The sequence below is a fragment of the Passer montanus genome, unplaced genomic scaffold, assembly GCF_014805655.1.
Source record: "Passer montanus isolate IOZ18808 unplaced genomic scaffold, ASM1480565v1 scaffold54, whole genome shotgun sequence".
Classification (NCBI taxonomy): domain Eukaryota; kingdom Metazoa; phylum Chordata; class Aves; order Passeriformes; family Passeridae; genus Passer; species Passer montanus.
Window position 1 is genome coordinate 6027625 of NW_024370374.1, and position 72089 is coordinate 6099713.

Consider the following 72089-nt stretch of genomic DNA (forward strand, 5'->3'; position numbering starts at 1 on the left):
GGGAAAAAAAGGAGAAGAAAAAGAAACTAACTGCCCACTGTTCCACTCCCATATTAAATATTGATGAAAAGACCGAGAAAATAGAGCTGGAAATGTAGAGAAATCACATCTGAGTGAAGGATAAAAAAACCCAAACCACGGGGAGAGCAGGAGGAAGGGCGGGGGAGTGAGCACTGCAGAGCACTTTTGCAAGCAGAAGCTGAAATTAGCAGGGGGGGTATCTGTTTGCAAGCAGAACAAATACAATTAGATGGTCCCCCTGCTAATTTTGGCTTCTGGTTGCACAAGTGCACTGCAGGGCACACACCTTCCTTAGCATTTGCTCCTGTTCTGTGCCTTCCAGGTGATACCTGAGCAGCAGCAAAGGAGCAGAGTCTCCATTTTGAGTGCTGACTGTAAGCACCTGGATGAGTCCTGGCACTTCATCACAAAAAATAACCACCTAGAGTGTGATTATTTTGGGGTGGTTATTGCTAACAAAGCCTTCCTGGCAGCACTGCTTCTGGGTGGTGGATGAATCAACACAGCCAAGCATCCAAAAAGCCTCATGGCTGCCTTCTCCATCTGCTGACTCAGTTTCTCTTGGGTCCCAGGCAGGACCACACAAAGTCATGTGGAGATGGAGACACCCAGCTCAGAGGGGGGGGGACAGGACAGAAATGTGTCCCAACCCCAGCTGAATCTCCACCTAGGACCCTCTGCAGAGCATCTCCTCACTGCTGCCCGTGAACTGTTCACAGCTCGTCTCCTTGATGCTTTTGCTGCCATTGCTGTGGTGCAAATTGAAGGAGAGAAATGAAATGGAATAAGAGAATGAAAGGAGGCTATCCCTGCCTCGATCTCATTACCTCTGCTGAAAAAAATGAGCAATCGTGGCAGTGGGAAACAAAATCTCTGCGGAGTGCTACTCCAGGCAGAGAAAGCAGTGTTGGAGGGAAGGAGAGCATTAATATGTGCTTTTCAACCAACTGCATTTCAATTTACTGCTGGACTCTACCTCTCTGTTATTAATTTAGGAGTGTTTCTAGTTTATTCTGTAGTCTGTGCTCTACATTTTACCAGATTAGATGTCTATTTTCTTTTTCCTTAGTTTTGTTTGGCAGTGTTCCATAGGATCCCATTTCCTTCTATTTGCAAGTTTGCTTCATCTGTATTTCACAGTTGCAATCTGGGCTGTCCACTATCTTATTCCTGTGTAATATCTGCTAAAACTGCACATGACCTCCTTTTTCTCTGCTCCCTTCAAAGCCCTTCAAAGGTGGCTCATCTGAAATAACAAATTGTTGTCTTGTGACTGGCAATTATTAGTTCTGGCTTATGAGTTTTGATCTCTAAGGTAATTTAATGTGTAACCTTATTATAGTTACTCATAGCCCAGGACTCTATCTAAAGTCCAATTTGGCATTGCCTTCCTAGCTATTAATTGCAACCCAGCTGAGCTGTGCATGTATGAGAATGAAGCAATACTTTGATGAATAAACCTCTGCATCATTTCCTAACACACACATTTTAAGGGCATCCAGCTAATGAGGACAGCTGAGGTAAGTCACACACACTACATTATTTGTGAGAATATCTTTTGTATTTACTAGGATTCTGGTAAAAAAAAATAAAAATATAACAGAATGCATATTTTTGTATTCTAAGCCAATCTTGCACTATGACAGACTAACAGTTATTAATATCTTTGTACCTGCAGCTTACTTGAGTTCATTTTATTTTGTGCACAGTTTATGTGCCCGATCCTCCTGTATCATCCATGCAAGTGGAACTTTATATCCATGCTGAATCCTTTGAAAGGCAGGATCATGTCCATTTGCAGCCAGTCAAACATGCAAAGAGCTGAGTTATTCTAGCAACAAATACTCAGATTTTTTGCATTGCTTCCCAAATTAGATACATTAATTACTAACCTTGTTTCCAAATGACCCAATATGCACTGGATATACTTACTTGTGCTAAAATTTCTGATGGCTTGAAAAGCTGATGGAGCTGAAATTTATTAAGAATCTGAAGGAATCTAAAATAACAAAATGCAAAGAAAAGCTTCATTCTGAAGAAAAGCTGGAGTAAAGAAAGCTCTTTGCATCTCCTGTAAGAGACAAACATGAACAAACAGTCACAAAAGTAAATGATAATAAATATCATCATGATACTGGATGAGAAATTAGGAGATTTTGCCTTACAATTGAGAAGTCAGCTCAGCAGCAGAGAAGCTAAGTAATCCATGAATCTGACTACCTCAAATAGATGATGTTTTACTCTTCATTCATTTATTTAAGTTTCCCTGTTTTTGAAGACTTGGTGTATTTTGGGGGAGGTGGATGTGGGAGTGTGTTAACACGTTCCTCTGCTCAAGAATAGGATCATGCAAATCTGCTCATTATTGACAAATAACTGTGAAGGTATGGGGCTAAAGGTATGCTGAAGGTATGTGCAGAAGGGTTTTTCTGTGGTGATCACTGCAGAAAAAATGCCATTTCAAATTTTTCTCACACTCCTGGATCCTCTGCAGCAACCCTGGTTCCTGTGAAACAAGACCACCATGGATAAGAGCACTTGAAGACCATCACGCTGGACTAATTTCCAAATGTTTCAACACCCAACCCTTCAGACTTTCAGCAGTTCTCACAATCTCTGCAATACTAAACCCACTAATTGTTCTGTAGCTAAACCATGTGTCTGGGAACAAAAATCCTGTTATGCTCAGTAAAAGCCACCCTACTGCCAGGCAGCCCTTGCCAGGACCATAGGCATTAAAAGAAAGTGCTACGTAGATTAAATGTGGGCTCACCTGCCAGGCAGCATATGTTTCACTCCTGTCAAGCCCAAAGGATTGAGACAGATGCTGATCTCACCTCCTGCACCTTTTGGAGAGATCATGTCAAGGCACCCCCATCACCAGAATGCTTTCTTGTGAAACACAGCACCCTTTTTAACACAGCCTGAGACTTGCTGCTGGAGGTTTTTTCCACGTCAGCTGGTCTTGGCTATCTCAAGTTTTCCTAAAGTGACATGCTGGAATTCCCTCCACACCTATCAACCTGGAGATCCGTGAGGTGCACTGAATTGTAAACTTTCACAACTGATTTACATGTTCCAGGTTTTAATACCCTCTCAATTCTTAAACGGATTAAGGAGGACAGTCTTTAGCTACATTTGACAGAGATTATTCCAGACATGGCCTATTTTTCATGGTAGTCATTTATTGCACTTGGTAATTAGCTATATGGCCTTCTGCATTGATTTTTTTTTTTTCTTTCTGAATCTACTTTAGGTCTGCTTCCTAAATGCTGGATATGGTGTTTAGTGACACCACTTCTGTTTATTCTGCAATCTGGCATATTTGGTAATTCATTCATTTCTTCACATGCCATTAACTGGCAAGAAATAATCTAAGGTTGGAAATAAAATGGGTTTGGCTGTCATAAGATGAATAAAAGCTCTCAAATGGCTGCCCAGTAATAGGAATACTGGAGGCCAAGAATTCAACTGTTTTTGTGGGGGTTTTTTTGGGGTTGTTTACTTTTTCTTTTTTTTTTTCTTTTTTTTGTTTGTTTGGGTTTTTGGGTTTTGTTTTGGATTTTTTTGGTTTTGTTTTTGTTTTTTTAGATGAAGTGTACCCAGTTTCTGAGAAGGCTTGTAAGATCTGACATATTCTCTCTGCTAATGAGGAAGTGGGTCCCAAAATACAAAATGCCTATTTCAGGCGTTTGAGAGATGAATGTGCACACACAGGATGATTCATGACCAGACAAAACATCCCAGCATTTTCTTGAGTGTGTACAAAACAAACAGAAAATTAATCACAGCTTGTTACTTATAAGCTTTCCTTTGAGCCTTGGAAAGGCTAACTTTGAACAGCACTGTTTCCATGGGGGAAGCCTGGCTTTTAAAACATTTAGGGGCACATGCAGCTGACTCCTGATGCACCATGTACTTGCAGTTTGGAAGGCTGCCCACACCAGCAATCAACCAGATCCTGCTTTGTGATATTTTCCACAAAGACCATCCATCGTGTCAGCTATGGGTTTATTTGCCTACATAACTTGCAGCCTTGCTGCTTTGCTGACCAAGCTAACTTTTCCCCAGGTTTTTGTATTTATCTGGAGACAGATTTCAGGAGGTTGCTCCACCACACCATTCTGCTCTTCCACACTTCCTTCTTGCTGCTTCTGTCTCCCAAGTCTTGTGCTGCTCCTCTCCCCTAAATACATTTCACTGCTGAAGCTCCTTCCATCTCTGGTCCTGTGATCCTTTTTTGGGATCATAGCAGGTGACAGAACTCAGTGTCTGCTTCCTTTTGGTGCATTTTTCACCTTCAGCACGTCTCTGAATTTAGTGGAGAGGGTTGGGAGCCACAGCAGCCCAGAGGAATAACCTCTAAAATACAGAGGAGGAAAATGACATCCTCAACATCTAGACTACACCTGCAGCCTTTGTGCTGAACTCTTGTGCAGCACACGGCAAACGTTATCAGCTCCAGTGGGTGCCAAAATCCCTGGAGGAGCTTCAGCAAGGGGCAAGCCCAGCCCCAATGCCCTGGTGTGCCCTGCCTCATGCAGGGAGCGCTGTCAGTGCCAAGGCCACCAGAAAGAGAGCAGAGAAGCATTTCCTATTCTGTGTATCTGTGAGCAGAGCAGACACCAAGGCTGTGACAGTCTGCAAAGAGCCCCATGGGACTCATTGCACAGCACTGGGAAGGTGAAAGGCAAACCCAAGCACAAAGGCAAGCGGAAGCACACGAGCCCAGAGCACAAGCATTGAAACAAATCAATATGCTGCTCTCCAGCAGAGCAGGCTGGGGGCTCTGTTTGACACATTCCATGCTCCAGTCACAGCCAGCAGTGATGTTTCTGTTGCTGCTGCAGTGGCAGGGGAGCACAACCTTTCAGAAGGGGCAGGAATGAATTTACGTGACACAGCAGAGCAGGTAAAGAGCCAGGAGGGACAGCCAGGTGAGTACCCATGTCTAATTAGTAAGACAAACAGATTCTGCATCAGATGGGGTCAGTAAAGCTGCCGTGGCCTCATGTAATGGCAGATTTGGAAGTTGTTTGCATAACTCATTACATTCCCAAAGTTAGTTCTATGTGCTAACACAGTGCACCCGTGCTCTTTTACAGGAGCCCAAGGAGTGTGGAGATGCTTACCATTCTCAAAGCCTTCTTCAAAGCCAAGTCAAAGGCACTGCAGCCTCAGTTTTGTTACTCACAACTATTTTAGGTATTTATTGTTGGAAGTCTGAGGAAACTGCATAAGCTGAATTGAAAATTGCAGTGAAGATGTGACAATTACAGTAACACAGTGTCTTTGTAGGATGGACTACTCACAAAATGCCTTATATAATCAGCTGCACAACAAAAATGATTGAATGCATCTTGCCATGTGTCAGATAAAACCTGGAGTATCTATTTGGCATCAAACCCAGCTGCTTTTCCTTCAGCATCCATCCCTCTTGCAATAACTTCAGAGAGAACAAGACAGAAGCATAAGAGGGCAGAGAAAGAAGACAATAATAAAGACATGAAAAATTCCCGTTTAATCATGCTCTAGATTTTATCTCTGTTTCATATCATCTCTCTTTCTTTCCCTTCCAAGAGAAATAACTGGCATAGATTGACACAAAAAAAGAGAGAATTGGCCATGAATCCTGGCATCCATCTCCCTCCACAACCGCCTGTGATAGAGGCAGAGCTATTACTCTCACGTTCAGGTCTCAGCACTACCAAAAAGGATGTTATTCCCCAGCAGCAGGATGCACTGTCTAGCAGGGATGTTGCAGAGCACCTCAAGAATTTTCCCTGACTCTTGATTTCAACCTGTCCATTCAAAAACTCAAAGCCAAAAGGAAGATAGGGAAATAATAACTTCTGTTCCAGTTTCCTTCTTAGCTGTTTATACACATCCTTCTTCTGTTCATGACAGAACCTAAAATGTCATCTTCCCCACTATAAGCACACTGCCTCATGAAAACCCCTCCCTGCTTAATTTGAACTCATCTCTTTTACTCTCTTGGTACCAAAGCCATTGTCCCCCATTGTGGCTTCACTTTCACCTTCTCTGCTCCTGTGCCTTCTGCTTGCGCGCATCAAAATCTTCCTAAAGATCAGTTGGCATATTTTTTTTTTTCTTTTCTGAACTTGAGACAGCCCTTAAGAGGCCACCCTAAGTATAATATTCCCAGCTACTACTCACATAAGGAATTGAAATAACCTGCAGCATCACTCTGCAGCCCAGCTGCTGAGCTCAGCACAGGACACCAGGTACTCTGGAACGTGGATTCCCATGGTTTGTAACAGGTCTGCTTCCTGCCTCAGCTTCACCTGGGCAGAGCCCTGCAGCCCAGCCCCTTCTCCAACAGGAGGAGGAATGATCCTGCACAGGAGGGATGCACTCAGAGCCACAACTGCCTGACAGCTGATGAAATGGTGCATTATTTAAACCTTCCTTTAAAGCTTCAGATTTTCATATCCCTTCAACGCTCTTCAAAGTAACCATGGAGCTTTTTACTTGGGTGGGGAGATGGAGGAGATGCAGCACTTGCTCTCTGAGTTTTCCCAGCTCTCACTAAAGTTTCTGGAGAGCTGGGATGCAGAGAGCAGCCACCTTAGGGGGTGGGATGGAGAGCACACACCCAGCAGCCTTCCCCCAGTGATCAGATACTGCAGCCAGGCCCAGAGAGTGCAGTGCTGATCCTAACAAATGCTCCTGTCTGCTCTGCTGCTGAAGAGCACCTCCTCTTAACTGAAGATTTTATTTTGTTCTCTTCAATAGAGCACCTGAGTGCTCTCCTCAGCCAAATTTCCCAGCTCACCACCTGCTTTCCCTGCAAACACCTGTGGAGATCTGAAGGCAGACTTGTGCCTGTTGTAGTTATGACAATAATGCAGGTCTCAAATAGTGCTATTGCTATGCTGGACCCCTTTAATCAAGCAGCTTTCCTGAACCATTTTCCTGAACTCTCTTCAGGAACAATACTTTTAGCACGGCAGATATTCAGTGTGATGGGCTGTGGGACTAGGTGGCAAAGGGAAACAGCTTCAGAAAAGAGACAAGAGTCCCTTCTGGCAAGTATTGGATGGGATAATTTCTGTACCTCAGGAGCTGACAGGACTACTTTTTCTTTCCTTTTTTTTTTTTTCCCTGTTTGTTTACATAAAGCTTATTTTCCCCCAGTCATCTGAAAAAAAAATAAAAATTGAGGTACAGCTTAGGTACATTTTTGTTTCTGGACAAATCTCCTTGAGCTATCACTTATCCCTTCCTTCAACATCACACTTCACTTAAGTGACTTCTCAGAACTAAGCCTGTATGGAACTGACTGTAGTATTTTACTCTCACTGTGAAATATTCTTCACTTTTGTGACACCAACTAGTCTTGAAATGCTGTAAAAATGCTGACAGAAGAAATACCAGAGAAGGGTTTTAAAAAGCTTGTGAAGGATCGGTAGGTCCAGAGGTGTTTTTGCAGCATCAGAACAGCTAGGGGACATTTAAAACCAAACGGAAAAAATTCTAGAGGACACAGAGGATTTAGTGTGTTTGAGGGAGTCACCAACATGAAAGGTACCATATTTTGGTGGAGGCTGGAGGGGACAGGAGCTGATGGACAGTATGTCAGCCCTATAGTAGTAGCAGGGGGCAGGCAGTGCTGCTGGAACATGGGGAAAGCAATGAAATGAGAAAGGTAAATGAAGCGAAGTGTAGCATCAGGCAGAGGCCCCAACACCACAAACACAGTTGCAGCGTGCAGTCTCATAGATCCCCTGAGTTTTACATTGAAGAGAAGTGACAAAATCATCAGGAGAGAAATGAGAATGACCAGCAGAAGCCTGAGGAGAAGCAGTGTGAGAAGGGAGTCAAAAACACTAAAGAGCTGCCTGAGGTTAGTGCTGCTGGACTACGATTATGAAGGGATATATTCAAAACTGCCTCAAAGGTTAAATGTGAGGCTTGGACAAGAGAAGGAGAGAAAAGAAAACCTTCGAGAGTCCAAGATGTAAGCAAGATATGTGGCATGTACAGCTCAGCCAGCACAAGTGCACTGGAAACTGAATTCCTCTTTGTTTGGCTGTCTTGAAGTGGCACTCCCAGTATGTCTCTGCCACCTGAACCCTGATGGCTTCCACTGCTACAGCCCCTGTGCCACAACAAAGGAAGAGCCCTTAAAATAAGGCTGTGGAGTGCTCTTCAAAACCACACGAGTCTCCCAGGTTTTCAGATGTAAGCACGAGTCCACATATATGTCTACACACAGACATAGAGATGAGGTTGCATTTTCTCCTGCCCATCAGAACTCTCAAAAATCCTTTTCAGCTGGGTTTTAAAGTTTTTCTGAGAAATCCAGATACCAATAAAGGTAATTTATGCCAACACATTCCACAGTCTCACTTTGGAGACCAAAGCTTTACCTCCCAAACAAAAGTCCCAGTAGAGCTATATGCATAAATCCCCCTCTCATTTAGGCTTTTCCCAAATCTTACTGCATCCTGGAAGAAGCCATTCCCTTTCCAAAGCAAGTGCTCCTAGGGTTCTTTCCTGGTACCACACCCTTTGCCTGTGTCCAGCTGCATCAAACAGAGCCTTGCCCACTGCATGTGGCCCCTGAAGGCTGGAGTTTATAGCCAGATCACTTAATTTTTCACCCTCTACAATTATGGGGCTTTTTCTGCTTTCAATTTAAATCATACAGCCCCTTTTCACTTAGCTTCTTTACATCTTTAATTACGACCTCAGGCTGAGGTGGTATAATTTTACTTTAAGAGATATGCCAGAACTCAGGTACTGACATCTCCAGGTTTCATAGAAATTGCAGGGATCATAGGAATTTAACCTGATAATTACCTCAATGTTTCAAGTCACACAATCACCATATAAAATAATTATGGGTTGTTGTTTTTCCAAATTCCCTTTGTGGGTTACTGTAGGTGACTGCAGGTTAGAATATATGATGTTAGATAGATATAGAAACAGAGATAAAGAAGTACAATAAACCTAAATAGGAGGTTATTCATGTATGAGGAATGTCAAAAGACAAAGAGAGGCCCCTCTTTTAAATGCATAAAATAGAAAATACCACATTCCCAACTGAGGAATGGGAATGTTCAGATCAAGGATTCTTTTCCACGACCTCTTCAGCCACAGTGTTTTTCCCTATGGGGCTTGCAAGGATTGGCACAAACAGGAGCAAAAACCCTTTGCACACTTCTTGCATGAAACCTTCAAACACTGACCCATATAAATTGTATTTTACTAACAGAAGCCTTCCTAGCCAGCACTTCATCATGTCCCTTGGCACAATTGTGGTGATTTAAGATATTATCTACTACTTCCTAAGATTTTCTTCCTTTAATTAAAAAAAAAAAAAAGAGAGAAAGATCGAAAGGGGAATGTTTGAACATACTGCAAACTGACTACATTTTGTGGGGCTTTTCCCCCTTCTTCAAAATTCCAATGCTTTTGTTATTTCTTGTACATAAAGATACAAGGGAAAAAAAATTACTTGGCGTGATTTCCGTCATGTTGATCCTTCTGGGTTCTCAGATATTATGATCCATGGAAAGTCTGGATTCATGGTTACTTCTACTCTTCATTAAGTCAGTTGTAGTTGAATTGCTGGTGGGGCAGGCTGCTGATACAGTAGGTGGGCATGCTGAATAAAACACATACCACAGCTGTACCTGCACTTGTCAGAGAGCCAGCCTGCTTTACGCCAGTCTGTTCTCCACTGCTTCCTGGTCATAGCCCATCTGTTTCTGAATTTATAAAATGCTGAAGAACACAAATATCTGAACCTATTATAGGTAACACACTTCAATTAAATTCTGATTGTGGAGATGTGCTTAGGCTATCGTTGGTAATGTATCTCCTTCAAATTTGCCAGTAAAACAGACACCCATCCCTAGATATTTCTGTGGAACTCAGAGGCTTTTCTGGGTAGTGGCTTCTACATATGGTGCACCTGGCCAATATTCTTGCACTTGCAAACAAAACCGAAACAAAAATAAAAACCAACCTGCCAAGACAGAGTATGGAAGGTTACTAAGACAGATTAGATAAAAACCTCCATAGAGGGAGAGGTTCCACAGTAGGAGCCCTCACAGGTGAAGTAAGCCAGACAGCTATTAACCTGAAGTTTTCCAGTAGCTTAAAGCAGTACTTCACATTTCAGGTGGACTCAGAGACAACGTAGAATGATAATGCACACAAAATATGATGAAACTAATACAAGTTTATCCTATATATGTAATTTTTGCACTGGGGGTGAATCACTCAAGTTTACAAGGTCAGTTTGAGAAAAAACTGTGATTTAAAGGAACTCAGCAGGCTGTCAATAACTGATTTAATAGGAACAGACTTCAAACAGAAAAAAATAGGTGAGGGATGTATCCCCAGGAAATTTGCTGGGGATACCTACAGTACCTATGATTAAACTATCTGTCCTCTGGATGTCATCATTGCTCTTTTTATATGCTGTTGGTTAAAGATGCATTTATGTGGAAGACACCAACAGTCCTAAGGAAGCTGGTTGGGGTGCATTATTTTTGGTGGTTCAGTGCATTTCTAGTTACAACTAAACTCACAAGAGTGTGGTCCATATCATTACTATTTATAATCCATAATGAACCTTTTTCTATAATGCAGTGCAAAAAAAAAAAAAAAGACCCCCTGCATACATTGCATTTGATGTGAACTCACATCTCTGCTTCAAGAAGCACTTTATGCCTCTTCACTAAAAATTTCCATCTTTCCATATGTGTAGCTGAGACATAGCTGCCAGTCAGCAATAGTGTTTGCAGGATTTGCAAAAATCTTTGCAAAAGATTTAACCTGGAACCAGAATTTAAGATTTGAAAATAAGGTGCTTGGTTCCTCTGGCAAGGGAATACTCCATTAGCAGTGATGCACCAGAGCAGAAAGGAAAAATATGGACTACACCTCACTGTGACAAGGCTGACCCTGAGAGATTTGATAAACAGACAAATGTGTGGCCCTGCAGATATTTACCATATTCCTACAAGATCTTTTAGAAGCTATTACAGCAAAATAGTCTAAGTAGAAGCAGATCTAGGCTGAATCATTCTCCCAGCATGAGGTATGAGGTTGAATTCAAATCTTCTCAGTACCTTTCAAATCCAGATGAATCCAAAGACAAGGAGGGGCTGCCTGGAGCACTGGAGCTGCTGGCAGGTGGTGCACCTGAACTGCCTCCAGCCAGGTGGGAAGGAGATTGCCACCTTTGTCACCTCTTCTGCTCTTGAGCTGTGCCAAATGTTCATCAGCTGCTGTCAGCATCCCTCCTGAAATCTCAGAGGAAAAGGCTCAATTTTAGCAGCATGAGATCACTCCACAGGGCTTAGAAATACAAGTATGATGTCCTCCCTTCTGCATGGCCACTGCACACAAAGTGAGTAGCCAGAGAGCTACATAGCTTAGAAATACAAGTATGATGTCCTTCTCCCTTCTGCATGGCCACTGCACACAAAGTGAGTAGCCAGAGAGCTACATGGCACCAAACACCTCTCCAGCATTCACAGAAGAATTATTATGGAGATTTCAGAGAGAGGTGATGCCCAAGTAGTACAAGCTGAGGTTTAACATACTCCTTCCCAGCAATAAACACTCCTCACTCACCAAATTGCCCAAGGATGAATTTTCCAGAGGCGTGGGGATAGGTGCTCCATTTCCAGCTTTATCCAAAATACCAGTTCACACAGCTTTCAGCAAATCACTTGCACTTAGCTCTACAAAAAGAACCTAGACTGAGCTTGCAAGAAACAGAGCTCAAGTCAGCAAAGCAAGAGGCACCTATATTCTGTTAGTTTGCTATGTGTGTCTGATTTTGAAAACACTCAGAAGCCTCATGCTGTTAGCAGGGCTGGGCAACTCAGCATTTTCCTAAAGCCTCAGCCCTAGGAGAATTGTAAAGCTCAATAGTCTAGCAGGTAGTTCACAGGGAGAGCAGAATGTGTTAGGTGAGCTAGCTGGGCAAATCTTTCAAAATGGGCGCTAACCTTTTTTTTTTTTTTTAAGGAATAAGTGGAAGGTTCCCTCATCCTTATTCTCAATGGCTATTTATGCCTCAGGTTTGGCTTTTCTATTTCTCACATTCTGTGCTGCTTTAGTGTGTGGGTCTGGGCTTCACATGAGGCATGGTGAGCTCTGTGCACAGAGCAGGGAGACAAAACAATTCCTGCTCCAGCTGGGCACCAAGGACAAATGATCCCAATCTCAGCCCAGGAGCACAAACCCCGTGGGCTGCAGAGAGAAAAACAAGCAGGATGGGACTGCAGGGGCTGCAGCTGGAACTGGACACTGAACTGCAATGTGCACATGGAGCAGAGCTGAGCCCAGGGAGAGACCCCGGCAGCGCTCGTGCATTTTGGGGCCATTTGGGTTCATCTTGGGTGCAGCCCTGGCTGGGCTCTGGTGCTGCCCAAGGTGCATCCATGGAGGAGATCCTTGGAATGAATCCCTGCTTTATTCTGTAGCTCTGCCCAGCCCCTGCTCTAGGGCTGTACAAGGCATCACTGTGAGGTAAAAAGTCAGCAACGGGTGACAGAAGAGGAATAAATTCCACTCTTCTGGGGGGCTGTGTGTTTTTTAGCAGAGGCCAGCCAAAGCCCCTCCACCTGCTTGCCACAGCCCCAGGGCAGGGGCCAGCACAGATGTGAACGTGGCAGAGCTGCACCAGCCCGGCAGGGACAGGCTCAAGCTTTGAGGAAGGCTGATGGATTTGGACACAGCAATGTGGCACTTGTGGATCAGAGCTGGCCTGCCTTTCCTCTGGGGCACATATAAGGCTTCTCCAGAGGCAGAGTCTCTATGTCCAAAGGGCTGTGCAAATATTGATGGGCTTATCTCAGAGCCCTTGGAGGATGTGTTCTTCATCTTCACCGTGGCATCTTCTCCTGACTACCCAGTATTTTCAGGGAAGCTGTGACAATTCATTTATCACAGCCAGTTCACCATTCTGTAGTGAATTATGAAGCAGAATTATTAAAAGGTGTACTTTAGGATGTTCATTGCATTGTTTTTAAGAATCCTCTAGAGATGTGAAAACATGGCCAGAAAAATAACCTTAATGTGAGGCCCAATTTCAACACTGGAGTTTTGCCTTGCATGTTAATGTGTATGTTTTCATGCTTCAGCTACACTAACTGTACTCCTTTCCTGTTTCTATTTATTTTGGAAGCAATATATGTTTACTAAATCAGTTGAAAAGTGTTAATGATCAGTTCATAGAATACTAATGTGGATTCAAATTACTTTCACATGAATCAGGACAAATTAAAAACCACTATTTGATCATAAACTGCTTCAAATCCATGTCACAAGAACTCTAGTACCTTGAAATAAAGATTCCTTTCTTTCGTTTTCTTAAGACCTCATTAGATAGTTAAATTGATCAAAAAGGTGTGGGGATGAAAACACATGGATTATCCATGGTTCATGTAACAAAGAGAACGGATAAGGAAAGAGGAGGGTATCAAAACCAGGTGCTTTTCAAGCAATGTTTCTTCTACGTGCCTGAGAAAGAAGTAGGAGATATGTAGTTGCAAGCAAAAGAGTGGTGACATGGCTACAGCCAGCCCTGACCCACAGCAGAGCACTGAGCCCTCAGATACAGGTGTGAAACCTGGTAACCTATGTGGACACGGGGCCAAAGCATTCCCAAGAGAAATTCTGATTGCATCCCAGAAAATTCAAGCACACTGCAAAGACAATCTCATTTTTAGTGACATTTCAGTGTGATCCTGTCTTGATCTGAACAAGGCTGTGTTTCAGAGCTGCCTTTCAAGTAAGTCTTATGGTCTTAAGGTAGGAATGATATGTTTTTTGTAGGAGTTTTTCTCCTCTGCTATGCCATGCCCACTCACAGGTGACAAGGAGCACGCCAGCTCTGGCAAACCAGCCTTCGTGGTGCTGCTGCTCACAGAAAAGCCTTTCCCTTCCATCTGTTAAAATCTGCCTTTCCCAGGCTCCCAGAAGCTGGAAGTGAACCTCTTAGTGCTTTATCACACAGGATGTGATGTGCTGCCCTGGCAAAACCCTTCTTACTTGGGTGTATCATGACAGCACACACCGTGGGTGCTGGGCAAGCCAAACTAGCATTGCTGAACAAATAGGTATTGGAGGGTAAAGCCACTTTTGGGAGGCAAATTGTAGCTGTACCAGGGCACTTGCTGGATCCCAGCACGTTGAAGATGCACAGGAAGAATTTACCTCTGCTCACCTTCTCCTTATTCATGATGGAGAAATTGTGGACACAGTATTTCCTTAACCGTGGTTGTCCCGAGTTGTGGTTTAGGAACCTAAGGCAGTATGTCAGGCTGGGTTTGCCTCTTCCACTATTGTTTTGCAGAGACCAGGTAGAACATTCAGCTTCCTTTATTCTTTTATTTATTTATTTAAATTAAAAAATGTACTTTATGATGGAAATTTTAAGCATGACAATTAAGACTCATTTAGGAGACTATCAGAAGGAATAAGCTCTCCAGCCTGCTCTATTTCATTCAAGACAATTTTGTCTAACTCATTTTTAACAAATTTAAAACATTGCCCAGATCTACTCCAGCTATGAGGCAGTGGCAATCAAGTCAAGCACCATTGACTGTGAGAATAGTGAACTGTATAAAATGACTTCTCAGCATTATGTAGTGTCACAGCACAATTTAAATAACATGTTCATTATTTAAGGTCTCATAATTCCTACATATAGAAATAGATTCAGGGAGTTGAGAGAGGATTTCAAGTTAAATAAATAAGCAACCTGTGTCATTACAACTGCTCTGTACATTCTTTAAATACCTGATAGGTTGTTGGAAAGTCCTTTTAAAATGAAATCCAGTAATACAAGGTGCTAATTTCAGCTGAGAGATGCATATACAGACAGCTGTTACATGTTGACTCTGCTTTTACAGGAATGAACAGAGGATTTGAGAGAAACTCTGCTTTCTGGGAAGGAATCCCAGCCATTATTATTGTGTTTATGTACGAAAGGGCTCTTAAAATTGTGATTACAGAAATCTAATATTAAAGTCATGCTCTTTTCTATAATTTAAGTGCATGTAGGTATTTGTTTCTGCAGAAGATGGCATATATTTGCAGGTGTTATTGTCTTGATTTGCATACGCATTTAGAAGGTTTTAAAGTGAAACTGTTGCAATCACATTCTGACACTTCTGGTAGAACCATTGTTGAAGAAGGGTATTCCACACTTTCTTACAGCACTTAAATCCAGTTTCAGAATTTCTGGTAGCTCAATAACTTCCAATACACTTAGAATATATACTTTCAACACATACTTAGCTCAATATACTTAATGAGATTTACAAAATACAAATATGTGACCATTAATACAGGAATAAAATGTACAGATATATTAACCTGAGCTGCTTATAAGTAGTTCTTAAGGAAATGTACCAATTTAATATTTGCTTTTGTATTTTGTAAGGCAAATAAATTTAAAAAAACCCATGTTTCTTCACTATGAGGGCAGTGAGACAATTAAGTGTGTGTTCCTAGAGAGGCTGTGGCTGCCCCATCCCTGGAAGTGTTTAAGTCCAGGCTGGATGGGGCTCTGAGAAACCTGAGACAGTGGGAGTTGTCCCTGACAAAGATGATCCCTAAGGTGCCTTCAAACCCAAACCAGTCTATGAGTCTATGATTCTATTTAACAAAGACAATCACAAAAGAAAAAGGACAAATAGCTTTCACCCAGAATTTCAGAAGTCTTTCCTACACCTCATACTTGCCCACTTGGGACCTGTTATGTGTGTCTGCTGAATTTGTGAGTGAGAGATGAATTTATCCCATGCTGTGAAGTATTAAGTATCTCAGGAGAAAACATTTCTCCTCATTTTCTGAGCAGAAAGTCGGTGTCTCTAGACAGAGCCAGGGCAGAGAGCTGTGTTCCCTCCTTACTGAGGAAGGAATGAGAAACCCTGTCCTCTTCTGACTGACACTGGAGCAAATCTTTCAGAAACCTGGCACTTCTGGGGCATTTCTGAGTTTACTGTTCACTGCTGACCTCACAAAGCAGCCTTCCCAAAGGAAGACACAATTCCCCCCACCTCAGAATACACAGAAAGGCCCATGGGTTCCTCTTCCAGAGTGATGCTGCCCAGACACCCACGTACCACCAGGGCAGGGACTGAAAGTATTCTTGAAACTTTACAAAGCTTTGCTCTGCCATTTGCCATCCCTGTTGATACTCCAAGCTTTTCCCTTTGTCTTTTAGCCCCAGACATGAATATATAGGCTGCCTTCATCATTCCCTGTGTTCCAGCAACTTCTCACTCCTATTTCCTGGGCCAGTCTGTAAACAGACAGTTGTGCCTGCTGTGAACACAATCCCTCCTGAACCCCTCCAATGCCCTTTCCTAACTTCCTTCCTTTATTTCACCACATCACATAGAATTTGCTCTGTATTTTTGCCTTGGCACTGTTATCATGCCACATCTAATGTTGAAGGTATCCTTTCTTTCTTAATACTTCTCAGTGCTACAAAGCAGCTTTAAACCAGATTTTAGGCATTTCTCCCACTGGATTTCTTCCTTTCCATGCTGGTCACTTCTCCATACACAATTCTTCCTGAATCCTTGTTCATGACTCAGGGGGAGATATTTCATATTTACCAGTGGATAACAGCACACACAAACTCTCACTTACTCCAGGAGGCCTTGCAGTATCTTGATATTGTATTGTTGTTTAACTTCAGCGCCTCAAAACAGGATCTGTCCTGCCAAACTTGTATTTATGCTTCACAGTACATCCTCATCCTCCTCTGAGTGCCCCTGGCACAGCTGGATGCTGTTCCTCTGTACAGCCTGATTTCCTTCAGTGGAATAACTGGCTCTGAGGGCAGAGGGGATGCTCCCACAGATTCTGTAAAGTCCTACAGCTTGGATGTCTTGTACATCAAAGGCGACTCCAACATGGGGAGAGAGGATGATGAGGAGGACTGTGTTTTATCAGAAGGCTAATTAATTACTTTATTATACTGTACTATATACATTGCATCTAAACTGAATTTGCCACACACTTACTTTTGTTTCTAACTGTACAGAATTGTACTTATCATCTGACTCTCTCATCTCTGTCTCGTGACAGTCTGACACACACACATCTCCTGGCCCTGAGAGGCCAAGGAAACAAAACATCCTCGCTTTGGATAAACAACCCCCACATTGCATTCTACTTTGGCACAACACAGGCACAGCAAGTGATAAGAATTGTGTTTTCCCTCTCTCTGATGTTCAGAGAATGTGAATCTCAGAAATATTCCTGGGAAGAATTGTGCCTTGCTTTTCTCTATGAAGAGAATGTGGCAACATGGATGGCCAGGAGACCATGGATACAGGCACTTCCCAACACACCACCTTGCTGGTGTGTACTGCTGCTGCTGAGGTACTGCAGGAAGTTGTAGTGGATTTGGCATTTATTTATCTGGCTATTAAAAAGCCCCCACCAGGCCATGTCATTCCTTCAGTGAGCACATCCTGAGTTCCTGGGTCTCCTCTGCTGCCTGTGATCTCTTTTGGATTGCTAGCTGTGTACATGAACACAACCCCACGGGGCAGGCTCAAATCCATCCTTGCCCTGCGTCCTGACTTTGGGCTCTTGAGAGGAGATTCTTAGAGGACAAGAAAAAGAAACAGGGCAAATCAGAAATCCCTGTGTACACCCTCTCAGCTTCCAGCAATCAGCTGCTTAGGAGACTTGGAACTGGAGCTTGCCACTGCACCATCATGTTAATAGTCCCCCATGGACCCATCGTCAATAATATATCTTATTTTTCTGAACTTGTAACATCCTGTGCAATGAGTTCCACAAAATAATTATGCCCTGCATGGCAAAAGTTTGCTTTAAATTCCCTGTGTGATTATAACACTGGAACCCCCTTAGGTCCTGTATTGTCAGAAACAATGCATTAGTCACTCCCTAATCACTTTCTCCATGACACTCATTATTGTGCACATCTCTGTCTTTTCCCCTTTAGTGGATCCTCTGAAGGGTCTGGATTATTTACTCTCTCTCTCTCTATTGTATTTTCTTATACCTCCCTATTTCAACCCCTTTGAAACACAGAAATCAACCAAGTACAGGATGCAAGATGAGGGCATATTTGAATTTTGTGCCTAGCATAGATTTTGACAGTTTGGTTTGGCCAGCCTTGACTGTGACTATATTAAATAATTGTGACGAAATTGTGACTAAATCCAAATAAAAAATAAAATATAATTGGCTAACAAATGGGAGTAGTAATAAACAGACTGGCTTCTCAAGGAATAATGTGTAACAAAGCAATAAAATAAACAGGTGGAATAAAACATAATAATAGAGAAGATAATTTCCAAATCTAAACAGGCAGTTCTTATCCCCAATATCTAGTGAAAGCTCCTTTGCTCTGGGGGGAAATTCTCAAAGTTTACCACTTCAGGGGAATGAAAATAAAGGGAAATGCAGAGTTGACTCTCGAGGTCTTTGTGATACAGCAGACAATTGCATCTGCTCTGCTATTGACCCCTTGAACAGGGTTTCAGAAAATCCATGCATTTAAGAAACACTACATGACAGCTTATTACTTGCCAGAACTGTCACTTACCTCTGGCTGCAAGTGACTCAGCTGAACAAATATCACCTCACTCTTTATCCTGTATCCATTAGCAACAGGATTGTCTTCCTCGTGCATGGTCAGCACAACGCTTCTTCTCTTCTGGAAGGAAATTAAAAAAAAGAATATATATATTTAGGCTGAACAGCCCAATATTTTCATGAAATGCTTCTTGAGGCAGCTGCACCTCTGGACAGTTTCAAAGCACCAGTATCAGGAGCTGGGCTCCTCATCCCTTGCTTTATCCTGGCAAACTCTGCTGTTCCTCCTCAACCCACAGTGGTTTGAGGCATGTCCTCACTAAGAAAAAGCAGTGTGCAGTCACAGTTAGGTGCCAGGGGGCAAAATCCCAGCCAGGATGCCACCGCCTGTGGCCACCTCAGTCCCTGCCCAGCCTGGCTCTCACAGACCCTGTGTGATCATTGCAAACTGCCTTGTTTTTCTTACTTTTTCCCCAGTGAAACAAATTTTATTAAAAATAAAAGAAAGGGTTTGATACAACAGCCAGTAATCAATTTATCAGCCAGTAACTGAGGCTGGGATCTGTAATTGTGTTCTAAGTAAGAATTAGTACCCTTAATTCCTGCTTAGAGAATCAAGCAAGCAGCTCCTTGTCTGGTGCACAGAGCCTGTGCAGGTGACAGAGATCCAGAAAAGCTGCCAACAATTATGCAAGAACAGAGTCCCACACAACCTGCCCGTGCTCTTTGCTTTGATCTTTTGAGTCAGTGGATATTTGGATGTTCCTCGAGGAAACACTGATGTGCCAAGGCTCTTCTGTTATCATTAAGAAAACAAAGAACAGGTTGAGCGGGTGCCTCTCATTCTGAGGGCTTTACTAATCCAAAAGTTCATCTGTCAACTGACAGGTAGCTATCAAAAAATCCGTGAATACCTGTGTGAAAATAACCCTATGCTCACAAATAGAGATGGAAAAGTGGAGGGTGCTATCACTTATTAGTTACTGGATCATTAACTAACCAGAATTCAAATTCCTTCTGGAAAAATAAAGAAGCTGTGCCTGACCCCAGTGAACTCCTCTGCAGGATGGATGATAAAGTCTCTTCTCTGGTGAGGATTTTAGAGATTTTTATGGAATTCTTTCACAGAGTGTGGTCATGGGAGAAGATTTAAAAAAAAAAAAAAAAGGCTAGGTAAACCAGCTTTGATGGTGGCTCATGGCACAGAATTTACAGTGGCAAAGGGAAGGAGGACAAAAAAGATTTGGTAGCCATCTGAATTTAGGTGATCAGGGAAAAGGCTTAAACCTCCAGAGTAGGTGGTGGGGCAAGGTGGCGAAATCATCTTTTGAACTAGATAAAATGAAGGAGCTGCAGGCAAAGAGAAATTCACAGAACCATTGGGATCAGGAACTGGGGCTAAGATGACCCTTTGGAGAAATTACCACAGGTTGGGATTAAAAACATGTTGAAAAATTAGGTCATAATGCCTACTCAGTATATGGGAAACATATATATATATGTATATATAAAACATACATATAAACTATGTATTTTTTTACAAGGCTGATGTAATTTTTTCACTTCTCAAAAAATTTGGCTGTAAAAAATTGCATTTGCATCTTGAATTCATATTTTCTGAAAGTTTTTGCGTTACATTCTGGTAAAGAACAGCACTACTAAAAATGTACAAGAGCAAATTGTATCAAAACCTGAAAAAGCACTTTCGCTGGTCATCATATCTGAATATGGGTGCATTTAGTAGCATTTCCAGTGTTTCTAGTATTTTTTAAAAAATTGTCTTTTGACTACATTCAGGACAGGAATTTATGAAAATATCAAGGAAAGAAAATACTTCAAATATTTTAAATTAGATACTTTAAAGGTATATTAAAAAACCAAAAAAAGTCAAATAGCAATTGGAGAGATTGGGATTGGTCAGTTATAATGTGCTGTTTGAATCAGCTTGTAAAATGAAGTAATATCTTTAAAAAGGTTTTAATACAGGCTGACACCAAGTCAGATATGTCAGAAGAGAGAATGTAGGTCACACTAACAACACAGAATACCATACCCTGAAACGCAGTGACACTGAAAAGGACTTCAGAAAATCAATTTACCATGAATTCCCCATGCAATCTATGGGCTAAGGTTAATGCAATATTTGCATGATTATGCAGGAGGCCATGATATTACAGGTGTGTCTCACTGATGGGACCTGCACTGTTGTGTCCAGTTCTGGCACCCAATTTTCTAATCACGATGATTCTGGGATATTAAAAGGGAATCAGAATGATTCATTAAATTATTGGCAATTGTGGAATCCTCCCTCACATGGATAACACATTGCACCAGGCACCCCCAAAAAAAGGGCAGGGATAACTCACCACAGTGTCAGTGGAGTGCTGGGAGAGAAAGTCCTGACACCAGGGGAATTTGTAATTAGCCAGCAAAGCCACAACTGTAAGTAATTAAGAAAGAGAAGGTAGGCAAATGCAGGTTGGAAAAAAAAAAAAAAGTCTGGTCTTTTAAAAAGCAAAGTATTAGGTGAAAATTAAGTACTTGAGAGCAGCAATGTAATAAGCTGATGTCTTTACAGTAAGAGTGAGTGCCTTTACAAAAGATGCACTGCAGCTTGTCCGGGACCTGAGGCTGAAATCACATGGCTGGCATGATGCAAGAAATAACACCAGAGGTTCTTAATAACCAGAAAGCCTCAACATCATAATACATTCACTGGACTATGAATATTTTCACACAAAGAGGAAACAGAAGTCAAGGAAAAAGAAATGTTTGTGTTTAAATAGTCAGCTGTTTACCAGTTATCTTTGAAGCAGAAGAACCCCCAGCAGGTGAAACCGAAACAAAACCACACGCGCTGCTGTCTTAAAAAATGCAGGATAGAAATTGGGTCTAGGGAAAAAAATATTTTTGACTGTTTGCTTCTGAAAAGAGGGAACACTTTTTTACCTGCGCATGGAGAGAGACACAGAGCCAAGAATCAGGAGAACTGAAGGAGAGACAAATTTAAAGATCCCAAATATTTCACTTACACCTGTATTCAAAAGAGGATTTTAAGCTGCCATTTCAGCCCATCTATTCTCCCATGTTAAAAAAGAAAATTAAAAATCAATATTAAAGACTGTTATCCAGGCAATAAGTGTGGCAACATTTGTATTTAGGAGCAACAGATCTCCAGAACTGGCTTGTGTGCATGCAAATATTTTCAAGGAAGCATTGGAATAACTAATTAAAAACCCCTACATCCTTGCTCATTACCATCAGCTGCTGGAAGCTGCTATGTGAGTATTAGCTTTAAAAAACATGTTGAGCTAGCCTTGAAATTTGCAGCTTACTAAACCTTACCACCAGGCAAGCAAATCTCTTAAAACAAAAATAAAGTATGAAAAGAACCAGACAGTCATTATATAAAAAGGACAGAACGGTGCAGAGTTTTTAAAAAGAAAAAAAAGGCTCAGAATGTAAACTGCCTCAAGTACAAGCACATCTGATTATTCTACTGCTCTTTCTAAAAACAGCTGATAGCCTTCATCACAAAAAGTGACAAAGGGAACAAAACCAACTTGGGAAGTAAAAATCAGCAAAGAAGAAGAAGAAGAGAAGAAAAGGCTTTCAACTGCTTTGACAATGAGGTGACTCAAAGAACTGTGTTAGGTGCAGCACTGTTTAATATGTTAGCAAACAGGAGAAGGGGCTTAAAAATTCAGCCAGTAACACTGGAATTTGATACAATTATTGAGACTGGTCCAATATTATGGGAATATTATGAAGCACTTCAGAAGGGTCGAATAAACTAACTAAATAGGCAAGGAGATGGCAAATAAAGGTCACTGGAGAGAGAGAGAGAGATGTGAATGCATATTAGAAGGAATTTCTCCCATGCATCTGTGCTAAAAGGCCAGCAGTGCCACCGCCTTGGAGCGCACACAAAACGTGTTTGGGGGGAGAGCCCCGGTAGGAAACAGAGCTCTTGTGTGGATCAGGACCTCCACTGGATCCGTGGCCGTCGTGGGGGGAGGTGGAAGGCGCCGAAACCCTGGGCAGCTGGCCGACAATCTGTCCATGGGCAAGAGCAGGCAAGGGAATAAAGCAAAACAAAACGCGTTCTTTCTGCTTCACCGTAAGCAGCCCGGCCGCGGAAAGAAAGACGAGGTGCAGACCAAACCAGGAGGTAGCCAGGCCACTAGGGTTTCATTTGGTAAAGGAGAGATTTGGCCTCGCTGCTCAGCATAGCCCAAGGAGTTGCAGAAATGAAACGGGGCCCAGAAGAGGCCACAGAAATGAGGAGAGAGCAGAGGGAGGCTCACCTCCAGTGATGCTCCCTGCATCAGGAAACCCTGGCAAGGAGGTGTGGAGAATCACCCTGGGAATCAGGAGAATCACCCTGAGAATCCCCCCAGGGACCCACCCCAGGGGAGGGTTGGAGAAGGAGAAGGGATGCGCTGGGTCCATATTTTCCTGCAGTGCTCCCAGCTCCTGTGGAGAGGGCTTGGCCCAGGGACTCTGCAAGCCCTCACTACCCCAAGGACCCCACTGTGGGGGTCCCCAAACCCTCACGTGAGAAAGACCAGCACAGGAGAGTCTGAAGGCTGTTTCAGGGCATTTTCAAATGCCACAGGCACTCCATTACTGTCAGCGAAGTCCAGAGAAGCTGGAATAACATTGGCTTCATTTATGTGAAAACACGGCATCGTGCAGGAAACACAGCGAGTTTTAAGACTAAACAAAATGGTTCTATCTTCATAAAGGAAAAAATAACATTTTGTCATAACTAAGTTAGTGACAAACCACAAATTGTTCAGTATTTTCTGCTGTAACAAGCAGGAACAGAATAAGAAAATCTGCGTGTTTCACATTATGGTTTTATGTATTGTGCATTGAGCTCGCCTAAGAGCTAAAACAGCGTTTGATTTGTGCCTAACAATAAACAGAAAAAGGATTGCCAATTAAGAATGTGGGGCAGCTATTTTTAACGAAATGTTTTTAAACTTTGGGCGAAGTACGAGAGAAAGGCAGTGCCATCTGTCGGGGAAACGCGGCCGGTTCAGGGACCGCGCTGCTGCGCCCCGGGGAGAACAAAAGCCCGGCCGGCCTTCCATCGCCTCAAAACTGGGATTTTCCCACCTCCTCCTCAGAGAAGTCGCAAGCCACCACACGTTTAGGTACCGCTTTTGGCTGCTTCTGAAAGAGGACAAGCAGTTTCAATAGCTGCTCTTCTGGATCGGTACTTCACCTGATTCTAGTAAGTTGCAGTCAAAAAGGACAAAGAAAAGTGTATTGTATGTAAATAACTGGAAAGTTCAAAGAACGTGATTATCTTACAGGCAGAACTCGCCCTTGTTTACTGTAAGAGACATGATGCTGAGAGATCTCATTTATTACATTACCTAAGGTCAGGCTCCTGCACTAGCCCATTCAGGAATTCACCTCCCAATTCAGGGATTGCCTTCTGGACTCCAGCTGCCCACATTCCTGATGGGAGCCCAGGGAATTTACCTGGCTAACTCAACCCCCTAGCCTGTCAGCTGTCTGGGGCAATCCCCCAGACCAAGCTGGCCTGGCTCGATGTGGGATAAACTTTTGGTGACCAACAGGAAGGAGAGGTGAAGCAATCCATGTGGATTCAGCCCCGGACTGCGGCAGCCAGCGGCTGTGAGGTGTGTTTAGCAGCCCTGTGCTCCTCTCCAGCAGCAGGTGCAGCTGTGTGGGGACAGGACGTGGGGCACAGGGCAGGGGGAGTCACAGCAGGACAAGCCCATGCCACTTTTGGCCACCCCAGCAGCCACAGAAATGTTCCTTCCTCGCGGTCCCGTGAGTCAGCACTCCTGATGTCAAGACTTTGCACTCGAATGGAAACACACAGCACTCCTGCCCGGGAGGAAGAGAATCTGAGCTCCACAAAGGGCTAGGCTGGCAAGCTTAGGTGGTCCATCAAAAACTAGGGCTTGGGTGGTTTTTACTCAGCATTTCCACACCGCGGTTTTCACTTTAAATTTGTGATTTCACTTGAAATATGCAGCAGCCGAATGGTGGTAGCCAAACGCAGGTTTCAATTGTTGCACTGAGTTTGAAAGGCAATGTATTTAACATTTAAATACACTGCATGCACCTTATGAATTATTTACTTACACCAGCCTTTCTGGAGATGCAGGGACATTCTCACACCCACACACGCATAGCAGCACTAACACATCCGTGTGCATCAGCTGAGTCCTCCAGCTAATGATGCTGCTCTGTAGCTATTTAGCGTGTTGCTGCTTTCATTTACAGGCCAGGGTGGGTGGTGGATATCCAATACGGACATTTTTGTGCCCAGTGAGGGACTGACACATCGGCTAGGATCACGTTGATGGTTATTCAACACAACTGCAGTAGCCTCTATTTTTGCTCCATTCCCACAGCAGCAATAAAACAGTGGCACAAAACAGAAAGTGACACACCAGATACATGGAACAGCAGCTGCCCTTAAAATCTGAGCAGTCTCCACGGACTGATCTGCCATTTGCAAACACTACCTTCTTTTTTTTACCCCTTCCTCTACTGAGGGGGTCTAATTAAAAAAGAATTGGGAAAAGGAGATTGTAACAGCAGTAGGAGCAAAGAGTAAGCAGTGAGACCAAAAATACATCACCATGCTGGGGGAGATGCGTGGAAAACATTTGTGAGGTGTTTCCTTTAAGAAAAAATTATCAGGAATAGCAGGTGGACAATCTCCTGCTGCACTGTCCAGTCTTTGCCTAATTAGCAAAAAATTTCACGTTTTAGGCAACACCAAAGCAAGCAATTATGTGTAAAAGCCAGGTAAGTAGTGAAAGCACATACCCAAAAATGCCCTTGGGCAGGATCAATGTATAGATAGACAAGCTTTTGGAAAAGCATATTTTTCTGTTTTAAACAGGTGAGTGTATTTTGAACTAAGGCAGGAAGACTTATTCTCATGGTGTTTCCACACTGCCCTGTTTTAAGTACTGCATGTCATAGGATGTGGAATGGAAAAAGAAAGCACTTTTCTGGAGCCAAAGGGGAGAGGAGAACACAAAAGTACCATTTCACTTGTAAGACATGCACTCTGATATTTTTTCCAGCTGAACTGTAAGTGTGCAAAGTCCAAGAAACAGAATATTAATCTTTGATGGAGCAAACTTAAAATTATATAGGCTTGAATCACAATCATAATCACATCATATTCAAATGCCAGGGCTCCTTTCTCAAGAAATGTACTGAAAATATTCTGTAGAACAGTATTCCATGGGGAGACTGAACTAACTCAAGATGATATAGAGGCCAACCAGAACCAGAACTGGAGCTAAAAATATTCAATGACCCAATCACTGCATAGCTTGTGATAGTAGCCCTTTTCTCATAACATATGTTCACAGATATGTCATCATCATCTGTTGTCAGACTAGTGGCAAATAAAGACTGGCAAATTTTCCTACATTTTTCACATCTCTTCCTGTTCCAGCAGCAACATTGCCTGCTTGCCTTTTATTCCCCATGTCTGGCATGTTCTAGTAATTTTCTGTCATGCTAAGATCTTGTGCCCTCAATATTTGTTTGCCTGTTTTTTAAAAATAGATGTATAGCAAGTTTTCTTCTTTTTTCCCCCCCTCTCATTGTCTGCATTACATTTACTTCTTCTGTTTTAAGAAGGACAGGAATCCCTTTCCTGCACACTCCCCCAACAGTTTAAGACTTGAGTCATCCTTTTATTTAATATCAACAAACAAACCAGCCAAATTTGATCCTGGATGAAAATGTAGCTACCAGCATAGCAGAGCTCAGCTGAAAGGACTGTCCCCAGTACTTCCAGCCAGGGGACCTGGAAATAAAATACTTCCCAGCTTCTCTGACTGTTCTGCCTGTGTGTCCCAAGTCTTAATCTCCTTTTATTCTTTGATATTCCCAGGGACAAGGCCAAAGTGTGTGCAGGTTAGAAACATGCCAGAACATGCTGTAAAAAGTCTGGTTGATGTGAACAAGAAGGGACTGGGAGTACAAAGCACAGGAATAGAGTGTAACATGGATTTTGCTATTTCCAGCTCTGGAATGGGGCCCCTTTTTGGCCAAAATATAGGAATTTACAGCACAGAAAATTAATTTCCAAAGTGTGAGAGACAGCGAGCATTAACTAACATTAGTGACTTACACCCACTCCTAGAATTTTGTCATCATAGCCAATAACATTTTGAGTTTTGCTCAAAAATCTGTTATTCTATGAAGTCCTGGATCAGGAAGCAAGGTAAATAAATCTGTGCAGAACATCCCACCTCAGTGGCACAACCCAAGTGATTAAAGACAGAACTGTACTAAGACACGTGCACTGTCAAAGCTCACAGTAAGGCAAACCCATCCATGAGGTAAATTTTTCATTTACCTGAGGGATGATGCACCAGCCATGAGGATTTTAAGGCTATGAGTTAAATTTCCCTGATGCTGATGGGAATTTTAACCTCAGTCAAGGAAGTGTCTAGGCCTGAAGGAGCCTAAAGACACCAATAACCACTAGCAGGTGATGATTGTCTGTGCTGAATGATCCCATTTAAAATCCTGCCAGGCATCTATTTGCCTCTTCAGCTCCTTAGTTACTTTTGTGTATCTGGCCTTTGTTATTTGGAGAGTCTTTGGTTTATTCCTCTTTCTATAGTCTTTTGTCTTTGAAGGATTGATTTATTGCGATCTGATATGAGCTACATAATCCAACAAAAATGCCTTGTCTCAACAGTTTATAGTTCTGCTTAAGATTTATGTTTCATCCATCCTTCCAAGGAAAGTACTTGCTTTCTCTTCTTTACAATTTTAAATGTTTGCCTATTCAGAAATGAAATCCTCTCTTAGGAAAGGAAGTTACCCTGAATAATTTTAAACTCTGAGATGGCTCAGTTTAGGATGTGCTCTTTGTAACATAAAAACATACACGATTCCCTGCTGCCTGTGTTCCCCAGTGCATTTTTCCTAATGCACTCAGAATTTTCCTACCCTGCACTCCAGCTTTTCCTCAAAACTCTCTCATCTTTTGCCTTGACTTCTCTTTTCTTTATTTAAAACACTGACTAACACAATTTTCATTGGTTTAACCCTGTCTTAGAATCCTAGAGATTCAAGAGGGATTCTTTCTCCCACACCCTGGCATGAAGGTTCTACCTTCAGCTTGTGCCTAATTCTTTCTTCGGCTGTTTAATCTCTTTTCAGACACCTTTCACTCATCCTTGGTCACACACTGAAATCCCACACTGCCCTTGCCCTGGTTTGGAGCCCTCATTGTGCTGGAGAATCATGACTTGCACCAAGAACAGAACATGGTCTGAATGTTCAGAGAACCAACAGGGCTTTGAGAGGGGGGAAAGGGGACATGACTTGGGCTTTTCTTCTGCAGAAGTTCTGGCCCCAGCTGCTGTGTCTGGGAGCTTTTTGCTCTGGAAAATGGTCAATTTTAAGAATCCAAAACAATTTTTCAAGATCCTCCAGCTGGTGGATACACTCACAAGTAAATACCAAAAGAAGGCCATATATAGCAGTATTCACACCAATAGAACTCACATTCAAAATGCTGTGGAAGTGAAAAGCTTCTGGAAAATCAGGTGACCTTTCTATGGAGCCTAGACTGACCTGTTTAGCTGCACTTTTCCTTCCTCAGCTACTTTTCCTCAAAGGCACCAGAAATTCTTCAGCCTCTACATACATCAGCAGAAGGCACAGACACTTGATGTCTTTTAATGATCAACCTATTAAGTTTGATACCACTGACCTCTGCAGCAGTGCTTACCAAGCACAAAATATGATAATATTAAACAACTTAAAGAGGTTTTTTTATGTTTCATTTCAAACCAAGTACTTTTGATTACGGCAGTCAGTTCAATTCCTACCACAGTTTACACCTAAACCTTTTTGAGGTTTATTACACTCTCCTACAACTAAAAATAGAGTGGTGACTAGCATGAAGGGTGCAAGGAAATATTTTTAACCCCAGAGCAAAACCAAGGTGGGCAGGTAGGCTTTGCTGCTCTCAACTAAACTACATATGGGATTTGTGATGTGATCATTCACATTTACAAGGAGTGTCAATCCAACATCTGTTCCTACCATATTGGACTGTGAATATTTCACATCAACAACTGAAATCCAGATGTGTTTGTGTCATGAGCTCTATGCACTCTACTTGAAATGATTTGTCTCTGAAAACAGAATTATGGATGCACTCATGCTTGCAGGAGTATCCTGAAATGTTCCTGGTGCAGAGCAGAGCTTTGGAGGGAGGATTCAGCCACCTGGGCCCAAAGTCCCCGATATTCCAGGCAAGAGGCATGTGCAGATGGGGACTCCCTCCCTTCCCAGTGCAACAGCTGGAAGAAGAAGGCAAACCACCATCACATTCTGCACCATTATTTTCCCCACTTTTAATTTGATTCTTGCACTAACATCGCCCCCAAACCTTTACTGTGCACCCTCTATTCTAAGGACACCACAACATTTGATATATGGTCACAAAATGAACAAAAGCCACACTTATTTTATGCCCATGTCTCTCCACACAGCTGAGTAATTTTGAAATGGTTATTACAAGCACTACACGTGACCTGCTACACTTTATCAATTACCTGTCTTATTTCATTTTTTTACTCTTCAAGCTGAGGATTTCCACCCTGGTCACTGGCCTCACCTTCCTTCCCTTCTGCAGGGGCAGGGCTGAGAGCTGTAGGGAGAAATGGGGCAGGATGGGCTATGGAGCACATCACACAGCCTGGGCATAAAGCTGTGAGGGTTTTGCGCACTGATTTTGTAATGAGGGCCATGGGGTTAGTTCAAATGCTAAACACAGAATTTTCTGATGTTTTAACATCCTGCCCCAAACACAGGGAATATCTCTCGTTGTAAAAGGGGAAAGTTGTTGTTAAGGTTTAACTCATATCAGAATGTCTTAGACCAATTATTACATTTTTATTTTGTTTTTTCCTTACACCCTAGCCTGGGTTCCAGCTGGTGCTGTGGATGGGGTTCATGTGCACATCTGCAAGAGCCACACATCCAGATGTTCATCTGTGTATGGAATCAAGTGTAGATGCCTGGACACTGGTCCTCAACTTCCACAAAAATATAAAAGATATTCACAGATTGGACCAACTCTCTGTGGAGTTTAAGGTATTGCTGCTTTCAAAGGAATGGGGAGGGAGCTCATTGCCCTGTGTGGGTCAAAACACAGACAATTTCTCTCTGTCTGCCATCAACACAGCACAGCATAGCTCTGAAACTTCCTATGCCAGAGAGCTTAAAAAAGCTGCACTGAGGAGGGGAAAAAGAAGCAAAGAGCACAGGGAAGTGCTCACCATAGCCAGGGGACTTACATTTATCCATCTGGATTACTCCTGTGGTTATTTTCCTAATTCTGCTCCATAAAACATTTATTGGGTCACCTTGTTTAGATGTGTGTAACTTCAGAGCATGTTCCTTGTTTGTTAAAGTAGCTGGCACTTCCCATATTCTAAGGAGAATTCGTATTTTTAGACACAAGCCTAAGCAAAGATGCTCTTAAGAAAAGAGCTATAATCAATCAGGAGTATTCTGACAAATAAAAAATTCTCTGGAAAATACTGATTCATGGAATCCTGCCTCTCCTATTGTTGTGGGTTTTTTTTTCTTTTTTTTTTTTTCCTGGCCGTATAATCAATCAGGAGTATTCTGACAAATAAAAAATTCTCTGGAAAATACTGATTCACGGAATCCTGCCTCTCCTATTGTTGTGGTTTTATTTTTTTTTTTTTTTTTTTTTGGTAAGGAGAAGGTCAGAGAAACATTTTTTGGAACTCTAACTTTTGGTGAAGAAAAAAAAGCTATATAGAATAAACATATTACTGCATTCACCTGAGACACAGGGACACAGGAGACCCAGATTCAACCTGGAGCTCTCTCTGATTTAATTTTGGCCTCAGCAAATCCCAGGTGAATGTCATGACCAACTGCATGCATCTCAGCCTTTGGTACTGGCCCAGGGAATTGAGGGAGCCCAAGACACTAAAAATGTTCCTTGGAAACTCATCAAGAAGTCAGGACAATGGCAGGAGTGGGATCCAAATCTGCACAAATAATGGGAAAGGAAAACAGGTGCAAAAAGAATTTTTCCCAAATGAAATGAAAAAGATCTCATTTTACCACATGCCAGTCAGAAAATGCTCTAAAACAGTAGAGTGTTCCTCTACTATAAAACCTGGCAAAATAGCATGTCTTCATGAGGCCTGAAATCCCCATTTATGGTGATGAATAAGCTTTAAACCATCCTCTTGATTAAAAAAAAAACAAAAACAAGACCACTAAAGTCTGATATCTCCAAGTCTGAGGAAAACTCTCACTGAATTTTTTGAGAATTTTGTCTTGAGGAACAGAGATTTTGGAGTTCAGGAGGTGGTTCTGAAATTTCAGGGTCAGATTTCTTTAGCACCACAACTGAACACAAAACAACCAAGCTCAGAGGAATCACCCAGGACTCTCAAATTCTTCTCCTACCACTAAGGCATCACACAGCAATATAAAAGTCACAAATACAATGTGAGATTTGCCTGCTATTTGCCAAGTTCTGGGTTTCTTTCTGCTCCTGACTGTTGTGCTACCACACCCAATGTCACTGAGGGCTCAGGAAATCCCAGAAGATGCCCAAGTATTGTATTAGTGGGGTTCCCAGACAAAGGAAGGAATGATGAATCTGATTCCGTGTTCTCAGAAGGCTAATTTATTATTTTATTATATTCTATTATATTAAAGAATACTAAGTTATACTAAAGAATACAGAAAGGATACTTACAGAAGGCAAAAAGATAATAATGAAACTCGTGACTCTCTCCAGAGTCTGACACAGCTTAGCCCCAATTGGCCAAAGAGTGAAAACAACTCCCAGCAGAATCCAATGAAACAATCTCCAAACACATTCCACATGTGAGCAAAACACAGGAGAAGCACATGAGATAATAATTGTTTTCCTTTTTCTCTGAGGCTTCTCAGCTTCCCAGGAGAAAAATCCTGGGCAAAGGAATTTTTCCAGAGAATGTGAATGCCACACCCAAGTCCCTGTTTTCTCAGACTCTGCATTTCCCACGCTGCTTAGACTTGCTTGTCACTGTTTTCCTGCTTGATAACGGCAGGGATGAGAATATTAGGAGTGGCAGTCTAATCAGTGACCACTCTGGGCATTCAGCCTGTCACAGCTGAAAACTCATGAATGAGCTGCAGTGGGTCAGTGACACATCAACCAGAGCACGAGGCTCCCTGCAACAGGGCTCTTCCTCCTCACAGAGCTAGGACAGAAATGGAAGCCACACAGTAAAAAAAAAAAAAATTAAAATCTCAAGCCAAAACCAAGAAAGAAGCAAAACCCACACGACAAAGATCTATTTTCAGCCCAGTGAAAATATGACAAAATATTTGCTTGTTCTTTAGACACAGTATCAGGCACATATCGCACTAAAGAGATTTTTTTTTTTTTGCCGAGTCATAGCAAGGATTAGACCTTTTCTCTCACAGTGAATCCGAATATCAGATGTGCACAAATCCTTGTAAATCTCATCAATAACTATTTAAAAATAAATTGATCCATTTCAAATCCCACAAGTACAAGTAAATGAATTCAAATGTTCTCATTGCTCAATTAAATCTCATCCAGAGATGGGTCTGGGCAGCCATGGCCCCAGTTCAACAAACCACTTAAGCATATGCTTAAAACAAGCTCTGGATCAATTCCCAGTGAGGATTAATGCATATTCATAAATGCTTCACTCCTTTGGAGACCACAGAATGAAATATTGCTGGAAAAGCCTTAAAAAGTAAAAGCACAATTTTAGTCACTTGTTTTTAAATTGGCTTAAGCCACACTGAATATTCCAGACTCAGCAAACTCTCCACAGACAAATGCTTATTTTCATTCCATAGCACCTTGTGCAAGGAAATGAAAATTTCAGAATGTAGCACGGGGTGGCCAGAGGGAGAGATGAGGACAGAAGGTGGAGGTTAATGCAGAAGGACCCTCTGAGGTTTCCAAGTACATTATAACAGAAAGCACATAAACAGGATGGCCCAGCCAGTAAATAATGATAGATCAATCCACTGCTATTTCTGCAGCTCTGCAAGATGTACACATCCTGACACTCCTGTTTATGTATTAAATTGAGAATGTGAATTGATACAAAGTGAAATGTTTTCTTTCCCTCAAGCCCCTTTTGTGCCTAGATGGACGGATGTTCACACTCCGCTTTTTTCCTTTGGTTAACCAGAGGAATAAATTCTTGATTAGCCCCACATTATTCTTGTTTTGAAGAGAATTTTTTGCCTCCACATACAAGTCCTGCTGGGGTAAGCCAGCAGAGACCTATTGACTTCGTGTCGCAGCAAATTACATGGCCCTACAGTCAGATGAAATATTAACTCAAGGGACTGATATTTTCACTGGATCAAAGACCCACTAATGAGAAACAGAACACCGGTCCTCAAAGAGGGTTTAAAAAGTTAGAGCAAAACACAGATCATTTAATCCACTGCAAAAGTTGCAGTAACTTCCTGACAGTTTGCCTGCCTACAAACCTCTTAGCCCTGATTTATTAACACGAGCTGCTGTGCCAAGTTGGTGTCATAAAGGATAGATGCTGTGTGCCCACACTCTGCTTGGAACTGCATAAACATGATCATCAACTAGATTTGACATCACAATCAAAACAATGAAAATAAGCTAAAGGTGGCAGGCAATATCTGAGAAAATGTATTAAGAAGATCCACCTACATTAGGAAAAATAAAGTTGGTCTCCACTGATGGAGGGAAGGACCTGTTTTTTAAAGGAATTCAGGTGCTTAAAGGAGCAGATGGGTGCACAGTGGGATTTTTAGAAGCTCTTTGATGGCAACTCCCACTGAAATCACTGTGTATTAGGCAGCTAGGTATTTTGGAAAATTCACATTACCTGCATCTTTAAGCACCTAAATACCTTTAAATATTTGGCCCAAAGACAGCTTACTGTAACGTCATAGGAAACAGAATAGTCCCTGCTCAAGGGAAAATAGTTTATTGTATGGTCAATTAATTTTCTAGCGAGAGAAATCCGTACAAGCAATTTGTAAGAGAAATTAGGCCAGAACTCCTGAGCTATGACTTCTGAACAGTATTTTGTAACTGAAATGAGAGATCTGGTACACCAAGACACTGTGGAGATTTTTTTTTGCAGGACTATAAGAGAGATAATACCCGTAGAGGTAAGGTGCTCACCTTAATCCGGAGCACATGGGGAATCCACGGGCCCCAGTCCCACCAAGGAGGGAAAGATAAATGTGGGACCTGGGTGTTTGTGAAGGCAGGCAGGGGCTGGTAAGTGCAGGGGCTACAGGAGGGACACACTCCCTGTGGAGAAGGCAGGCAAATGCTCGGAGGAGTCATTTGTCTCTTTGGTCTGGAAGAAAGACACTGGCAGGCACAGGTGTTGTCCCAAGGAAGCTCTGGAATTCCAAATGTGAACGTGACAGGGTTTTCAGCACATTTTTGTCCACCACGGTGAAGGGAAGGGGGCACTGCAGGTCTTACAGAGTGAGGCAATGCTTCTGATGCCTCAAGTTATAGCTTTTATACTTTTCAGATTCTGTGCTGCTTTAGTGTGATTAGTGCGGATCCATTGTGGAAATCCTTTTAATAAATCCCTGCTTTATTCTTTAGCTCTGTCCAGCCTATGTTCTAGCTCAGCCTTCTCAAGGTGTCACTTCCAAAGGCCATTTAGATTTCTAATTCCACTTGTCCAAGGACACACTGAAGGGACCCAAGATAGCAAATCCCATGCAAATCCTTTGACTCCTAATTCAGGAGTAAGAGTCAGAAGTAAAGAAGCCCATCTACAGCCTGGCTTGCATCCAGGCTTTGCCCTGTTAGTCTGAGGTCCAGGAAATCAAACAAGTTTATTGGCTTACATGATGCCTGAGGTTTCAGCTTTTATATTTTTCAGATTCTGTGCTTCTTTAATGTGTATTTCCTGAGCTTCATATTGTGGGATGGTGAGCTCTGTGCACAGAGCAGGGACACAAAACAATTCCTGCCCCAGCTGGGCACCAAGGACAAATGATCCCAATCTCAGCCCAAGAGCACAAACCCCGTGGGCTGCAGAGAGAAAAACAAGCAGGATGGGACTGCAGGGGCTGCAGCTGGAACTGGACACTGAACTGCAATGTGCACATGGAGCAGAGCTGAGCCCAGGGAGAGACCCCGGCAGCGCTCGTGCATTTTGGGGCCATTTGGGTTCATCTTGGGTGCAGCCCTGGCTGGGCTCTGGTGCTGCCCAAGGTGCATCCATGGAGGAGATCCTTGGAATGAATCCCTGCTTTATTCTGTAGCTCTGTCTAGTCTGTTCTAGGCCAGCTATCATACCTTCCACAGAGGAGGCAAATAACAGTTCTAGTGCCACATCGTGCCACCTTCCAGTTGCAGAAGAAGATTTCTCCTGCATCACCAATCTGTGTATCCCATCCAAGTCACTTCATTTGAAGTGGAAAAAAACAAGCAGTGACAGAACAGGGCCCTTAGAGTAAGGCTCCCAGCATAATGCAGCCACAAGAATTTAACAAGTGGGATTTACTTAACTGGTCACTAAGTGTTAGCTTTGCTCTAAAGATACATGGCTGAAAGTGTTTCTCTGGCTATAAAGAAACAGAACAGAGGGAGAAGAGAAAATGCCTGGCAAGCAAACTCTCTCCCTTTTGTTTAATAGCTCTCTCCAGACTGGTAAGCCTAGAAAAAAAAGCTTCATTAAAGTTAATGGACAAATCTTCCATGGAAAAATTAACCACTTGATTTTTGGTCTGAGCACGCAAAAATTCTCTTCCTTGCTGTGTTCACCCCAAGACAGAAATCTTCAGGCAGAATTACATAAACATTGTCAGCTCTCAGGCTGGCTTTGTGTCTCAGACCTGATGAGTGACTGGCAGAGTTCACGGGCCAGGTTCACCAGCCTTGTAAGTGGGAACAGCTTCACTGAAGTCAGTGGGAGGCCTGAGCACATTACAGGAACCTTCCATAAATAGAACAGAGCTGTGTCCATTTGTACCAGAAATGGCTGCAAATTGCTGCCAGCAATGAGGCAGAGAACATTTTTCACCCTGTAGACTTGAGGCAAGCCATTCCTGAAGATGCCATACAGAAATACTGCCCCCAAGTCCCTTCCCTAGCTACTGCCATGGCACCCTGCCTTTAACACTTAAAACCCCTTTAACATCCCAATGCTAACCAGTGCTATGCTCCCAGTGTGCTGCTGTGTTTGCTTTTCAATAGGAGACTCAGGCACAGATTGTGACCTTCACCAGGTCCCTGTGAGCTGATGGGGAGACACAGCAAGGTGCTGGGACAAACAAAGGTGAGTATCATCCCTTTTTAATGTATTTAACATTCAGCCTTCACCCACGTTGGGCATTTCACAGAAGAAATGCTTTAAACAGGTTCTTTATACAGTCACAGTACAGCCAGAAAACTTAAAAAAGCTCAGCTGACAATACATGCTGCCATTTTAGATTATATTTCTGGCCAGATAAAAAAGGATACAAATTCCACCCCAAGCCAGGCAAAACTGCAGCTAAGGGTGGGACTCTGCAAAAAGACAACTGCACTCCAGTACCACACCTGAGGGGAGACATAGCAAACATAATCTGCAGTTCCCAACTGGGTGTTGCCAAGTGTAAAAACAGCATTTGAGATGTCCTGCTCTTGCGAGACACGAGTGATGCAATCAAAGATAAAGTACCCTGCTGTGAAGTCTGCAGCTCATACAGGGAGCAGAGTGTAACAGAGACCACTTACACAACATGACACTACTGACTGCCCTTGGAACAAGGTTGGCAGAGACCCCTCTGGGTGAACAAGGAGCAATAATTTCTCATTACTGGACTGTTTCTGAAATTTTACATATTATCTTACTATAATATCAGGATGATATTGATACCTCCTGTTCATTCAAATTAATACAGTTAAGAAAAGATGGATTTTGAGGTATAAGTTTTGGCAATTTTCAACAGTACACAAGAGAAGTGCGTTGTGTCACAACTTCTTTGATCACTTTTTCTTCGAGTGTAATAGTAGGAAATTCAGCAAAATACTCCAAGAGATTTCAAAAATTTGAGAGAATTTAAGGGATCTATTGGTGGCACTGTCAGGCTGCTCAGCAAAACACACAATATTTTAATAATGACTGACAACTCTCCAGCTTATAATCAGAGACCAAAAAATAGGAATCTGAGGATCCTCCTGTGAGGAGGCTGAATACTTTCATAGTCTCAAGGAAAACCTGCTCTCTTTGACAGAAGAAAAAATGAAAATTTTGGGAAGGTTCAGCTTAACAAACCGCATGTTTTTCCCATTAAAATTTAGAGGGAAGAAATCCAGTACTTTGCTGTACAAACTCAGCAGTCCAGACTGACAGCTCTAGGTGCACTACAGGACAGAATGGAGTGCACAAGTGTGCCTTTCCAGTGTGATCCTCAGCATCTGCTGAAGTTTCTGCAAAGTTATTCTAATTTATTCCCCAAACTGACCCAGACTGCAGAGTTCTAAAAGTCCATGTCCTGACTGATCTCCTGAAGAGAGTTGATTGAACCCCTGCTTTTTAAATTGAGCTTTATGTTTCAGCCAGAACCTCACCACATTGCATAATCTAGTTTACCTAGACTCTAAATGTTTCACATTTTACTTTCAAATCCCAACATTTGTTAACACTGACAGTAACAAAACATCCATGGTGGTGACATTGAAATCCTGGAAATAAAATGCTGTAAGGCTTCAGAGCTCCCAACAGCCTTTAAATATGGAGATGAGGTCTTATGAGCCCATGACACACCCAGGGAAATTTTATTTGCTAATAACAGCTTTCATTCCCCATCCCAGATCAGGACTCTGTTCCTTGTTAGCAATCATGGTCACTTCAACTTTCATCTTCAATATTTCTGCACTTTGGGACAGCTTTTTGTTCTGCTCCTCCCACAATGGCTTTCCTAACTATAGTAAAATTAGGGTGCCTGACGCTTGGGAATGGTTGGCATCTGACTCCACTGATCTAGAAGGCTGAACAATTGCTTTATTATACTATATTACATTACATTATACTATATTAAAGATACATGCTATACTACAAAGAATACTAAAGAAAACTCCTGCCTGTCTCCAGCCAGCCAGGACACAGCTTTTTCCCATTGGCCAAGGAAACAAAACAATCCTCATCAGAATCCAACTGACAAATCACTTCAGGTAAACAATCTTCTTAAGACATTCCACATGTGCAAAAAGAACAGGAGCAGCAAGTAGAGATAAGAATTGTTTTCTCTTTCTTCTCTCTGTGCTTCTACAGGAAAAAAAACCCTGAGAGAGAGAATGATGTCTCTCTCTGTTCAGAGAATGTGAATGCCTAAATGAAATAGTAAACATGTAACCTCATGTCATTAAAGAGAGGCTGGCCAAAGGAGGGAAATGGGTAAATGCTTATACCCATCATGCTAATCCCTGCACTCTGCTTCTCCTTAACACCACAGTGAGCCAATGGACTAATTAAAACTGATCAGTGTAATTGTTTCAACATTAGATGCAGAATTTCAGATCAGAAACTGAGCAGCAGCAGAGATTGCTGGAAAGTCAGTGTAACTATCACCACCCTTGCCTGTAGGTAGCGTGCTGAGAGAGAAGATAATATTCTGATTCATGGAGTGGTAAAAGTACTCCAGCATTTTCCAGCAAGCTTCTCTGCAAAGCTACCATGCCTAAAGTCAACTTGAAAATGTGTTCTTCAAGAACTCCCTAGTAAAAGTGAAGGGAAAAGGATTTCACTGCTTTTTTTCCAAAGCATGCTAGCACCACTTGAAGATCTTTTGTCACATTGATTCAAATTCACTTCTTCCCCTGAGAAGTATAAGAATTCCTCAGCTTTCCTTATCTGATTTCTGCTGTCAAACACATCAGGAAGGATGCACCTCTCCATAATTCAAAGGTTTTCCTGCCCACCTTAATTGTGTGTCTCTTTTCTGGATGTAACGTTGGCAGAATGGGATGTCTGGAAGGGAGACTTGCCCTGGATGTCCTAATAAGGCAGGTGTACATAATCACTGAAGGGTAAGTCCCACATATAATTCTTCTGTCATCAATTTACTTTACATCTCCATGCCTCATGACAGCCATTTTAAAGGCCTTGTCTACAGGGAATATTGCCATGAACTTCCTTAGACTCTGCAAGGAGTGACAGGAAATCCACATCTCCAAGACTAAGTAATTCCAGCTGTTTCAGGAGAAAGCAAAATGGTAAATTCATGTTCTTCAGAAGCAATAAAACAAATCCTGATTTAGATAATTGTCTTAGCACAGGAGTTGAGAAACAACTTCACATTTCTGTGGAAGTCAGTTAAAATCTCACATATTTCCATTTGCCTTTAACAGCTTCCAGTGAGCTGATGAGAAGTTATAAGAATCAAGAAGTTGATTGTCAATTTCTGTTGAGAATAAGAAGTTGGTGTGTCAGACAGCAATTGCTAGAAAAGAGCAGATGTTCATCTCTGTGCTTCAAGTTTCACAGAGCTCTAACAGACTGTAGACCCCAGAGCTTGGATGGGTGTGGATTTTGGGTTATTCTGACTCTGTCCCCAGTGTTATGCAGAAAGCATTATTTGTGCTACATCTTCAGGGATTAGGGCTCTGCAGCTCTGCATCTCTACCCTTTTAACTCCAAAAGTCACACATTGCTAAAGAAAATCTTTAAAAATATCTAAATTTCAGTCTGCGGCACTGGATTGCTTCTAGATGGCAGCTTTCTGAAATATCTTCACCCTGATACACTGAAAAGAGCAGTAGAGATAAGGACAAAGAAAGAAAAGAGGTACCATAAAAATATTGAACAAAAAAGAAAGAGACAAGGATAGAAAGGGAAGTAAGACAAGCCAGCTCTTAAAGGAAAGATGTTCTTACCCTGGTAAACTGGGGGCTTCTGGTAAGAGCTCACAACTCAGTGCTGTGAAAATATGTCAAGGTCATGGAAGCCAAGGCATGCCTCTGCTAAATAACTGCTGCTTATTTTGTTTGCCCAGCTTCCCCAGGACTGTGTAGAGTGTACAAAATTCATTCTGTGTGCTGGATCAGCAGTGGGCCAAATTCCATTGTTCACTGAGCAGCCACAGAGCTGTCCCCTTGCTCTGCTGCCACATTTAAACCAAACCATCTCTAAACTTCATTATAAACATATGGATGCCTCAGAATAAAGCTGTACACAGGTAGGTGTACAAAGGAGGTGCTAAGCTTGTTTATTTCCAGGATAAACATGGTGGAGAGGAGTGTGTGCATGTGTGTGTGGGGAAACTACAAATCTCTGTCATCAATTAAATTAAATGTCAATTCCATCAACAGAAAAAAAGGACAGGAGAAACGAAAAGCAAATAAATTTTTCCATTCTTTTTCATATTCTTTCAGCATTCCAGAATCTCCATAGGGGAGATTTACCTTCTTTTAAAAAAAGAAACTTCCTTAGATATCTGATTCTATGAGACTTTCAGGCTTATTATTCAAACAATTTCTCATTTAGTTAAACAACTGTATATTTTAGAAACCTGGCATTCAGCACTGTATATTGTTCCTTGATACTCCCAGGAAATATAAAATTATATTAAAACTGTATGGAAAAAAACCCACCACACCAAAAAAATCCCACTCAAAACCTGGAAGAAGGTAACTGTGCTTGAGAGATTCTACTTTCGCCTTTCTTTTCCTTGCCCTCTTTACAAAAATTCAACCTTGACATAATCCTGCCACTGCCTATTGCTGGCTGAAGCCCCTGATGTTAAAGCCAGAGAAAATCAGACTAAGGTTTTTAAAAAAACCTGGGAATAAAAATAAAACAATCACCCAGCAAACGGGGTAAGAGGAATTGCAAGCGAGTATTTGTATCAGTAAACTTGAAAACCATCATCTGCTGTCTTCACTTAATGTCAATAGTTACTGATGTCCACTTTCATAAATATCATCTTGTAACTGGCTTTTCCTCCCTTTCCACACACGCCACCCCTCCCCCTCAACAAGCACTCAGTTGTAATGCATGGGAAAATTGAGCTTGGTAAGTAAATTTCAGACTGTACTGGCAAATCTTAAGAGACTTCCACACAGTGCTGGCAATTTACACTGATGGCTAATTTGGCCATTAAAGAAGTTATTCTGGTCAATGAATTAGTTTGTTTACAAGTAAAAGGAAGTAGAACTGTGAACCAAAGTGCTATTTGAATATTCCTTATTTACAAACTCTGGTTCAGCAAAGCTTACACTGGTTACATTTGATTGGAACTGATTCTGTAGTGCGATCCAAATGCAGGTTATTTGTGAGCATCTGACTAAAATAACACATTTTGCTAATAACCCTTTACTCCACCTCTTTTCCCCCAGATCTTTAAGGGGAAAAAAAAAATCCATAAATATACATACAGTGCTGATATGCCTGAAGGCCAAATGAATATACTTAGTGCTACTTGAAATAAGGCAGGGGAATGCTGCTGAAATCTTCTTGAAGTAGCTAGCAAAAGGCCTGAGGAACAGAACACAATAAGCGTTCAAAACCAGCTCACAATGTAATAATCAATGTGTAATATGAGCTAGGGGTTAGTTAAATAAAATGTGAAAGCTGTATTAATGAACCCTTTCGCTGTCCAACACAGCATTTCATTTTCTTTCATAGGCTGCATAATGCAGGGCTTGGGAATAAATTATAGATGAAACCCCCATCATATGTTTATAAATACACTAACATTAGCATTTTACTTCCTCATAAATCTGCAGCAAACATTCAGGCACAAGATAGAAAGCCCTGTAAAACAATGATATATTCTCTGCTTGCAAGACTTGCCTAGTGGCCCATTCATTTTTACCGCTGTTCTTCAAACATTACTTCCTTCGCTCATGCCCCCTCATTTAAAATCCATTTTAATTTAAAGATGTTCCATGCAGTCCTAGTGGTACATTTACTCATCCTGGTTATACATCATGGAGCAGGGAAAAGAAAATTGTTTAATCTAGAGATACGGTTCACTGTGGTCACCACTGAACAGTGGAGTAATTACCAGATCAGCTCTGCTAAAAATGCACTCAGGGTGTTCTGTGACCTATCATCTTCTAATCTGCATAGTGAAGTATAGCTTCATAACTATAAATTGCTGACTTAATTAAAACCAGGACCTTTCTGTCATTTAATTACAGGGAGAAAGGTTATTGCTTAAATGCAATTTTCCAAATGTGATTTCTTAACAGTTATTAACTGCTTCACCATCATTTATTGTTTCAGATTTTTCAATTTGAAAATAGTCCCTGTGACAGAAGTAATGACTTCATGAAAAACTCAATCTAGATGGAGCTGAGCAGACCCATTTGTTTCTCGTAAGTGGAGCAGACAGAAAACTTGAAAATGTCACAGGAGGATGCTGTGATTGCTCTACTTTACAGGAGTAATTAAAAACCAAGAGGTTGCACTAAAGGTGAAGAGAGGAGGTTTATGACAATTTCCAGGTTTTTCCCCTTACCAAAATATTGTCTGTACCTTTTTAACTCTGTTAGGAAAGGTTTGGATTAATAATTAATAGTTTATCCCAATCCAACACACAATTCTAGCACCAGTGCACTAAGATAAGCTCTGCAGTTTTCTATTAATCTGCCACAACCCTCCTTAATTTGAACATAAGCCAGTTCCAGAGAATTTCCCTCTAAAAAGCATATAAAGCTTTTTATTCCCAAGAACTCTTGTCTCCATAAAGTGTGTAAGTGTATTTTAACTAAAATTTGAAGGTCTAAGGCAGACCTTCTCATCCAAGAATGAACTTGGTTCTGCAAGGCCACTTTTATATCAATCAGAGTCCCATGAGAAAAAAAAAAAAAAAAAAAAATCAGCATCAAGACCTCCCCTGCAGAGTGCTGCATGAAATGCTGCTTAAAGGACTAACCCTGACCATTATAACTCACAGGAGCAGCTAAAACCTTAAAGTCCTCTTGCAGGGTACTGCAAATACAAGGCAAGGTCCCCTCTCCCAATAAAAGAAAAAAGACAAAAAAGAGAGAGAAGAAAGAGAGAGGGGGGAAAATAAAGAAAAAGGAAGGGGGGGGGGGAAGAGAAAAAAGAGACAAAGGAAAGAAGAGGGAAAAGGGAAAAAATATGAGGGAAAAAAAGATTGAAATAAATGAGAGAAAACACAGATGTTTGTTGTTGCCAGGACAACAATTTCTTGCTCCCAGTAAGAACATAATTTTAATCTGAATTTTCCTTGCATCCCCTTTTGTTTAATTAACAATCCTTCCAAGATACATGTGAATTTCACATGGAAGAGGTTTTGCAGATGAAGGGAAGTTTATTGTTCAAGAACCAGGGGAAGAGAAGAAGGTTTCTACCAGGCAGTCACACTCTCCTTTCCCCTTGTGGTGAGCCTCTACATTCCCAGAAAGCTTCCCTGCCACCACTGATGGGGGCTTTAAGGTACCAGAGGAGCTGGCAGTGGATAAACAGGCACCACTACAGACCCAATCATTTTAAACATCTTTGTGACCCCGCAAGCACATTAGAGTCTGCAATTCATTAATCTTCAACACCCTCATTAGTGAGGAGAGAGCTGCTGCCCCAGCACGCTGGAGCTGAGGGATCGCATCACTGTGGCCCAGAACCTTCAGCTCCAGGTTAAAGCCAGGAGAGGAGAGAACTTTCCTGAACAAACAGGTCATAAGGATTCCTTTCCTGCCCAATATTCCAAAGCATTCTGCTGCACATGAGCTAATTGTGACACTCTGAAACTGAGTGGGAGCTGCTCCTCAGCAGAAAAAATTCTGTGGAGCAGTTTGGTGCAGATATTCAGGGTAGGCACGAGCCATGTGGCAATGTTTGCTCTCCCTGCAGCAACACAGCTGAGTGTTGCCCATTCAGAATTTGCTCTGCTTTTGCTATGAACACAACAACCAAAATATTTTCAAACCACTTGTCACCTCCATTCCAAATTGCATTACCAAGTGGAATACAAGCTTTGGACTCTTCTCCCCCTACCCTTTTCTTTTATTGTGAAGACAAATCACGTTTTTGGTTAGTCACCAAACATATGTGGCGTTGGTTTTACTCCCTGACTGGTAGACTTGCATAACTTAGCAATGGAATCAAAACTGTAAACAGACAGCATATGTGCATGTACGATGTGCAGTTTGCTTTCAGCTAATGATCAAGCACTCTGGGTTACAGTTTGCCCTTGGCAAGCAGCTGTACTAGCATAGCTTGAATCCCTTACATGTTTACACTCCACACTGGCAGGAGAGTGGCAGTGTGGCACAGGGAATAGCACAAGGGAACGTGAATTATCTATTTTCAGACTCTGGAGATGGTCTTTGCAAGAATAAAAACTACACAGATAGAGAAAAACTGGAAGATTTTAAAAGAAAATGGGAAAAATAAAATGCAGCTACCCTAGGAATAGAACAGGGAAAGTGGGATATAGCCCTAGTCCCTGGAACAAAAATGCAGCAGCTCTGAGCAGAAAGCACCAGGTACAAGCAGTTTTGACCAGGACCCAAAACCCGGAATCTCCTGCGAGGCCAAACCAACATCTTAGAGATATACACTGTGGCCCTGCCTGTTTATTTATTTGTTACTGCCAGTGTCATGGAATACTATGGCAGGGCTAATAAATTCCATTATTTTTGTGACCTTTTCCTTATGTAGAGGAAAATCCTACACTCTTGGCAAGAGGAGAGACTATCTCCTAAACAGAACAATACACCTTCCACTTTCATTTAAAATGAAGCTAGAAATCGTACTACAATGACACCAGTGCAACTAGAGGGGTTTACTGACAATTTTCCACTCTCAGCTCTACACTCAAAACACTTCTGTGTCCTCCCCAGTGCCAATAGCTGCTCTGCAGGTGGAGGAAGGAAAGACAGTGCCTGACACTGCAGACTTCCTGCTGGGTTGTGTCCTGTGCAAGTTGCAGCAGAGTCCTTACTGTCACATCCATGCTGGGTTTGAGTTTTCATAAAGCCCTTATACTTGCACAGAACTCCAAGGAAACTGGCATGCACTAAAAGGGCCCAAAACACACTTACAGAATATAACCATGGGTATCTATGGTTTCCAACCCTTCTCAAATACTTTTTTATCTCTGATGGAATTGTAAACAGGACTAATCTGAAATTCAGAGATTGAGTTCCTAATATCAGTGTACAGGTCCCCCACAAAGGAGAGAGAACTTCCCAGGCTTTGATCCCTCTTACCCAAGTTTAACTCACATACAAAAGGAAGCAAACATCATAAATTTCAGGGGGCATTTTTATTTACCCTTGCAGCTGCCAAAGTTCACAAGGCAACAGAACACAGCACAGTTCAGGGAATTAGAGAATGAGAAGGAAAGGACAATGACAGTTTCTTTACAAATGCTTTAGGACTTGATTCAAGTGAACCCACTAGCATCAAACCTGTGACTTCTTCAACACCTGAGAGAGTCTCACAGATTACTGTAAAGTAGATATTCTTAGTGAACACCAAAATAGCCAGGGATACCCATAGGTCATTTAAATTTATTGTTTTGTCTTGGAGAAGTTGGGGGACACCAGTGATCTGTTCTGAAGCAAACTCCTTATTCTCACATATCTGGAGACATTCAGCCCTGTTTCATAGACAGAACTGGCTCAATCATGTGAAAAAAGACTCAGTTTAGGGAGGCTCTGCCAAAGCAGGTTCTTACAAAAACCATCACACCATGCAGCCTTACGAGCTTCCCATGTTTTCCTCTGAATTACAAAAACAATACTCTCAGAGAAGCAACACCTGGGCTTCAAACCACACCGTCACAAACAGGACACAGTGGCCATGAGGGTGAATAGCCTGAAAACACAGAATGAGCCCTTTCTGTAATCTCCTACGGTTTGTTCATCTGATTAATGGAGCCCATTCCATTTCCATTTAAGACTATTAAGAAGTCTGTAGCTTTAGCTATTTTTGTCTGCGAGACTCAGCCTGGAGATTTCAGAAGCTTAGCATTCTAGCTGCATGTCACTGCAACCATTGTCTCTTGTCACAATTCTAATTCTATGTTCTGATAATAAAATTTCATTAGTGTCTGCACATCCTTTGCCTTACCTTTGAAGTACTGTCTTGTGCTGAAACGATTAGCAGTACTTTACGTCATATCACTTGACTGTTTGACAGCCATTGTGAGTGAGCTAAACGGGGAGAAATTAAAATTTCTGACAATTCCCATTACATCTAAATTGCTGAGAAATTAAGGGATATTTACTTTTACAAATATTAAAGGTTGTTTAAAATGTAAACTGACTTCTTTTTATTAGTAGATTCCACAATGTGCTAATTCAAAATGACTACATGGCCTTATGTGAATAAATTACCAACTCATTTTCCAAAAGCGAAGGACATTTCCTCCAGGCTGCTTTTTGACTGTTTGTGTCAGTAGAAAAAGAAAACAAAAAAACTTATGAATATTTCAGAACAGAAGATATTCCTTGGTGCCTGTATTCTGTGCTTCATCTTAACACAATAATGAGGTTATCCCTGTATGATATGATTTTTTTAACAACTTAACAAACAGCATGCCATGAAGCACCGAGTTCATCACATGATATTAATTTATCTTGGGAGGGCTTCCTCCCTGATCAATGGATTGAGCCCAGCTAATCCAGACCATCACACCCCACATACCTGTCCATACAATGACCAAGCTTAATTTTGAAAGTAATTTACATTTTGCTGCTCCTGAGGATTCACGTTTCATGTCACAGTTTCTTCCATGATTTGGTGTTGCCTCAAACCTGTGTGGTCACTGTCCCTGCAGACTCCAAAGGGACATGAGCAAAAGAGGTGGTGAGTTGTTTAGCACACCTTCATGAGTTTGTGGGGTCTCACCAGTCAGATTTCAGACACAAATACATTGCTGAAAGTCTTTTAGCTGTTCAGTTAACCACCCAGAGCTGCAGCTCAGTTGTGATTTAAAACCTGAGTTAATGCAGCTGCCTAGAGTTATTTAGATTTCCGGTTGGGAATGAGCAAGGTTAACAATGTTATGACTTTTTAAAATCTCAGCTAACTATTATGGGGTGACCAGGTGCTCCTGTACATTTTTAATTGCAGCCAAGAAAAATCTAGTCATGGTTCCTCCACTCTAAAACCTTTCCTTTGATTCCTCAGACCATCTTCCACACGACCATTCTTTCCAGACTGATAAACATTCATTTCATCGTTTATTAGAGTTTTTCATCTTTAATTATTTCTGAGACTTTTCTTGGTGCCTAATCACAGTTTTCTTCACAATTTTTTTCAAGCTCTCTGCATAAGGTCTGAAGACAAGCACTGCTTCTAAAAGTGCTGGTGCTTTGCCTTGTAGATATCTCTTTTATAGACTCCATTGTGGACAGCATTCTGGGATGAAACCCCAAATGGCTGCTCACAGTGTGCTGGCATGGTGAATGCAGTTTATTCCACAAAGTCTGGCCCCTGTAAAAGGGGCAGAATAGTTACCTACCACATAGGATGTGGTAAGGCTTAATTTATTAGTGCTGTAAAGCATTTTAGACCTTTAGAAGAAGGGTGTTAGGAAAACATAAAGCACTATTGCCATAAAACATTTGTCTGGCTGAAAGCCCTCACTGGTCTGCTTGAGGAACAAAGAGGGATGCAGGGAACCAGAGCATTTCCCATTAAGAAAAAAAGTACTGCTTTCATTTGTTTGGTGTCAGCACGCATATTCTGAGACTCCTGGCGATGGAGAAGGAGGAAGAGCAGTGAGGCTATTGCATGAAACATTACTATTTGATTAAAAGATTACTAGGACATGGAAAAGCACACAAGCTATTTCCTGTCACCCAACCACACTTACCAAGAGAAACAGATCTGCAAATGCAGGAACTTTAAAATTTTAAGTCCTTCTGATCAAAGCAGTTCATTATGAATAATGCAAACTGTGAAAGGAATGCTGTGCCAGGATGTGAAAATGAAGAAAGACCACAATATTTTTGATGCCTTCATTGTTGGCAACTGCTTTGTTTGGTTGGGATTTTTGAAAAGCAAGAAGCCCAGCAGTAAATGCAATCATGTTCACTGGCTGCCACCAAAGCTCACTGTGTCTGAAATTCTTTCTTGCACGCTTTGCTGAATCAGGACTCCAATACATGAAATATACTTTGATCTTGACAGTGGTTCAAGTCTTTTCCTTAAAGTCAAAGCCCATTTTGGCTTTTTTTGCTTTGATGCACCATCAAGCTCATGCACATTCTTTGTCAAAATATATCCATATAATAGGGTTATAATAAATAGTTCTTTTAACAGTTCATTTAGGATTTTAAAATGATGAGGTTTGCAAAATGCAAAGAAAGAAATCACACAGATTTTTTTTTAAAGCAAACAAACTGTAGCAATCCCCAAATTAATACTACAACTGAAAGAAAATGAAATCTGAGATAAGTTTATGTGACCAAAAGGCTTTGGGGCAGGACACTGAAATATGCTAAAGACACACTCATAACCACAAGCTACGTTGAGGACTCAAATCACATATGAATGGCACATTTCAGATGTTCTTCTGCTCCCTAAAATAGATATGTACTTATCAGATGCTGACAAATGGCTACTCTGTAAATGGCTAAAGAAAGATTTCTTTGTGTTCATATTTCATTTTCTTTTCCATTCTGTCATGTCCAGCTCCTGCTCATTTGCTACTGAGTCAAAAATAGAGTTGTTCCATAAGAAACGTTGATATTTTTGATCTGCCCACAAGAAAACACAGGATGTGACAGCACATATTTCATACAAGATTTCCACTGAGTTCACTAGAAACCCCCATATAGGTGCTCATAATTTGGGCTCTACATTTCAGTTCCAGGAATCAGAGGTCGTAAGTCTCAAATGGACCTTTAAGACCCTGGGCTGCCCTCCAGCAAAAAAAAAACCAACAACAACAAAAAAAACCCACCACAATATTCCTCCAGCAAATTGGAAAGATTCAGAGAAGCATCTGAACTTTTGGGAATATACTTAGATCAAACTTCCAAACCTCTTCCAACAATATAAAAACAGAAATATAAAACTGGCAGGTGCATCTTTTGCTATGTCCTATAACATAAAAATCATGGGCGACTTCACTGAAGTGATTGGAAGTCAAGAAGACAATCTAAATATATGTATTATTTATATATTTATCCACAGCCATTCTGTGAAGTCTACTATTTGCAGCTAGACTTCCAAAACTTTGCTAGGAAACTGATGATAGTATCTAAAATTAAAAAGCACAAAATGAGCTTTACTTGAAATTAAATTTAAATGAACAAATTATTGCAATAGCCCAGGTGCATTCACTGTGCAATGACCAGCTGCACAGCAGCCTGTCTATGCTCTGCTCTCCCTCACTGGAATTGTGCTAGTGCTGCACTAGAAATTATTTATATAAATAAATGTATAATGCTCCATACCTTTCCCTGCTGCACAGCAATGTGTAAAGGTGCCTGGAGAAGGGATTATCCTCATGATCCCATGGACAGACACTGACCTCAGGGCACGCACACAGAGCTACTCCTTGCCAGTAAAACCATGGCTGGCTCTGGGTTGAACACAGGATTTTGCCCCCAGGAAAATGGCAGCACCAAGCTCCCAGGGAGGCTGCAGGGTGGATGTCTGTGCCACACCACTCAGCAAGGGTCTGCCTCGGAGGCAGCAGATCTTGGACCAGCTTCTAAACCACGCGAGGGTGGGCAATTCTGCCCTTCCCCTCAAAGTATCGTTTACATCAGTAAATTTAGCCCCCAGTTTGGCCTGTCCCTTACTGCCATCCTTACAGTGTCATTTCTGCGTCTGTCTCACGTGGACTGACAAATTCAAGAAACCCCCTCCCCCCTCTAATTGACTTTAGCCTTGAAAATTTCTGTCTTAACAGAGCAGTTTCACTGATTGCAGAGTGGCAAATGGGAGATTGTCACTTGTTTTTAGAGTGCTTGCTTTTTACAGTGAAGAGCACGAAGTGTACCAGCAACGTTAACCTTCCGGAAACACACAATATTTAAATTACACTGCTCAGAGCACAGTAATTGAGCCAAACAGACATAAGTTCACATCCACTGAGCTTTCAGCGTAGCAAATGCTGCCATCAATCCCTCTCAAGCGCCCAAAGGATGGTTCATATGCCCAGAATGCTGTGTATTTTTTTTTCCCAACCCTAGCTGTAGATTTAATAAACTAAAAACTTCCTCTTGCAAATCTCACCTCAGCCATGTAATCTAGGGATAGTCAGATTGTTGGCTAACTCAGACCTTTCTAACATGCTTAGCTGAAACCCTGAGTAAACAATGAAATACCACATAACACACTTTTTTTGCCACATTCCTGAGAGAGCAGACTGACAGGAGCCCATGCATAGACCTGATCACACATTTGTTTAACACGTAAACTTCATGTTTATAAAAAGCCTCCAACTTATTAACAAGCATTTGAAGAAAAGATTAACTAATCACTTCAGAGTCCTCTATTTGGTTATGAGCTGTGCCCACTAACAAGACTTTCCACAAAGGCTGTCATGAAGTTTCATCCTTCAGAGGTCCAGATCCCTGTTCATCAGCCTTTACTACATTACCTACAACTACAGTAAAGGGTGACCTTCTTGCCCACTGAATTCCTCACAAAAATGTACTTTTTTCATCCCTTTTGCCATTTTCCAAACATCTGAATCTATTTGCACTCATATAGGAATACTCCAGACACCAAAACATGGAGTTGCCACCAGACATCTCAGCCTGGGTGCTGCTGGATCCCAAGGTAAATTAATCTAATATTCCTAGAAAGGGAAGCACTGTCCTGCCTGTAAGGTAAAGCCAGGCCACATTCTCACTTGCTACACACTACTGCAATGACTGTGGCATCAGAGGTACCCACTAAGATGCTTTATACAAGGAAACAATTCAAATTCCAGCAACTTAATACTGAGTGAAACATTACCCATATTTATATAGGTCTATCACAGGTCATTTCTAATGCGTAGATATGACCTATGGTCATATTTCAAAAGAAATCACAAAAAGCAGCAGCTACATTGTTCCCTCTCCTCTTTATTTTGTACATCTTGCACTGAGTTTCTGGACTCGCTGCACTTTGTGGCAGTTGTGACATTTTAAGTTCTTGTGGGGTAAAGTGTAACCCCTGTGGAGAACCTGCACATGGCACAGGCACCACTGCTGTGCCTTCCTCATCTTCAAAGCAACGTGCATTCACCCTGGCTGAGAACATCAAAAAGTGCTGTGCTCTCCCTGCTGGGTTACACAGGCACAAATCAGAGCAGGCAGAGACACCAGCAAAAACATTTCCTCACCTAAGAAATCCAAACATCCTTTTTAAAAATTAAGGTCTAAACTATCTTTTGAGATGAAGTGCCTTATATTCATGAATAAAAGAAACCCCTTTGTTATGTGTTCAGAATGTGTGGTTAAGCATTTTTTAGTTTATAATATTATAAAATCTTGCTTCACTTATGAATCCAAATCTCAATGTGCAGGAAACGAGCAGGTGCTCAACATTGTCTATTAACTGTCCTATCAAGCGATCAAAATGACATATGGAGGCTTAATAGCAGATTTGAAATAAAAATTTTATAAGTCCAGGTGTAAAACACATGTCACGCCACAAATAAAAAGGGTTTCCCAATGTCAGCTGGAGCCTGCTCTGCTGGGTTTTTGCAGAGAAGGAATCTTGGAGGAAGCTTCGGCCATCTCAGATAATGCCTGAGCTTTAATTCTACTTGCTTTGGAAACAAACTATATCAATTATTCCCACACTCCAACCTAAATAACAACACCTTTTCATTCTGCTTCTACGTGTGCGCACCATATCCTACAAGAAGGAATAACAACACACACACACTCTCAAGTCTACATTTCTAATGCATAAATCTAAAGAATCCTCATAAATAAAGTGTCTGGAATCATCCCAGCAGCAAGCTTTGCTGGTTTGAGTCTCTCCCTACTGTCAAATCCAATGCAGTCTGTCTCACTGCAGGCTAACAAACTCTTCTCAAATAAGATCCTTGGGGAGATAGCGATCATTGGAACTGTAGGGATTTTTCTAGGGGAAGTAAAGTTGATGGTCTAGATCCTGATCCAGCAATATTCAAATTGACTAAAGCTAAACTGTTGCTGGAAACAGGCATGAGCTGAAGTATGTTGAGGAACTTGTCTTTAAATACATATAATTCATATAAATATATATACACACACATTCATAGATATAAATTTTATATATATAGATATATACATATAAAAGCCTTTAGACATGAAAATATTTTCCTCCTCCAAAAGCATCCTCATCTCAAAGTACAAAGTATTTACATCTGTGGTGTAAATAAGCCTTACTCTTGATCACTGTGCTCATCTTAACTCATAAAAGCAGCAGTATAATTTGAGAAAAAGTACCTTAATGCATGGCTTATCACCCTGTCCTTTTTACAAGTGCTGTCGATTAAAAAGTCTCATTTATTTTCTTTCTTATTCTGGGCAGATTTGCATGTGGTGCTCTCATTTCTAAAGAGAAAAAACTTCAAAATGAACTTTAGAATAAAACCATCTCAAGAACCTCAGCTGTATCTTTGCCTTTGTAACTTTTCCTTCACTGAGAGCTCTTGAAATCAAACGCCAGTAAAAGCACAAGCTCGGCGCTGTTATTTATTATCAAGCACTCGGGGCGTGTGTAAATTTACTCAGCGCTTTACAAGCGGAGATAAAATATCCTGAGAGTCAACACAAGGGATGGCAAACACCAGGGCGGCAGGGAAGGGGAAGGGAGCGCGTCCTGCCCGTCCGACAGCAGGTGGGGCTGCTGCAGTGCGGGCTGGCGGCTGGAGGGAGAGGATGGAGGGAGGATGAAGGCTCCGCAGCTCCCAACCTGCAGGACGCTGACGGCTCCGATTCAGAACCGCTCTGCTTTTCACATCGCTTATTTCATCGCTCCTCTTGGCCTCGGCAAGCCTTAGCCGAAGTTCCCGAGTGCTTTTCTGGGTGTGACTAAAGCAGCGATCAGACAGATCCAGGCCAGTTCGTCACTAACCTGGATCGCATCTCCTGTGGCAAAGCCAGTGACACACAGCCAGCCTACACCTGCCGCTCCTGCCCCGAGAATGACACAGGAACAGGCGAGAGGCACGATTGTAGAAAAGGTAAAGAAGGCTTTATTCAAAATAACAGCGCGGTTTTATACAGCAATACGACAGAGTCTATTTGATTGGCTAACTAACAAAAACACCTTCCTCGCACACTGCCCTTGAAAAGAACAGGAAAACAAAGTAGAAAAACACCACCTGCAAGTTGCTTATGCCTAACAAGTTATCACATCTTTCCAACTCCCTCAAATTTCTCACAAGCCACTGGGAGAAACACTTGCCATTTCTCTCTCTGTCCCATGGCATCCACATGCACCTATGGGAAGCACACTTGAATGACCGAAAAACTGCACTGCATCTCATTTAGAAAACATGCCAACTATTTTTAAAACAATTTTTTACAATACCATCTCCATGTGCAGGTCATTCCCATTGCCCTATCAAATTTAGGAGCATGTCAAAATGATGTTCAAAGCAGAACGCAAGAAAAAGTCCTGAGAACAAATCTTCTTAGCTGAAAGTCTGAAATTTTCAAGTCCAAAGGTCCAGTTATGCTGGACTGAAGGGGAAGCTGAGCCCTTTTTCAGGGAAGAGAATGGGCACGGAAAGTTGGTGCCTGGTTTAGCAACCCAAACCCACTGAAAGATGAGAGCAGCAAGCTCTAAGTGCAGGCAGGCAGAGCTCAGCGAGAAGCCCTGGCTGGCAGAGCAGAGCCCAGGCACTGAGGTCAGCTCTCCTTACCCTGACAGCTCACATGAGCCATGCCACAGGGAACACCAGGAGAGCCCCCAGATTGCTGTGTGCCAGGTGGGCTTGGAGGGCCACTCTTCATCTCTGCTTCTACCACGTCTGAGGCACTGGCAGGATGTTCTGCTGTGGAAACCCAGGGCACTGGGAATGTTTCTCTGTCTGCTCTGGGGCACCCTGACCCCCAGGGGAGCACTGACTTTGACCCTCATCCATGGAGAAAGTTCCCTAGACTTCAAGACACACTAGAATCCACAGAAGTGTGAAATAGATTATAGAGAATAGTAGTATATAGAGTGTAGGTGTATCCCTTGGTGAGAAATTTAGGTTTGGGATTTTTAGTATGTTGTGGATGGAAGCAAGATGGAGGCACAGGGTGTCATCCTGGGTTTCTTCTTCATGGATTTGGCTGGCACTTTGCAATTGGGCAGAAAAGTCTGCATTGTGGGCTTCCAGGGATCAGTTATTGGGTAAAAAGGGAAAATAATCTAAGTGTCAGCTCTTAATTGAATAGTTTAGTCTTAAAAGACCTTGTAACAAGAGATATTTAGCCATTTTGTGCCTTCTAATGAGAAGCTGCAGAACTCATGGTTGTGAGACTGTTTTACTGATAAGAAATAATAAACACCTGAGTCTGAACATGAACTATCATCTCAAGGGCCTTCAATCCCGACCCAGAGAAACCAACATTCTACTGCATGACACAGGCTCTGCCAGCACTTGGCATCTTCCAGAATCAGGCACCATGGGAGGGTTTCTGTTACAGCAGAGACAGCCACCATACCCACAGTGCCACCACACAATTTCAGAAAGCTTTAAGCATTCTCCCAAACACAATAACACCTCACCTCATCAGAAGGCTTCAGGCATCTGCCCACACAGAGTAACATCATGGCACTTCAGAAGGCTGCAAATGTCTGCTCCTTGTGTCCTTCAGCCCCCTTTATGCCCTGCTGTTGGTGCAGTGCCCCTGTGTGCCCTCTGCTCCCTGCGGGGTTGGGCAGCACCCCTGGGCACTCCATGGCTCCTCACCTTCAATAGCATTCACCTGTGCTGCACAGCTGCAGCCCATTAGGGACCAATTAGGGATCAATTAGGGATCACCACAATCACCACCAACCCTGGGCCTTTAGGTTTCAACAGTTCTGGTCATGATTTTTGTGCTGTTACCTCATACTTCTAGCACTGAAGTGTCCACTGCTTTGTCCCCATCTCTCCCCCTGACAAAAAGTAGCTCTACTTAGATAAAACTACTCTTCTGTATGTTGCCTCATTTTCCATCTTTAGTCTCTTAGCACTGGGTCCATATGTGCTGAGGATGTGTCTGGATGGACATTCACATTACTCATGTAAAACACTATCCCTGTTTTCTGCTAGCTAAGCTGAGGGCATCCCATCCACAGCAGCATGGCACTCAGAACAAGCTGCAAAACACACCCAAGGCACAGAATAAACTCTGGGACAATTATTGAACTCAGTCACTGCTAAGTAACCACTCGGTCACTGTGAAATCATTAAGAGCTATCTCAAGGTTTCTCTGCAAGCAGCAGTTGCTGCAGTGTCAACATATCTTGAGATACACACACAAGGTCTCTGGAGACTTGATAAATTGGTTTCTGGCCAGTGCTGCTATTCCCTCTGATGGTTAAATTAAGACAGGCCAACATGCTACAATCACACCTCTATTCTGTCAGGTAGACCTATGGAGATAAAGACAGACCCAAACAAAAAAAGAGTCCCTGCTCACAGCAAGAGACAGATGCATAAAGACAGGCGAAACTGTAATTTTTCCAGAGAACCTAATAATTCCACTGTTTGAAGAGCAGCACACAGAATCAAAATATACACGGGTTGGGCTGGCCATGTCTCAGACACCCCTGAGGTAGTTACAGCTGCTTCTTAACAAGTGCACAGCAGCTCATCAGGCCCAGGGTCCCTGCCTGCCAGCCACAGGACAGCAAGGGGATGAAGGGAACAAGAGTATTAAGAGGGCACGATGCCAAGCTGGGGACCCCTTGACCTTTTTTCTTTTCACTACACAATGCCCCCTTTCCACCACCTGTATGATGCCCCTTTGCAGCATGATGCCCCTTTGCAGGGCCACCACAGTGTCTGAACTTGGAGACATGGCAGGGTTTTCCACTCATACAGGAAGAAAGGGTCAGATAGAAGCATGAAGGAGAGACAAAAGAAGACATAAATGGTTGGAGTCACTTTCAGAAGGAACACAGATGGAAGAAAGCACTGCTCTTTGCCCAGCAAGCTTTGCACTCCCAGTAAGATGCCTGGGTGCAGCAGAGGCACTCCTCTGGGAAAGGAGGAGGAAGCTGCTGTCTGGAGGATGGTAAGGGCTAGAGACAGAGTTTCAGATTTGCACACACCCTCCTTTGAGCAGTGTTTGCCTCACAGCCTTAGCAAATGTGTTCCCTCCAACACATGGCCTATTTTCTTACTGACCTGTATTGCACTGAGACTGCAAGAAGCCTCTGAAACCAGGGGTCTACTTCTCCCCCACAGCCATTTTTACACCAAGTTAGTGTCACTTTTCACAGCAGGCTTAGTCCCAGTTTGCACTTTGCTTGAGAGTAGCATCTTTCCAGATGCAGCAATGCTGAATTAGTGTCAACATTCTTTCCAGAAGCATCATTCCAAATAGATGCCTACCCCTCACAGCAGAAGGGCACACTCTTAAATGTGGTAATTAACAGGCAGCTCTATAAAAAATGCTGTAAACATTAAAAACATGAAATCTTTAGTAGATTTCTTGCATCTGCTGGTAGAGGGTTTGTTTTCCATGGGAGACAAAGCAGTGACTGTGTGTAAATTATGCTCATGCCAAGTGTTAAAATGCAATAACACACCACCCTAGAACATGCATAGAAATGACTGCCTTGCTATCTATTTTGTACTCAAAGCAGTAACTTAATCAACAAAGTAAAGATGAATGGGCTGTTTTACACCCTCATGACAGGAGCTCTTCCATGCTGTTACTTGGAATCAGCAATTCACATTTCCCTCAGAAAACCAAGACCAAAGGGCACAGAGAAGCTTCCTCACTCACATCAGATGAATGCTGGCAATGAAGCCCAAGAAGCCATGCTTAGTCCTTGCAGTAGTCAGAGCCACCACATACATGGCTGTCCACTCTCTATCCAGCCTGGATATTGCTTGCCATATGGGCTGGACAAGGAGCCTCATCTGTGAGCAAAATTCTGAAGCATTCCCTCCTCAGGATACTCCAAACTCCTTTGTGCACTACTTCAGTACAGAAAGCTAAGATGAGCCTGATGCAAACACAATTTCTTCCTTTGTGCTTTGAAGCACTGAGGAAAAATATCACAGCCTAAATCTGGCTTCTGAAGGTGTCTCTGCCCATGGCAGGGGTTTGGAGCTATTGGAGCTACATGATCCCCTAGATGTCCCTTTCAACTCAAGCCTTCCTATGCTTCTATTGCCTCAGGATGTGCTAATGCAACAGCTCTCGTCCTCCTGATGTTTTGTTCTATTTCTCTAACTCTGTCCTCAGGAATTGCCAGCACAGGACAGGAATTTCTGCCACTTACCTTCTGGGGAAATCCCCGCTGGGAAGGTGTAGCAGACGGTTCAGACGGCCACAATCCCAAGAGTGTCACCACCCAATTTCACAAGGCTTCAGCCCATGCAGAGTAGCACCAGACCACTTCAGGAGGCTGCAAGCTGTGCCCTTCTTGTCCTTCAGCCCCCTTTATGCCCTGCTGTTGGTGCAGTGCCCCTGTGTGCCCTCTGCTCCCTGTGGGGTTGGGCAGCACCCCTGGGCACTCCATGGCTCCTCACCTTCAATTTTATTCACCTGTGCTGCACAGCTGGAGCCCACTGGGGGTGAGGCTCAGCCCCAGCCCCACTCCCAATCACCACAAACTGTGTGCCTCCAGCAAGGGTCACGTGTGGTTTGAAAACTGGCCCAGGCAGCATCTGACATTTCCTCCCTGAGGTCACCCTCACAGGGGGAAGTTGACTTTGGCTGGAGCACTGTGTGTTCTGGCTAACCCACCTGGCAGGCAAACTCCCAGGGCACTCCTGGCAGGGTGAACCAGAGCAGCCTGAGGCTGCACTCTGATATTCAGGAAAGCCTGGGGCAGAGACACTGAGTCCAGCACAGAGCCCAGGGCCCCCATAAAAGCCCGAGCCAGCTTACAGGGAGGTTGGTGCCAAGGCTCCTGTACAACAGGGAATCCAGCTTGTTCAAAACGGTGTCTTCTGTGTCACTGCCAAACCCCACAGGATCTCGGGTCCAGTGCTAGTCATGCTGCTGGTGGCACTACACATTTATGGGGTCTGTTGTTGAGGCTCTGCCATTCAGTGCTTTGTTCAGGCAAGAAATCCAAGTTGGCTTAATCTTATTGTGTTAATAGATCTAAATATGGACATAAAGAACTTGAGCATACATAAGCACAATGAATATGAGGCTCTCATTCATTCCTGCACAGTACACAGTAAATTGCCAGCGCAGCCCTTTGAGATTACTAACATCTTTAGACTTGGCCTCACAAAGATTACACTCCCCACTCAGCAATTCAACCTCCTTCTAATACTTTTAAAACAGAGGAAAGGCCAAGACCTCTAGAGAAGATGCCAAAGATTGAATGGTTGGCCCTGAAAGCAGACCAACTGCAGCAGGCAGCAAAGCAAAGAGGCCATGCCAGCAGTGGTGCTCTCAAGGAAAGGAAGCACAGTTTCTGTTCTGGCATCCACAGCACCCAAACACTTACACACACAATGCAGGTCCCTGCAAGGCAACAGCCAGTATCTGCTTGGAAAGGGTCTTTGCTACTTGGAACTTTTTCAGGCTTTCTTAACACTGTGGCTTTTCTAAGGATTCCCTCACTCTTCTGGTTGTTATGGAAAAAATTAAATCACTGGAGCTCCCACACTTACTGGGCCCCAGAAAGCTGAAACGGCTAAGAGCCAGAATATACTGCATGATACTTTGTTTTCTTTCTAACAAGAAAGAACTTTTGTTTCTCTCCAAACAACAGTAAGCTCACATCAGGAAGTGAGCATTTGCAAGGCTGAAATCTCAACACGGAGCATTATTTAAATTTGTAGGGCTATTTAATGTTCGTCACACATTTGATCCTAACAGTGCAAATGATTTTCTATCAGAACATTTTTTTTCCACTTCAACAAGGAAAACTGCCCCTCCAAATATAAGCACTGCTTGTTATTTTGAGGCAGTGAGGCAAAACATACAGCACACAGACCACATTTGGCCTGCTTAGCAGATGTCTACAAATCACTTGATGTTAATTTCAACATAAAAGCTATTATATTTCTGGCCTCGCCCTATTAGTTGTTAAATAATTATTTATGCTTGGCAAATAAATTCTAGGAACCTTGAATAAAGCCCATCAACCCTACTAATCTAGCCATATTTGACACAACAGTTTGCACTCACAGAAGACCCAAGATGTAATGTTTGTTGCCTGTATGATTCTGTCTCACAACCTAAAAGGTAATCCCATATTTACATTTAAATGCAGACTGTACATAGGATGTGTTCCAACGCTACTTCCCAGGCAAAGAATGAGCTTGTTTGCTTTACTGACATTTGCAACTATACTATGGCCAGTTTCAGTTCATAACTCAGTTTATTTAAATCTGCACTCCACAACTCTGGCACTACTTAACACGTTTTTCCATAGGAGTTTTGGCTTTGCCTATCAAATTTGGCTGTATTTGTCATTGGTTAAGCCCTGCTACCCTGTGACCTTGTACAAAACAAAACAATAACTGGAAATACAGACTTCCCTTAATTAATATTTTTAAGCAGCTAACCTAACTTACAGGAGTGCTATTTATACACATTCAAAACTGTAGTTGTTGTGTATTCTGCTTGAATGGTTTGTGAATTCCAAATAGTCAATCTACAACAAGATTTGGAAAAGATACTGCCTGCAAGGCCCTGTGTGAAAGGCCTTCAACCAATCTTGGGACATTCATCTGCTGTTGTCTGAAGAAATGTAGCTGATTTTTTGTCGTTTGAAAGCACATTTTAGTGTAATTATACTTTTTTTTTTTATCCTTAACAGACCCTTCAACCAATCTTGGGACATTCATATGCTGTTGTCTGAAGAAATGTAGCTGATGTGTTGTCTTTTGAAAGCACATTTTAGTGTAATTATACTTTTTTTTTATCCTTAACAGACCAGAATTTAAAGATTTGGAAAAAAGAAGGAATTTGAACATTCCACTGAGGAGAACTAGTTCAATATGTCTATTTTTATTTCATCTGTCTGGTTAAAGGAGCACGGCTTCTCTATTATCACAATAATGTACATTATGTCTGCATTTAAGTTTATGTGCAGTTTATGATTTTGTGTGATAAATAAAAATTAGCGATGCAAAAAGGAGCAAAAGGAATTCACATTGCTTCCAGCAAACTGCACTTCCTGCCCTAAAAGCTGCGTGGCTTTGCTTTGCATCGTTGGCAAAATAAAGTTACAGAGATGCTTTCAGCTGATTTTGGTGGACATTGAACAGACCCCTTTGTCCTATGAAAGAGCCAGGAAAGAGCCAAGTTCCTCTGTTCCCCTGGATAGCCCCATTCCAGGCTGCTCTGCAGCTACAGCATTTATGCATCTCTCAGCCCTGAGTCCTTTCTACAGCTGACCTTGCACGGGGAGATTTTAACCCTGGGTTAAAAATGCTCAGTGAGAGCTCTGGGCTGTGTTTCACTGCTGCATCCAGGAGGCAGAGGTCGTGGCCAAAAGCAGGGTTTATTGTAGGGTTGGTTTTACAGTTTTTATTAATGGCAAGCCAGTTTCTCTCCACTGATGTCTGGGATAATGCAATGTATCCTTGAACTTCGTGTCATAAAGTAGCAAAGGTTAGCAACTGCTGAGGCAGAAAAAGTGAGGAGAAAAGACTGTAAATAAAATCATGTACATCAAAAAATACTTGTTAAACACTTGCCTTTGTGACATATGACTTTGATGTTATTATTTCCTTTGCTTGTTGATAACACATACCCACCTGTTCAATACAAACTGCCCAGCTAGCTAATACAGCAGGGTTTCACATGCTGCAGGTCCCCTAGTGTGGATAGCTAGAAGCAAACCAAAAAAGGTGGTGGGGGAAAGCAGCACCCTCAACAGAGCAGGGAACCAGAGTCACTAAATCCAACACTAGCCCTGCATGTGGCATTAACCTAGACAGGTCTTTTCTCATGCACACTTTTTTCCTCTGTGTTGGAACAGGGTTGCAGCTCTGAGGGAAGTTTTGCAATGTCAGCAGATTCTGAGATGAACTTTTGAGATCTTCAATTGCTATGAGTTTCATTAACAGCTGACACCATTGCTCAGGTTGCCTGCAGCCTTTTTTGCTTTTAGACATTGTTAATCATACCTCACTCTGTGAAAAACAGCAATAAATCAAAATCATAGAGAGATGCACTTTCACAATAAAGCCACCAGGAAACAAAAATTATGCCCTAGACTTAGGAGGAGGTCAATTCAATCCTGAAGAAGACATCCTAGCCATGGGAAGAAGAGGAATGGATAACTGCAGTCAAGTGTTTTCTCTGACCATGGTACTGCTCAGACACTGAACTGTGAGCAGGGTTTTAGTAGGTCTAGCAGTGCAATTACTACAAAATTTATTTTGAAGTGTGTATTTAATGTGCCAGGGCCTCAGGTATCCCTGTAATTCCAAGGCACCTGTTCTTTTGATGTGAGTTGAGTTTTAAGGAGATGCCATTCTCAGACAATCACACGCTGAAAATAGAAATGACAAAGAAATATCCATTAAATGCAAAGCAGGCAGACAGGCAAGATTTCCTGCAGATAATTAGGTTCAATATTTTCTGTCAGATGACTAAAAAACCTGACCTTATATACTTCTTTCTGGTGCAGTTTGTTTTTCTTAGGTAGGCATCCTAACAGGTGGTTTCCTCTGAAAGAAATAGTCCAGTGTAAACCAGGGCTGTCCATAACTTCAGATGCTGTGGCAAGGTTTGACCACAAACTGGATTACCTGAACATGGGCACCTAGGCACCTTTCAAATTGCACTGCTTGAGAGGCTGGCACAGCTGAGCAGTGCTGAACTGTTAAATCACAGAGAAATTAGAGGGGAAAAGATTAAACCTTGCAATCTGGGATTTGCAGGCAGACCTGTAAGAGTGGCAAACCCTCCTGTACAGATACCAAGGGATACAGATTAGCAGTATTTTAATCTCCAGTTAATTGATGCTCTCTATGTCTACTACCTTTAGCACAAATAAAATTTCGTTGTGACTTCAATAATTCTGTTTGCACTCTCCCCCATGGTTTGTCATTGTTTGAGACAAACCATGTTTTTATGATGAAGACTATTCAGTGCTGGCCCACTGAACAGCACAGCCTGCTTTGGGATCATGTCCCTCACAAACTGAGATCTAGCTGTGCCTGTGGTTGTCTGCACCAGTCTGTCTGTCACTCTCCACAAATCTCCACGCTGTCCTATTGGGGTATTTTCTCATTTAAAGGCTGGGGCAGTGCAGCTTTCAGTAATCAGCAACTTCAGCACAGATTACAGCACAAAAACCACATTTTCACTATTTAACTCCAAAAAAGAATGAATTCAGCAACAATTTCATTCTTCACCAAAGAAAAACAAAATGTTTACTTAACCAATTTCCTTGTCTGCTTTTTCTCTATCTTTAACAAAATCCTCCAGTTACTATTCGGAGGCATACCTTACTTTCACACATCCAGGGTTCTAAAGTTACACAAGGACTGGTGTGTGTGCAGTTCAGCTCTCCTACAGATTTAATTTTGTTGCTCTTGCTTATGACCAAACAAGGGATAATTTTTTCCAGCTCCTTCTCTGCTATTTCCCCATTTCACTAACAATACATGGGCCCTGATAAGTATTCAGCTACAGCAGTGTCTGCTTTGAGCAACAAAGCTGCTCTCCCATACCTTCTGTAACTGATTTGAGGAAGTTTACACCTCAGTCCAAACATCTGTGCCTGCAATTCCACCCCCACGTGCTCACACTCTGTGTTTGCAGATGCAGGAACTTGGGTTTAAGCACAGCACAGCCCAGCAGCATATCCAAGTCTCCAGACTTTTATGCCCTACCTACACCGTGGAATTTCCACTGTGCAAAATTATTCATGACAGAAATGTTGAAGGACCATCCTCCCCCCTGCCTCTGTGATGAGAATACCAATGAGAAACATAGTAAGAGGTTTTCTTTGGCTTCCTGATCATAGGGAGGAAATAAAATTTTAAACCAATATGTTTAGTGGGAGGGAAAGGGAAAGTCACTGCAAAATGTTGAAGACCAGAGGTGCAAGTACATACTTGTATTAACATCTCCCATCCCTGGAGCTGCAGTAATTTGCATGACATTATCTACCTGGGATGTTGCTATGGTTATCACCATACATAAGTAATTACCAGGGCAAATTGCACATACAGTGCACGGATTCATGCTGTCAGAAGCAAAGGATCTTTTTATACACTTGAAAATGTACATATTCAAAAAAAACACTAATCACAAAGATTCCTGATATGAGAAAAACTTCTGGAGTACTCCAAAATTGTTGTTAACTATGCTTATTGACACCTTAAGGACCAAGTCAGACCATGTCCAAGTGAAGATAGACACTGCACAGGCTCTGCAGAAAATCAGCAGAAAGTCACCAGTAGTAGTGAGCAGAAACCAACCAGCAGGAACAGTAGAAACCCCTCCCAAAGAGTTTGAGGTATAAGCAGATGAGAAAGGCAAAGAGAAGGAGAAGGGGTGTATCAGACAGAGAAAATAAGATTGCCAGCTCCCTTGATAGCACAGGCCACGATTATTTTGGGTAGATTATGTCATGAAACTTTCTTCTGGCAACTAGGCACAAAAAGATGAACAGAAGAGAAGGAAGAGGAGTGATGCAGACTGCACCCATGCTAAGAAAAAGACAAGAGATATGGTATTGTGATGAAGCAGCTGGTCAGGACAAGCCAAAATTAAGTCTAATCAAAGTGGTTCTCTGGAAGTTCCCATGTTTTCTCTCCTGCAAAGTTTCTGCTGCTGTTTGCAGTTTGGGATCTGATTGTGCTCCCCGTGGTTTCCCACAGGAGCTGAGACAAAAGTTACAGTCCATCCACACCTGTTCACCCAAGCTGAAAGGAGCAATTAACGCCCAGCAGAATTTGGAGGAAAGTAAAAATACAGAGTATCTAATGCTAACTCAAACAAAGTAAATCAGACATTAAAAGCTCATTCTGAAATACTGATACTGTTACATTTCCAATAAAACACAGCTGCACTGTAAACAAACAGCTTGAGCTGCAGTGTACTGGTATTGATGAAAACTTTCCAACAAGTTTGAAGTAGGTGTTCTATGTCCTCAGGAAAAGACAAAGCTTTAAAAATAGTGCTGACACTGTGACTTGAGTAAACCACATTAGGCTAACAGGAACGTAAAATATAATTCTGAAAAGCACAAAATACGTTTCTACAATTTAATTTGAGGTGGCATACATGAGTCTTATACCCATTCAAACCAACCATATTTTCCATGTACAGAGAAATACTGTGATTAATCCAGATTTACAAACTACAGTAGAACTGGGGAGAAAAGAGTAGTATTTTCCATTTGTAGCTTCCATATTTCCAATATTTCCATTTCCATAGCTTCTCTTAAAAAAAAGTTATTTTGTTTACTCAGAAATCATCTGCTTCTGTCAGACATATATTTTTATATATTTTATATATTTTATATATTTTATATATTTTTACCTCCTAGTAGTACCAGGCTATTATAATGCCATCCAATATTTTGACTATTTAAGCAGATAGAACTAGAAAAACATAGTGATAGAGGTATGCTCTGAGAAGAGCTTCAGAAGTGTGACAAGAGCAGGTATGAGCCAGCAGGCAGTCAGAAAGCACAGCAGCCCTTAGGGACCATTTGCATGGTCTCAGGGAAGTCACAATTAAAGATGTCCACAAACACTGGCTAAAGATGCAAGATATGTGTAATGTCATTAGGAAAAAGGCAGACTGAAGACAAAGACAGATGTGAAATAAGTCATCTCAGGTTTTATGCCAGTGACTGAACACCCACGGTGACAGGAATATTGTAACTCTAAATATATTTCATACAAAATAGTTTGTTGGTTTTAAATATATCAATGAAAGGGAAAGTAAATATGTGAAGAGCAAAATGCAAGATGGAAAAAGTGAGATAAATATTGTTAGATTCAGAGGAAAAATGTTATAAACAGTAAGCAAAGCTCTTTGATTTGCACTGTTTTCCAGCCCATAAAACCCTAATACCTTGCCAGTGTTTCATTAAAAGCTTATGAACTACCCAGCATGCCTGCTCCTGCATAAATGTATTGCTAAAAAACATGATTGATGTTGCAGATCTGGTATTTTGCAATGTTTCAAAGAAACCTTACGTGTATCAAACTCAGATGCATTATTGGAAGAAGTGGGGATGGTGAAAATGGCCCCACAAACTCTAAAATTAATTAATCATTCAAGAACAGTAAGTTTCTCTCAAAGATGTTTGAAGTAACATCTCTAAACCAGAAAATACAAATATTTTAAGAAAGGGGCATTGTGGATAAAGGACCTAAGAGAAAACTACAGTTTTGCGAATTGGATAAAAGGAGCTGAAGGCATGTCTTCACAGAGGATTGAGAGTTCAAGGTCACGACAGCCCAACAGCAAAACCTGTAAATGTTAATCTGCGTGATACAAGGATCTGGCAATGCTAAGACTGACCAGATCAACAACTGTTCTGACTGAATGTGCAGCCTATTCTCAGCATTACCATCTCAGACTTCAGTCCTCTAAGGACAAGTAATGGCAATATCATTCCTTTTCCACAAAAAGTCATATTGGATCAATCAAATCTTTGTTGTTATTACCAATGGTCCCGAACCAAGTCTGGAGGGATCAGGACACTCACGATTTCCATCTTTCATAAGACCACTGCATTTCAGGGCTCGTTCTCACTGGAACCCAAACATGGGGCAAAATTAAAATGTTCCGACGGGCAGAACCCATATCCCTGAGGCAAAACTTCCCAGTGTCTGGAGGCTTTCCAGTGTGTGCACTTAGCCCATTCTGCATTGCTCTTACTGTAGCTCTCCTCACAGAAGTGCCTCCAAATTGTTCTGACAACAAAACATAGAAATTCATTTCCCACTTCCCTCAAATAACTTCATATCCCTCTGCTGCTAAGATCAAGCATCAAGCTGATGCTTGAGTACAACACTGATGGGGTGAATGGGCAGTAAAACCCACCTGTTACTCATGCAAATGACCTGTCTCTTAACTAGCAACACACTCTGGTACTTGTGGATATGTAAGCAAAAATTCAGCACCTCAGCACAAACCCACCTCTGGAATAACATTAATAACAATATTATAGAGGTAGCAGGCAGAGACAGGAATATTAGAAGACCAAGACGCAAATAAGAACATCTGAATTATTGAACAAGCATGAGATTCCTGAATACGTTAAGAAAAACTTGGTTTTGAAGGTAGTTGCTTAATAACAAACAAATAAACAAACCCAAACGCAGCAGAAGGATTACGTCTCACTAGCTTTGGAAACTCAAAGACAGCTGGTCTGATCAGCTGAGCCATTTTCAAGCTGCCACATGCACATCACAGCTCTCTCCAAACAGCACTGGAGCAGTTGCTCAGCTGTGGATGCACAAACAGCCCCAGAGGACAGACTGCCCCAGCCCACCGAGTGACTGAGCTCCAGGGGGTGCATTAGTGTTCCTCTCTGTCTAATTAATGAACAAACCAACATATCTGACTGCTTAAATGTTTGAAATCTGCTGCTGTTGCCAACGGTTCTGAGGCAAACCAGCACCAGCCCTGCCTGGGTCTCGTTCACTCTTTGCACAAGTCACAAAAGGCACACGTGGAAATCTCCAACACCACATTTCTGTGGCCATTACCACCAAATCCTGTACCAGGCACAGCTCAGCTGTCTACGAGGTTTAGGCCAAAAGGAGTTCTACCAGTGTAACAGCGGCACAAGGGGAAGCTGTGGGTTGGTGCAGCACCCTGCACATCCCTGTTAGCGGTACACCCAAAGGCCACATCAGACGTGGTTTTTACACCCTGTGGGCTGGGCTGACAAACCAGTTGTTGCAATTTGGAAAAGTGACAATGGGTGGGCCAGCCTCGGCGGTGGAGCAGAGCTCACCACAGGACCCCTTAGCAACAGTGTCATTACCCTGCAAGGGGCTGCACACAGTGACAATCCTCTCTACGCTCGATTTCTGGAGTTGTGAATGACGTGTGTAACATAGAGAAAATGGGAAAAACTCCAAACACTTGTTTTTAAAATTTTAGAAGTTTAATAGTAATAAAATGGTTGTAAAAATAGTAATATAATTAGAGTAATAAAATTTGAACAATTGAGATTAGGACAATATGAGACAATAAAAACAAAGAGATATGGACGTCCGAGTACCTTTTTCTGGGCAACACAAGCCCGAAAAAGGACCCCCGTTAACAGAGGATTAACCCTTAAAAACAACAGCCTGTTGCATATTCACACATCTCACACATGATGCATAAATTCCATTCACACATAGGATTCTGTCTGGTCACTGTCAGCTTCTTCCTCTGAATCCTCATGCCATCTTCCAGTCTGAGCGAGGTGGGAAGAACTTAGTTTTCTTCTGATAAGGGAGCAATAAATTCCCTTTCTCTGAAAGATTTAGGTGTCCTGTGGCTTCCATCTGGTGCGAGTCCTTTCTTAAACAAATATCTTACATGGCATAGTTTCTATTTTAACATTATGTTATAACCGAAAACTATATTTAATACACTACTTAAGAAAATTAATACAGCATAACTTTCTAACATAACACATACAATATTCATTTTAATACTTGCGAAAAGCCAATCATAACATACACCTTTTTCACAGAAAAGGATCATCCTGGGAAAAGGAATCAATTACCTCTGCTTAGAGACTTTTACAACTGTCAACAAAATAAATTTCACACTAGGCAAAACAAACAAAAACTTTTGCTGTATGGTTTGGGCTTCCCGTCTCCCACACTTTCAGGATCACAAGTTTGGCTCCCTTATAGCGACAGCGACTCCATCACGATAAACACCCTTTGTGAGAGCGCTGGCAACCCTTTCCCCTCGCACTTCTGGGCTACCGACACCCAGGACAGCGCGCAGGGCTTTGTTTGCTTGCGTTCAAATCACACTTTTGCCCTTTCCCCACCGATTTAGGATGACGGCAGCAACCACCCCCAACAGGGCGCTGGGGATGAAGGAGCCGCGGCGGCGGCGCAGCCCCGCGCTGTCACCGGGCTGAGCGCGGGCCCCGTGCGGACGTGGCGACCGCGCCGGGCGCGCTGCCAATGGCCGGCCCCGGGGCGGAGCGGAGGGCGCTGCCCGCGCTGCTGCTGCTGCTGCTGCTGGCGGCGGGCGCGCTGGGCAAGCCCATGGCCAGGCAGGAGCGGGCCCGGCCCGGGGCCGCGCAGCATGAGGACCGGCCCGGCTTCCAGTACGACCACGAGGCCTTCCTGGGCAAGGAGGAGGCGCGGAGCTTCGACCAGCTCAGCCCGGAGGAGAGCCGGGAGCGCCTGGGGTGAGCGCCCGGCCCGGGCGGGAGACGTGGCAGGGGGAGGGCCCGAGGTGGGCCCGGGGCGGAGGAGGCGGCCTGGGGCTGCCGGAGTGTCCGAGGGGGCAGCGGGGCCCTGTGCCCGAGCGGTGCCCTGAACCCCACTGAGGGACCCTGTACCCCAGAGTGGTGCCCTGAACCCCACTGAGGGACCCTGTACCCCAGAGTGGTGCCCTGAACCCCAGAGTGGTGCTCTGAACCCCAGTGTGGGACCCTGTACCCCAGAGTGATGCCCTGAACCCCAGTGTGGGACCCTGTACCCCAGAGTGGTGCCCTGAACCCCAGAGTGGGACCCTGTACCCCAGAGTGGTGCCCTGAACCCCAGTGCGATGCCTTGTACCCCACAGTGGTGTCCTGAACTGCAGTGTTCAGCATGGCCACTCCCTGTAGGCAGTGAAGAACAGTGTAATGCCCTGTACCCCACAGTGGGACCCTGTTCTCCATAGCAGTACTCCAGAGTGGTGCCCTGAACCCCACTGTGGTGCCCTGAACTGCACTGTGGGACCTGTACCCCAGAGTGGTGCCCTGAACCCCAGAGTGGTGCCCTGAACCCCGGTGTGATGCCCTGTACCCCACAGTGGTGCCCTGTACCCCACAGTGGCGCCCTGAACCCCACAGTGGTGCCCTGAACCCCACTGTGATGCTCTGTACCCCACAGTGGTGCCCTGAACCCCACTGTGGGACCCTGTACCCCACAGTGATGCCCTGTACCCCAGAGTGGTGCCCTGTACCCCAGAGTGGTGCCCTGTACCCCACAGTGGTGCCCTGTACCCCACAGTGGCGCCCTGAACCCCACAGTGGCGCCCTGAACCCCACTGTGATGCTCTGTACCCCACAGTGGTGCCCTGTACCCCAGAGTGGTGCCCTGAACCCCGGTGTGATGCCCTGTACCCACAGTGGCGCCCTGAACCCCACAGTGATGCTCTGAACCCCACTGTGATGCTCTGTACCCCCGAGTGGGACCCTGTAGCCCACAGTGGTGCCCTGAACCCCACTGTGATGCCCTGTACCCCACAGTGGCGCCCTGAACCCCACAGTGGTGCCCTGAACCCCACTGTGATGCTCTGTACCCCCGAGTGGGACCCTGTAGCCCAAAGTAGCCTGGGGGTCGAACCTCTGGGTTTCAACTTCTCTCGCACCCCGCTGGTTTTGCAAAGGAGCAGCCAGCAATTCATGCTCTGGTGTTTTTCCCTCCTACCTCTTCTGGCCCCGCAGCAATGAGGCTGGCAGAGGGAGCTGCTGGACCTGCTGCTGGAGGGCTGTGCTGCTGTGGCTCCCTGCCTCCGGGACACTTGCCCACACCACATCAGTGTCAATCGAGTTTCAACCATTCCTTCTCTACAGCTACGTTTACAAGTCCACTTGCAGCATCTTCCCACTTGTGACTTCTTCACTCACAGTGTTTCAGTTGCTATTACTTCCACACTGCTCTTTATGCAAAGCGCAGGGACCATGTCTTCCTTTACTGCTTCTCCCTCCTTTACACCAACAGGGAGCCAGATCACTAAGCTGAACTAAATTTAATAGGAGTTAAAGAAAGATCCTTGAATGTAGTTAGCATGAAGAAGGTTGTTTGAAATATCTGCATGAATCACTAAGATTCCCCCCTGCCTTCCCTTCCATAGGGAGTGGCACTTGCTAATTTTCTGTCTGGTCCTACCATTAGCAGTAGCACTGCAGCCTCACTGAGTAACCTCTTGATCCTTCTCAGAGCTGTCACTGCGTGTCTCAGTGAGTAAACAGATGAAGTGATTGCCAGAAATGGTCGACTCCATCCTCACTGTTTCAAGAAGGAGCAAAAGAAACCATGTTCTCAGCATACATGGCTATGACCTAGATTCTCATGAGTTGTGTCACCAAAATGGACATGCCCTCCTAATATTGGTCTGCATTTACTAGCACAGATTATTCAGTCAGGGATATGATTTAACAATACAGGTGTTTTTAAACAATTTTTACAAATGCTAACTCAGCAAGGGAAGAAGTTGTGACTTCATTGATGTCACTGATTGCCCTTTGGAGGGATGACACAGGCACATTAAGTACAGCCACAGTCAATAATCACCTTTTAAATGGTAAAGTGAAGTGGCCCTCTGAGGACAGGCTGTGGGGTGAGCACTGTGCATCTCAGCATCAGGGATGTGGTTCCTGTGGGGGCCTTTGGGAAAGTTTCATAACTTCCAGCATTCCCCAACCTTGTAATTTTGGATAGCAGCACACTGGGAGGTAAAGAGAGGATTAAAAAAACATCTTGTGGCTTAATAGTCATATGCTTCTTAAAAGTTTTTTTTTGAAATGATTATTGTGAGAAAACAAACATAATTAAAAAAACATCTTGTGGCTTAATAGTCATATGCTTCTTAAAAGTGATTTTGAAATGATTACTGTGAGAAAACAAACATGCAGTCTGCTGCTCTAACAAGAGTGCATGCTGCTCTATTTATAAGGCATCCTTGCTTAGGAAACGTGGCAGCACACTGGTCATCCCAATAATAACAGTAAAAAGTGAGGTCCACACAACAGCTTTTTACTTGTGCCTTTGGGAGCCTGTAGATAAGACTGTTTTATTGTCCTCATCTTCAGCTGAGAAGTGGGGTGGAACAGTGCACGTAGATGCACTGGACCTATAAAAACAGGTGAAAAGGAGAAGGCCTGAAACATTTTCTGTTACACAGTCCTGACTTTTTTCACATTGCACATTGCCAAGAGTGACCAGCATAATCTTTTGATACCTTAATGGTAGAAAAAAAATACCAGTTAAAGAAATGAAATTAAATTCATTGTGGGGAAAATCTGATGACAAATGGAGTCCATCATGCAGGGAAAGGGACCACTGGCAACCAATGGATACAGAAGAGAAAAGGTTTTCTAGTCAGTTAATCCACACACTAATTCAGAAAGGAAATTCAGCAGCCCATTTTTTACCCCATAACTCAGAAACAGCATGTTCATAAATTGAATCTGATACTATCAGACTCACACAAGATTGCTGGAAGTTTAGCAGAAGGAAGCTGCTGCTGCTATTTCAGCAACCACTTTTGTAACAAAGGCTTGAGAAGAGACATTGCTTCACTACTTGGGCAGTTCCAGTTGGCCAAATGTGGTTTCTTTGGGGAGAACCAAGATGTGGAATTGAAAAGAATGTTTAGAAGTGCAGATCTTTTCCCCTGAGGTTTAGGGAGCTCACCTGTTGAGTGTCAAGTCAGGATTTAGACAAGTCAGCTCCTGCTCTTCCTTCCCCCTGCATTCCAGTGGCATATCCATAGGCATGGCATGAGCTGGCCACTGGATGAGGCACAGGGGACTGCAGACAGGCTGCCCCTGCACCTCATGGGCAGGGTGGAGGGTGCTGATGTGCCCAGAGCCAGTCTGGATGTGCCAGAGCCAAGGTGGATGTGCTCAATTCCAAGAGCAGGCACAGAAGGCAGTTTTACAAGCTCAGCCCCAGAATGGTGGAGTTTATCAATTGCAGAGAGATTAGTTGCAGAGAACATAAATGGTACAGAGAGCATTGTCCTTTTTTTTTTTTTTTGAACTGCAGCTGTGTGCAGAATGTTTCACTCCTGCTGATTTCAACAGTGCTGGCAGCTTTACACTGGACAGAGGTTTATAGCCCAGCTGCCAGCAATGGCTGGAGACCTGCTGCAGACTTGATACTGCTTTAATGAGTAACAGGCATTCCTGGCAACACCAGCAGTACTGGTTTCCATTGGGAATGAAAGAAAAGAAACAAGTGGAGGGACAGGCATGGAAGGGGAGATGGTACTTGGTGTACATCCCCAGCATTACACACTCATATGCTCACTTCACCCTGGTGTCAGCCTGCTGGAAAGCCAAAAGAGAGACTGCAGGTGTCCACTAAGTCCTGGATTTTTGCCCTGGTTGCCTCCAGCAAGTTTGAGTACAGGCTTTGTCCTGGAGTGAAGTTGGTGTCTCCTGCTCCGAGCCAGCACAGCCACTCCTTGTAGGCAGTGAAGAACAGGA

General features: G+C 42.7%; 1 protein-coding gene and 1 long non-coding RNA gene across 2 annotated transcripts in view; one reads left to right on the plus strand and one right to left on the minus strand.

Annotated features, from left to right (window-relative positions):
* Positions 1 to 27026: 27026 nt before the first annotated feature.
* Positions 27027 to 57197, minus strand: LOC120509880. Its single transcript, XR_005629355.1, has 3 exons — positions 57033 to 57197; positions 29202 to 29296; positions 27027 to 28946 (listed from the first exon to the last, which is right to left on the minus strand). It is a non-coding gene; the product is annotated as an uncharacterized LOC120509880 (long non-coding RNA).
* A 10645-nt stretch (positions 57198 to 67842) lies between these two features.
* RCN1 (reticulocalbin 1) overlaps positions 67843 to 72089 on the plus strand; it is a 12136-nt gene continuing 7889 nt past the window's right edge. Inside the window, exon 1 of the mRNA XM_039724973.1 lies at positions 67843 to 68072. Coding sequence (XP_039580907.1) covers positions 67843 to 68072 — 230 coding nt within the window. The remainder of the gene's footprint in view (positions 68073 to 72089) is intronic.